The sequence below is a fragment of the Pristiophorus japonicus genome, unplaced genomic scaffold (assembly GCF_044704955.1).
Source record: "Pristiophorus japonicus isolate sPriJap1 unplaced genomic scaffold, sPriJap1.hap1 HAP1_SCAFFOLD_29, whole genome shotgun sequence".
Taxonomy (NCBI): domain Eukaryota; kingdom Metazoa; phylum Chordata; class Chondrichthyes; family Pristiophoridae; genus Pristiophorus; species Pristiophorus japonicus.
This window is the reverse complement of record NW_027252668.1, coordinates 4453236-4525324: the sequence shown is the minus strand read 5'-3', so window position 1 is coordinate 4525324 and position 72089 is coordinate 4453236. Positions and strand designations below refer to the sequence as shown.

At 47.4% G+C, this 72089-nt stretch overlaps 5 protein-coding genes and 1 long non-coding RNA gene across 8 annotated transcripts; 3 read left to right on the top strand and 3 right to left on the bottom strand.

The window, feature by feature from the left end:
- The first annotated feature begins 13898 nt into the window (after nt 1-13898).
- Nucleotides 13899-14276, top strand: LOC139248193 (histone H2B 1.2-like). The gene has a single exon (XM_070871932.1). The coding sequence runs from the start codon at nt 13899-13901 to the stop codon at nt 14274-14276; it is 378 nt and encodes a 125-aa protein (XP_070728033.1).
- A 2609-nt stretch (nt 14277-16885) lies between these two features.
- On the bottom strand, nt 16886-43518 carry LOC139248320 (uncharacterized). Its single transcript, XM_070872117.1, has 4 exons — nt 43233-43518; nt 42028-42406; nt 27882-27890; nt 16886-17204 (listed from the first exon to the last, which is right to left on the bottom strand). Exons 1-4 carry the CDS (start codon nt 43516-43518, stop codon nt 16886-16888), a joined length of 993 nt encoding a protein of 330 aa, XP_070728218.1.
- LOC139248094 (histone H1-like) lies at nt 17804-18892 on the bottom strand. The gene has a single exon (XM_070871843.1). The coding sequence runs from the start codon at nt 18890-18892 to the stop codon at nt 17804-17806; it is 1089 nt and encodes a 362-aa protein (XP_070727944.1).
- On the top strand, nt 22645-24527 carry LOC139248321 (uncharacterized). Of its 2 annotated transcripts, none has more exons than XR_011591053.1 (3): nt 22645-22714; nt 23776-23902; nt 24461-24527. It is a non-coding gene; the product is annotated as an uncharacterized lncRNA (long non-coding RNA). The 2 variants fall into 2 exon arrangements; XR_011591052.1 differs by having other exon boundaries at nt 22694-22714; nt 23831-23902.
- Nucleotides 30646-61865, top strand: LOC139248319 (zinc finger protein 34-like). 2 transcript variants are annotated; one of them, XM_070872115.1, is made up of 4 exons: nt 30646-30712; nt 31269-31357; nt 55862-55950; nt 60655-61865. In XM_070872115.1, exon 4 carries the CDS (start codon nt 60762-60764, stop codon nt 61743-61745), a length of 984 nt encoding a protein of 327 aa, XP_070728216.1. In that variant the 5' UTR covers nt 30646-30712; nt 31269-31357; nt 55862-55950; nt 60655-60761; the 3' UTR covers nt 61746-61865. The 2 variants fall into 2 exon arrangements, with proteins under 2 accessions (XP_070728216.1, XP_070728217.1); XM_070872116.1 differs by lacking the exons at nt 30646-30712; nt 31269-31357 and adding an exon at nt 55061-55110.
- Nucleotides 44610-54152, bottom strand: LOC139248137 (histone H1-like). Its single transcript, XM_070871885.1, has 2 exons — nt 54036-54152; nt 44610-45128 (listed from the first exon to the last, which is right to left on the bottom strand). The coding sequence occupies exons 1-2, from the start codon at nt 54150-54152 to the stop codon at nt 44610-44612; spliced, it is 636 nt and encodes a 211-aa protein (XP_070727986.1).
- Nucleotides 61866-72089: the final 10224 nt, after the last annotated feature.

The window sequence follows — 72089 nt, the reverse complement described above, 5'->3', positions numbered from 1 at the left end:
CAATACTTTTCTTAGAGGTCCCAGAGGATCTCTTAGTAAGTTTCTTGTGCGCACATTCTTTCTTTAAGACGTCTACAGTTTTAACATGTGTTCCCTCTGTCAATGCAAGTCCTAATTTAATAGCATTTGTTTGCCAACTTGACGGAAGTGATGCATCTTTTAATTAATTTTTTTTTTAACAATCCCTGTCCTTTTTTTTTACTACCTCTACGCTTCTAGTGCCACCTAGAGGCCATTGATCATCTCCCAATAATTTATTCAGGGCTCCTGATAATTTTCTAAAGTCTTCAGCTCTTTCAGGGAATTCCTCACATAACTTTTGTAGCGGACTATCCGCATCCGTGGTTTTATCTAACAGATTACCCATTTTCACGCTGCTCCTCGTATTACTGTGTCGCTATGCGTTCGTGTCGTCGTGCAATTTAAACAAACTTAAAAATAGACACAGACTTTACAGAAACTAACACTGACTTTAACTAACTCCAAATAACCAAACTTTACTAATGCTAACATTTACCCACGTCGCCGCGCGATTTAGGATACTAAAACTACCACGTTGCCTCGCAGTTCACGTCGCCGCGCAATCCGCGTTGCCTCGCAGTTCACGTCGCCGCGCAATCCGCGTCGACCCGTGGCTCGCGTCGCCGCGCGAGTTAAGATACTTAAAACTTTAAAAGATAAACAAGGACTTCTAACACTTACCCGCGTCGCCGCACGGTTCGCGTCGCCACGCGATTTCAATACAAGATAGACAAAGACTTCTAACACTTACCCGTGTCGCCGCACGATTACAATACTTAAAACTTTACTTAAAACTCTAAACACTTAAGACTTACAAAGACTTACTGACATTAGCACTGACTTTTGCGATTCGCGTTGCTGCACCTCTACGTCACTACGCGTTGGCGTCACTGCGCGTCTACGTCACTGCGCGTTTACGTACTGCGCGTCTACGTCACTGCGCGTTCGCTTTACTGCGCGTTCGCTTCCCTGCGTGTTCGCTTCGGCCCTTCTCCTCTCGGCCGCACGCTCGCGCTGCTGCGCGTCTCGCGTTGTTTGTGCGTCTGCGCCGCTGCGCGTTCGCGTCGGCCCTACCTTCCGAGTTGCTGCGGGGTTTTTTTTTTTAAATTCAATCAGAGCCTAGATGGGCCAAGTGATATACAAGGTCGACGTCGTACCTGAGTTGAACACCTATCCTCTATTTAAATCCCCATTTTTTTTCCTGTGAGCCTAATTTTCTAATTTTAATTTCTTATGAGCCTCAATTAATTTCTTTCAGTTTCCAAATTTCCCTATACTTTCACGTTACTGCGCAGTTTAAATTCAATCAGTCAATGAAAGCCCTAATTTAATGGAGTTTTTCTGTCAACTGGACAGTAGTGATTTTTTTTTTTACTGCAGTGGAATTTTTTTCATAATTTAAAATCTCAGAACATTTTTTTTTTCAGCACCTATTTAGTACGTTACTTTTTTTTGTATAACTAGAGAGAAGTCTGGCACGTAGGCTGTGGACTGCTTTTCGTTATCTCAATTGTTCCAGCCTCAAGGTCGTGTTATTTAATATAATTTTTTTTTTAAAATCCTTTTGAATCCATCTCAGTTGTTTTGCTGTGCCTTCTCTGAATGTTTTCTTTCAACAAGTTTTTCTTTTTTTTTTAACCACCGGGACCATGTAATTTTTTCTTTTTTTTAACAAACCTATCCTTTGTGCATTTCCTGGCTCCGTAACTTATCATCCGAATATACGTAATTCAATAAGGTTCACACTCTTAAACTTCCCACATACAGGACAACACTACGAAGGGTTAAAACAAACTTTCATTCTGTTTGAGATAAAACAAACCACAACTCCCTGGCTTTTTTTTACAGTAAAAATCACAGAAGCATTTCTCATTTAAACAGACATTCACAAGAGTCTCTTTTCTTTCCTATTTATTTTTGGATCCATGATTGATCATCCATCCCTATCTAGCTCTAACTATCTTTCCAAGTCGGCGCTTGGTTTGCGTCATCGCACAATTTCCCTATCTCTATCCCTATTCTAAGTTTGAAAGGTATTCACCAGAATGTCCTGGATCTCGTTCAGACACTACCTGAGAACCAGCGAGTGGCTAAACTTTCCTCAGACTTTTGAAACCGGGGGAAACTGGAGCAGTATTGAAATCATACTCACTCCAGTGGCCACTTTCCCCTCGTCTCGTCCAAGGCTAGTCTGGCTCTTAATTCGCAAGTTTTCGGCAGTCGTCCATTGAGATCCCACTTCTGACACCAAATGTAAATTCCTGGATTCTTTTACTTCAATCTGGTTCAGTAAAATTACTGAGTCGAATACCTCTTGTGCTTTGAACAAAGCAGTCTTTATTACCGGCCAGTAAGACCTAACAGACAGAAGATATACTCTCTGGATAGAGCGTACACACTCCCTACGGATAGGTGAAGTTACATCGTAAAGCGTTAACAGTTATACAGTTTTGAAATCAGATAACAAAATACAAATGGATTGACAGTCTAACTCAGCCACTCATTAGTCAATCTATATGAGATGTTCTTCTTGAAAGCTCAAGTATTGCCTCTAAATGTTTCAATCTAATGGTGTGACTATTTACTGAGACCTTGCAATTCTGCAGATGTATTTCATGTTACAATTAGATATTATTGGCAGGATTAGTGACTTGAAACCTTGAGACAGACTGTTAGCTATGCTGATGTTGCACTATTTGCAATCTGACATTCTCCCAGCTATTCTTCCATGGCTTATACATTTTCATATATCCCGTTTACTTCACTGTCCTTAATTCCATATATTCCGTTCAGATATCCACACACCCAGGTCTCATTGCACCTCCCCTTTTCCTAATCTGTCACCATTCAGATAATAGTCTGTCTCTCTGTTTTTACCACCAAAGTGGATAACCTCACGTTTATCCACATTATACTTCATCTGCCATGCATTTGCCCACTCACCTAACGTATCCAAGTCACTCTGCAGCCTGATAGCATCCTCCTCGCAGCTCACACTGCCACCCAACTTAGTGTCATCCGCAAATTTGGAGATACTACATTTAATCCCCTCGTCCAAATCATTAATGTACAATGTAAACAGCTGGGGCCCCAGCACTGCATATTCAGGGAAAATCCCACCCTCACACACCAGAGACAGATATATACAGAGAAAATACCACCTTCACACACCTGAGACAGATATATGCAGAGAAAATCGCACCCTCACACACCTGAGACAGATATATTCAGGGAAAATCACACCCTCACATACCAGAGACAGATATATTCAGGGAAAATCCGAACCTCACATACTAGACAGATATATACAGGGAAAATCCCACCATCACATACCAGAGACAGATATATACAGGGAAAATCCCACCCTCACACACCAGAGACAGATATATACAGGGAAAATCCCACCCTCACATACCAGAGACAGATATATATTGAGAAAATCCCACCCTCGCATACCAGAGACAGAAAAATACAGAGAAAATCCCACCCTCACACACCAGAGACAGATATGTACAGGGAAAATCCCACCCTCACATACCAGAGACCGATAAACACAGGGAAAATCCCACCCTCTCACACCAGAGACCGATTATATTCAGGGAAAATCCCACCCTCACACACCAGAGACAGATATACAGAAACACAGAAAATAGGTGCAGGAGTCGGCCATTCAGCCCTTCGAGCCTGCACCGCCATTCAATGAGTTCATGGCTGAACATGTAACCTCAGTACCCCATTCCTGCTTTCTCGTCATACCCCTTGATCCCCCGAGTAGTAAGGACTACATCTAACTCCTTTTTGAATATATTTAGTGAATTGGACTCAACAACTTTCTGTGGTAGAGAATTCCACAGGTTCACCACTCTCTGGGTGAAGAAGTTACTCCTCATCTCAGTTCTAAATGGATTACCCCTTATCCTTGGACTGTGACCCCTGGTTCTGGACTTCCCCAACATTGGGAACATTCTTCCTGCATCTAACCTGTTTAAACCCGTCAAAATTTTAAACGTTTCTATGAGATCCCCTCTCATTCTTCTGAACTCCAGTGAATACAAGCCCAGTTGATCCAGTCTTTCTTGATATGTCAGTCCCGCCATCCCGGGAATCAGTCTGGTGAACCTTCGCTGCACTCCCTCAATAGCAAGAATGTCCTTCCTCAAGTTAGGAGACCAAAACTGTACACAATACTCCAGGTGTGGCCTCACCAAGGCCCAGTACAACTGTAGCAACACCTCCCTGCCCCTGTACTCAAATCCCCTCGCTATGAAGGCCAACATGCCATTTGCTTTCTTAACCGCCTGCTGTACCTGCATGCCAACCTTCAATGACTGATGTACCATGACACCCAGGTCTCATTGCACCTCCCCTTTTCCTAATCTGTCACCATTCAGATAATAGTCTGTCTCTCTGTTTTTACCACCAAAGTGGATAACCTCACATTTATCCACATTATACTTCATCTGCCATGCATTTCCCCACTCACCTAACCTATCCAAGTCGCTCTGCAGCCTCACAGCATCCTCCTCGCAGCTCACACTGCCACCCAACTTAGTGTCATCCGCAAATTTGGAGATACTACATTTAATCCCCTCGTGCAAATCATTAATGTACAATGTAAACAGCTGGGGCCCCAGCACAGCATATTCAGGGAAAATCCCACCCTCACACACCAGAGACAGATATATACAGGGAAAATACCACCTTCACACACCAGAGACAGATATATGCAGAGAAAATCGCACCGTCACACACCTGATACAGATATATTCAGGAAAAATCGCACCCTCACATACCAGAGACAGATATATTCAGGGAAAATCCGAACCTCACATACTAGACAGATATATACAGGGAAAATCCCACCCTCACACCAGAGACAGATATATACAGGGAAAATCCCACCATCACATACCGGAGATTATATATATAAATATACAGGAAAAATACCACCCTCACACACCAGACAGATACAAAGAGCGAAAATCCCACCCTCACATACCAGAGACAGATACATACAGACAAAATCCCACTCTCACATACCAGAGACAGACCTATACAGGGAAAATTCCACCCTCACTCACCAGAGCCAGATATATACAGGGAAAAGCCCACCCTCACACACCAGAGACAGATATGGCCCTGTACAACTGTAGCAATACCTCCCAAGGCCCTGTACAACTGTAGCAAAACCTCCCTGTCCCTGTACTCAAAACCCCTCACTATGAAGGCCAACATGCCATTTGCTTTCTTCACCGCCTGCTGTACCTGCATGCCAACCTTCAATGACTGATGTACCATGACACCCAGGTCTCGTTGCACTTCTTCTTTTCCTAATCTGTCACCATTCAGATAATAGTCTGTATCTCTGTTTTTACCACCAAAGTGGATAAGCTCACATTTATCCACATTATACTTCATCTGCCATGCATTTTCCCACTCACCTAACCTATCCAAGTCACTCTGCAGCCTCATAGCATCCTCCTCGCAGCTCACACTGCCACTCTACTTAGTGTCATCCGCAAATTTGGAGATACTACATTTAATCCCCTCGTCCAAATCATTAATGTACAATGTAAACAGCTGGGGCCCCAGCACAGCATATTCAGGGAAAATCCCACCCTCACACACCAGAGACAGATATATACAGGGAAAATCCCACTCTCACATACCGGAGACTGTATATATACAGGGAAAATCCCACCTTCATACACCAGAGACAGATATATACATGGAAAATCCCACCTTCACACACCAGATACAGATATATACAGAGAAAATCCCACCCTCACACACCAGACACAGGTATATACAGAGAAAATCAAACTCTCACACACCCGAGACAGATATATACAGGAAAAATCCCACCCTCACACACACGAGACAGATATATTCAGTGAAAATCCCGCCCTCACACACCAGAGACCGATATATTCAGGGAAAATCCCACCATCACACACCAGAGGCAGATACATACAGGGAAAATCCTACCCTCACATACCGGAGATTATATATATAAATATACAGGAAAAATACCTCCCTCACACACCAGACAGATACAAAGAGCGAAAATCCCACCCTCACATACCAGAGACAGATACATACAGACAAAATCCCACCCTCACATACGAGAGACAGATATATACAGGGAAAAGCCGACCATCACACACCAGAGACAGATATATACAGGACAAATCCCACCCTCACATACCAGAGACAGATATATACAGGGAAAATCCCACCCTCACACACCAGACAGATATATACAGGGAAAATCCCACCCTCACACATCAGAGACAGATATATACAGGGAAAGTCCCGCCATCACAGACCAGAGACAGATATGCACAGAGAAAATCCCACCCTCACATGCCAGAGACAGTTATATCCAGGGAAAATCCCACCCTCACACACCAGACAGATATATACAGGGAAAATCCCACCCTCACATACCAGTGACAGATATATACAGGGAAAATCCCACCCTCACACACCAGAGACAGGCATATATAGAGAGAAAATCCCACCCTCACATACCAGAGACAGATATACACAGAGAAAATCCCACCCTCAAATACCAGAGACAGATATACACACAGAAAATCCCACCCTCAAATACCAGAGACCGATTATATACATAGAAAATCCCACCCTCACACACCAGAGACACATATATACAGGGAAAATTCCACCCTCACATACCAGAGATTGATATATACAGGGCAAATCCCACCCTCACACACCAGAGACAGGTGTATACAGTAAAAATCACACCATCACACACCAGAGACAGATCCATACAGGACAAATCCCACCCCCACATACCAGAGACAGATATAAGCATGGAAAATCGCACCCTCACGCACCAGAGACCGATTCTATACAGAGAAATTCCCTCCCTCACACACAAGAGACAGATATATACAGAGAAAATCCCACCCTCACATACCAGAGACAGATATATTCAGGGAAAATCCCACCCTCAAATACCGGAGACTGCATATCTACAGGGAAAATCCCAACCTCACACACCAGAGACAGATATATAGAGGGAAAATCCCACCCTCTGGTACCAGTGACAGATATGTACAGGGAACATCCCACCATCACATACCAGAGACAGATATGCACAGAGAAAATCCCATCTTCACATACCAGTGACAGATATATACTGGGAAAATCCCACCCTCAAGTAGCAGCGCCATATATAGAGAATAAATCCCACCCTTACACACCAGACAGATATATACATAGAAAATCCCACCCTCACATACCAGAGACCGATTATATACAGAGAAAAGCCCACCCTCACACACCAGAGACGGATATATACAGGGAAAATCCCACCCTCACACACCAGAGACATATATATATCGAGAAAATCCCACTCCCGCACACCAGAGACAGATATGCACAGAGAAAATCTCACCCTCACATACTAGACAGATACAGACAGAGAAAATCCCACCCTCACATACCAGAGACAGGTATATACAGGGAAAATCCGACCCTCACACACCAGAGACAGATATATACAGGGAAAATCCCACCCTCACATGCTGGAGACTGTACATATACAGAGAAAATCCCACTCTCACACAACAGAGACAGATATAGGCAGGGAAAATCTCACCCTCACACACCAGAGACAGATATATACAGAGAAAATCCCACCCTCACATCCCAGAGACAGATATATACAGGGAAAATCCCACCCTCACACACCAGAGGCAGATATTTCCAGGGAAAATCCAAGCCTCACACACCAGAGACAGATATATACAGGGAAAATTCCACCCTCATATACCAGAGATTGATATATACAGGGAGAATCCCACCCTCACATATCGGAGACTGTATATATACAGGTAAAATCCCACCCTCACACACCAGAGACAGATCCATACAGGACAAATCCCACCCTCACACACCCGAGACAGATATATTCAGGGAAAATCCCACCATCACACACCAGAGACAGATATATTCAGTGAAAATCCCACCCTCACACACCAGAGACAGATACATACAGGGATAATACCACCCTCACACACCAGACAGATACAAAGAGCGAAAATCCCACCCTCACATACCAGAGACAGATACATACAGACAAAACCCCACCCTCACATACCAGAGACAGATATGTACAGAGAAAATCCCACCCTCCCATACCGGAGACTGACATATACAGGGAAAATCCCACCCTCACTCACCAGAGCCAGATATATACAGGGAAAAGCCCACCTTCACAAACCAGAGACAGATATGGCCCTGTACAACTGTAGCAATACCTCCCAAGGCCCTGTACAACTGTAGCAATACCTCCCTGCCCCTGTACTCAAATCCCCTCGCTATGAAGGCCAACATGCCATTTGCTTTCTTCACCGCCTGCTGTACCTGCATGCCAACCTTCAATGACTGATGTACCATGACACCCAGGTCTCGTTGCACCTCCCCTTTTCCTAATCTGTCACCATTCAGATAATAGTCTGTATTTCTGTTTTTACCACCAAAGTGGATAACTCACATTTATCCACATTATACTTCATCTGCCATGCATTTGCCCACTCACCTAACCTATCCAAGTCACTCTGCAGACTCATAGCATCCTCCTCGCAGCTCACACTGCCACCTAACTTAGTGTCATCCGCAAATTTGGAGATACTACATTTAATCCCCTCGTCCAAATCATTAATGTACAATGTAAACAGCTGGGGCTGCAGTACAGCATATTCAGGGAAAATCCCACCCTCACACACCAGAGACAGATATATACAGGGAAAATCCACCTTCGCATACCAGAGACAGATATATACATAGAAAACCCCACCCTCACATACCAGAGACAGATACATACAGGGAAAATCCCACCCTCACACACCAGAGACAGATTTATACAGGGAAAATCCCACCCTCACAGACCAGAGACAGATATATAAAGAAAAAATCCCACCCGCACACACCAGACAGATATATACACAGAAAATCCCACCCTCACACACCAGAGACAGATGTATACAGGGAAATTCCCACCCTCACACACCAGAGGCAAATACATACAGGGAAAATCCCACCCTCACACACCAGAGACACATATATACAGGGAAAGACCCACCATCACAGACCAGAGACAGATATGCACTGAGAAAATCCCACTCTCTCAAACCAGAGACAGGTAGATACAGGGAAAATCATTCCCTCACATACCAGAGATCGATGTACACAGAGAAAATCCCACCCTCAAATACCAGAGACCGATTATATACATAGAAAATCCCACCCTCACACACCAGAGACACATATATACAGGGAAAATTCCACCCTCACATACGAGAGACAGATATATACAAGGTAAATCCCACCCTCACACATCAGAGACAGAATTATAGAGGGAAAATCCCACCCTAACAGACCAGAGACAGATATAAACAGAGAAAATCCCAACCCTCACACACCAGAGACAGATATATACAGGGAAAATTCCACCCTCACACACCAGAGACAGAACTATACCGGGAATATACCACCCTCGCACACCAGAGACAGATATATATCGAGAAAATCCCACTCCCACACACCAGAGACAGATATATACAGGGAAAATCCCACCCTCACACACCAGAGACAGATATATACAGGAAAAATAACACCCTCACATACCAGAGATTGATATATACAGGGAGAATCCCACCCTCACATATTGGAGATTGATATATACAGGTAAAATCCCACCCTCACACACCAGAGACAGGTGTATATAGTGAAAATCCCACCATCACACACCAGAGACAGATCCATACAGGACAAATCCCACAATCACATACCAGAGACAGATATAAGCATGGAAAATCCCACCCTCATGCACCAGTGACCGATTCGAAACAGAGAAAATCCCATCCTCACACACCAGAGACAGATATATACTGGGAAAATTCCACCCTCACATACCAGAGATTGATATGTACAGGGAAAATCCCACCCTCACATAACGGAGATGTATATATACAGGGAAAATCCCTCCCTCACACACCAGAGACAGAACTATACAGGGAAAATCCCACCCTCACACACCAGAGACAGATATATACCGAGAAAATCCCACACTCACACACGAGAGACAGATATACGCAGAGAAAATCACACCCTCACACACGAGACAGATATATACAGGGAAAATCCCACCCTCACATACCAGAGACGGGTATATACAGGGAGAAATCCCACCCTCACACACCAGAGACAAATATATACAGGGAAAATCCCACCCTCACACACCAGAGACCGTTTAGAAACAGGGAAAATCCCACCCTCACACACCAGAGTCAGAAATATACAGGGAAAATTCCATCCTCACATACCAGAGCCAGATATATACAGGGAAAATCCCACCCTCACACACCAGAGACAGATATATACCGAGAAAATCCAACACTCACACACGAGAGACAGATATACACAGAGAAAATCCGACCCTCACATACTAGACAGATATATACAGAGAAAATCCCACCCTCACACCAGAGACAGATATATACAGGGAAAATCCCACCCTCACAGACCAGAGATGGGTATATACAGGGAAAATCCCAACCTCACACATCAGAGACAGATATATACATGGAAAAACCCACCCTCACACACCAGAGACAGATATATGCAGAGAAAATCCCACCCTCACACACCAGAGATGGGTATATACAGGGAAAATCCCAACCTCACACACCAGAGACAGATATATACAGGAAAAATCCCACCATCACATACCAGAGACCGATTATATACAGGGAGAATCCCACCCTCACACACCAGAGATTGTTTTTCAGGGAAAATCCCACCCACACAGACCAGAGACAGATATATAGAGAGAAAATCCCACTCTCTCATACCAGAGACAGATATATACAGGGAAAATCACGTACCAGTGACAGATATGTACAGGGAAAATCTCACCCTCACATAGCAGAGACAGATATATAGTGAAAAGCCCACCCTCACACACCAGAGACAGATATATACAGGGAAAATCCCACCCTCACACACCAGAGACAGATATATATCGAGAAAATCCCACTCCCACACACCAGAGACAGATATGCACAGAGAAAATCCCACCCTCACACACCAGGGACAGATATATACAGGGAAAATCCCACCCTCACACACCAGTCAGATATGTAGAGGGAAAATCCCACCCTCACATCCCAGAGACAGATATATACAGAGAAAATCCCACCCTCACACACCAGACACAGACATATACAGAGAAAATCCCACCCTCACATACCAGAGACAGATATATACAGGGATCAGCCCACCCTCACACACCAGAGATAGATATTTCCAGAGAAAATCCCACCCTCACACACCAGAGACAGATATATACAGGGATCAGCCCACCCTCTCACACCAGAGACAGATATATACAGGGAAACACTCATACTCACACATAAAATGCTGACCGGTACAAAGTGAAACCCGCATTCCCCTCCCAGAAACTGAAAAATTCAGGGTAAAAACTTTGTAGCAGAAGTTGACAGAAAGCGAGGAAATCCTACAGGTACAGATTATACCCAACACTCACCAGAAATGACAGGTGCAGATTAAATCCCACTCTCACATCCCTGAAAGTGACAGGTACAGATTATACTCCACTCTCATATACCAGCCACAGATTGGCAGGTACAGATGAAATCCCATCCTCACATACCAAGGCCAGAAAAATAGAGAAAAGCCCACCCTCACATACCAGAAAATGATAGATACAGAATAAAACCCATATTCACACACCAGAATCTGACAGGTACAGATTTTGATTAAACCCACACTCGCATACGAGAAATGACAGCTACAGTTTAAACCCACACTCACATACCAGAAATGACAGGTACAGATTAAATCCCACACTCATATACCAGAGACAGACAGCTACAGAATAACCCCACACTCACAAAGTGGAAACTGATGGGTACAGATTTAACACAACATTTGTATACCAGAAACAACCAGGTACAGACTAAATCTAACACTCACACACCTGAAACAGAGGTACCGAATATCCCCCACACTCACTGACAGGTACAGAATAAACATTACACTCACATACTCAGGCAGAAAGGTACAGAATAAACCCCACACTTACATATCAGAACCTGCCAGGTACAGATGAAACCCAACTCTCACAAACCAGAATCAGACAGATGCAGATTAAACTCCACACTCGCATACTAGAGACTGATGGGTATAAAATAAATCCAACACTTGCATACCAGAAATTGACAAGTACAGAATAAAACACACAACTCACATACCAGAAACAGATAGGTACAGATTAAACTCCAGTCAGATATCAAAAACTGACAGGTACAGATTAAACCCCACAATCAAATACCAGAAATGACAGGTACAGATTATACCCAACACTCACATACCAGAAATTACAGATTAAACCCCACTCAGATACCAGCCACAGATGGACAGGTACAGATGAAATCCCACACTATCATACCAGAGGCTGCCCGGTAGAGAATAAAACACGCACTCCCATACAGAAACTGACAAAGTGCAGAATAAACCCACACACATATCACAGAGACAGACAGAAACAGAATGATAATCACATACCAGAATTTGACAGGTGTATAATAAGACCCAAATTCGCCTGCCAGTAACTGAGGTAAAAAAACAACACTCACATATCAGCGACTGACAGCTATAAGAAATAGGAGAAGGCCAAAAGGACTCTGGAGCCTGCTCCACAATTTAATAGGAACATGGCTGAACTGCCCAATATCCAGGCAGTGCTTCTGACAAAGAAATCCAAGGCTGGGTTCAGCAAGAACAAGGAAAGTGGACAAGATTTAATCTAATACCACGTTGGTTCTTTTCAGAGCCACCCACTCTATCTGTGAAAGGGCTGGTTACTGTCTGAAGAAACTGATCTATTGATCACAATCTTATCAGCTGTGCTTCAGTTGGGAGCACCCTCACTTTTGAGTCAGAAAGTTGTGGGTTCAAGTCTCACTCCAGGGTCTTGAGCAGAAAAATCTAGGCTGAAACTCCAGTGCAGTGTTGAGGGAGCGCTACATTGTCGGAGGTGACATCGATCGGATAAGACGTTAAACCGAGCCACCGTCTGCTCTCTCAGCTGGACGCAAAACATCTCGTAACAATATGGGGAGTTATCGCGTGTCTTGGGCAATATTTATCCCTCGATCAACACAACACAACAGATCATTTGACCATTATCATGTTGCTGTTTGTGGGAGCTTGCTGTTCCCAAATTGGCTGCCGCGTTACATTACATCAGTGCCTACTCTTCAAAAAGTATTTCATTGGATGTGAAGCAGGTCATGAAAGGCGCTATATAAATCCAAGTCAGTATTTTTCTACTTAATATTAAATCCCGACGGTTGATAAACTGGGAGTTTCCTGACCAGAAGTCACCCTCAGTCAATCTCGGGTAGAAAGCGGTCAATGTCTGTTGAACATGTAGAAATCGAGATCGGCAAACAGAGCAGCGAGTTTGCTGTTCAGATTCTAAAATATATATATGATAGGAAAAAATGCATGAACCTTCTTCGTAAGATTTTTGCTTGAAAGCAGAACAGAAACACAAAAAGAACAGAGTACAAATCAGGAGGTGTTGCAACTGATGACCTCATTCAAGAATTTGAGATTGTGGCGAGCAACAAATCTGATTGGTCTCTTTAAACATCCAATCAGAGAGATACAGAACAATGGATATTGACAAGCCAATAACAACCATTGCCTTCGCCCATCCCTCATTAGCATAGGGCTGTGGGCGGAGTGTGGGGCTGCCGATATAATACGGGCTCGGAGCAGAGTTTCCCCAAATCTGCGCCTGACTGAACGAGTCGATGGCTGACGAAAAGAAAACAGGTCCCGCCAAGAAAGGCGCCAAGAAAGTAATCAAGAAAACCCCAGCGAAGAGCGGCAAGAGGCGCAGAAAGTCGAGGAAGGAAAGTTACGCCATCTACATCTACAAAGTGATGAAGCAGGTTCACCCCGACACCGGCATCTCCTCCAAGGCCATGGGCATCATGAACTCGTTTGTGAGCGATATTTTCGAGCGCATCGCGGGTGAGGCTTCCCGCCTGGCCCATTACAACAAGCGCCGCACCATCAGTTCCCGGGAGATCCAGACCGCCGTGCGCCTGCTGCTGCCCGGGGAGCTGGCCAAGCACGCCGTGTCGGAAGGGACAAAGGCGGTGACCAAGTACACCAGCTCTAAGTGAGACTGCCCGCTGTCCTGACAGATCAAACCCCAAACACAACGGCTCTTTTAAGAGCCACCCACAGCCTCTCTGAAAGTGCTGCACAAACGCATCTCCCTTTACACTCTGTTTACTGTAATTATTTCCTGAACAAGTATATTTAAAAATGTTTACACTTCCAGCTAGATTTAGTTTTGAATTCTCAGATATCAGTTTCACTGTCCGGTTCCACCTTAGCGTCGCTGGAATTTTCCGCCAACTACAAATACGGTCCCTGGTCGCTGTTTCCCTTTGCTCAGACATGTTCATTTACACCGTCTGCCGAATTAAGAGCTTGTTTAGGGGCTGAGACTCAGATTCCAGTCACACATTCTCTCTCGCATGCCCTTTTCAAGTTTATTTTTCAATTCCTGTTGCGGGTCAGTCCGTTTATTAACCCGAGACTCCCCGAAGTGTAACAACCCAGAATGGGAGTTCTTACAGAGACCAGAACCGGGGCAGTTTGAACACTCTGTCCCTCTTTTTTCACAGAAGGGCTCACTCCCGCCTTTGCGGGGAATCGATCGATAATCTGTGAAACCCAACTTTTACAAAGATTGAGTTGGAATGTGTCCCGTTACAGAATCGGTGGAGATTGATTCCCGCCCATTAGACAGTTTGAAATAGTACCCGAATTTAATCCTGATTGTAACAGCCTGGAACTTGCAAGGGGAATATGTAAAAGACAAAATTAATTAAAACGTGTTGGGAAAACTTTGACTAATGGTGAATTTATATTCACATAAGCCGCTATTTTAAAATTTCTTGGCGGGGTTTTTGAATTAAAAATCGATATTCTGACTGTTGAAGACAGTAATTTCCGCCCTACTTCCATTGGTGGGCTAATCAGATTGTGATTGGTCACCGGAAAAGACCAATGAAATTCACCACCGAGCGACCAATCACAAATTTGCTCCCTGCATTCCTACAGAAGGTACAAGAAAGGCAGATGTGGGAGGAGTTTCTCATTCTTTCTCTGAACGTGTGGATTGTGGAAATGTCTGGGAGAGGAAAAAGCGGCGGAAAAGTTCGGGCCAAGGCCAAGTCTCGCTCCTCGCGGGCCGGACTGCAGTTCCCTGTGGGCCGTGTTCACAGGCATCTGCGAAAGGGGAACTACGCTGAGCGTGTGGGTGCCGGAGCCCCGATCTACATGGCTGCTGTGCTCGAGTATCTGACCGCTGAAATCCTGGAGCTGGCCGGTAACGCGGCCCGCGACAACAAGAAGACCCGCATCATCCCCAGACACCTGCAGCTGGCCATCCGCAACGACGAGGAGCTCAACAAGCTGCTGGGAAAGGTGACCATCGCTCAGGGCGGGGTGCTGCCTAATATCCAGGCTGTGCTGCTGCCCAAGAAAACCGCCAGTGCGCCCAAGGGCAAGTAAAGCGGACAGGATTTAATCTAATAACCCAAAGGCTCTTTTCAGAGCCACCCACATTGTCTGTGAAAGGGCTGCTTTCTGTTCTATGGATCACAATTGTCCCTGATCTAATTTAATACAAAACAGACGTAAGCTGAACGTCAGACCGCCAGTTATTGAACATGTTGGGACAGCCGAATATGAACCGGATGATAAGAGCCGAGTAGAAAGGAATGAGCGGTTGATGAGCTCACTGACTTTTATAGGGGCAATAATTCCACAGGGAGAAATATATACATTCTGAACACATTGATCAATGAGGAATTTTACCCTTTTTTAAAATTTGCGTACAGAAGGATGGAATTCCCGCTCATGGCTAATTTAAAATATTACAAATAGTATCCGACCTGTGCCCACATTAAGAGCTGGGTTAAAGGTGAGATACAGATTACAGGCAGCTCGTCCCCTCTCTGGAATCTATTCCGGTCTGTGCAGTGGGATCAATTCACGATCAGATCTTAGTTAGCGACCCATATTGGGCGGGTGCAGTCGGTATACTGGGCATCTGACTCGCATTGATACCTGGATCAAAGCCAGATAATCACCGCCTGCACTGTATAAAGCCCCAGTTATAGTAACACAAGACGTGCACGATGTGTACACAGGACAGTTTGCGTGGAGCCGGTCGCAGCTCGTTCCTTTGCTCATTTGGTGGCTCTGAAAAGAGCCGTTGTTGCACTTGGTGCGAAAGCTTGGAGCCCGGGCAGGGGGAGTCTAGGCGCGCTCCCCGCGGATGCGGCGGGCCAGCTGGATATCTTTGGGCATGATGGTGACTCGCTTGGCGTGGATGGCGCACAGGTTGGTGTCCTCAAACAGCCCCACCAGGTAAGCCTCGCTGGCCTCCTGCAGGGCCATGACGGCCGAGCTCTGGAAGCGCAGGTCGGTCTTGAAGTCCTGAGCGATCTCCCGCACCAGGCGCTGGAAGGGCAGCTTGCGGATCAGCAGCTCGGTGGATTTCTGGTAGCGGCGGATCTCCCTCAGAGCCACGGTGCCGGGTCTGTAGCGATGAGGCTTCTTCACTCCGCCCGTGGCCGGAGCGCTCTTCCGGGCTGCTTTGGTCGCCAGCTGTTTGCGAGGAGCTTTCCCTCCGGTCGATTTGCGCGCTGTCTGCTTGGTCCTGGCCATCTTAAAAGAGCCTTTGTGTTGTGCTGGGTGGAAAGGGTGGAGTTGTTCAGCCGCCGAATCCATAGAGAGTGCGGCCCTGTCGTTTGAGAGCGTACACCACATCCATGGCAGTGACCGTCTTGCGCTTGGCGTGCTCGGTGTAGGTGACGGCGTCCCTGATGACATTCTCCAGGAAAACCTTCAGCACCCCACGGGTCTCCTCGTAGATCAGGCCCGAGATCCGCTTGACACCGCCACGGCGAGCCAGGCGGCGGATGGCGGGTTTGGTGATGCCCTGGATGTTATCACGGAGCACTTTACGGTGCCGCTTGCCTCCGCCTTTGCCCAGTCCTTTGCCCCCTTTTCCTCGTCCAGACATGATGATTCTTCACTCAAACTGTCGCTGAATGAGGAAGCAACTGCTCCTGGCTCATTTTTCTCCAGCCGGCCCCGACCTGACTGAGAAAGCGCAGAGTGAGAGAGGCGGGAAGGGGAGGAGACAGAGTGAGAGATTGAACAGAGAGCGCGGCAGGGAAGGAGACAGAATCAAGATTGAGAGACAGAGCAGAGCGCCGCCTCTGATCTTCCAGCTCCACCTCCAGCTTTCTGCAACTGCCAATTTCAAATTGTTTTCTCCACAATACAACCGATACACAGCGCTCCGCACAAACCCTTACAGACTCGGAATACATATTCAAGGCTTCCAGGGACCAGAAGCTTTTAAATAAGGTCCTGGTACAATTAACAATCAGGAATATTCCTGCCTATATAGTCCGTTCCCTGTCAATCTCAGACCTTATTCCATCTCCTCTCACAGACCTGTTCAGCAATTTACAAACACCTTATTCCAGCTGATTTGGAGAATCTGGAGTTTGGGGTTTGAGTTGTGAGGCGAGATATCGCCGCCAGTCCCATCGTCTCACAGAGACTCTTCCCCCTGAATCTGTGAAATGACAATGACCAGGAACTGAGACTGGAGCCGGACTCAAATCCCAGTTACAGTGAGGCCGGCCGGACATCCCATTCTCTGTGTTTTATTGTAGGCACTGGGGGAGGGGTGGGTGCCGACACTGGGGGAGGGGTGGGTGCAGACACTGGGCGAGGGGTGGGTGCAGACACTGGGGGCGCGGTGGGGTGCAGCCAATGCCAACGAGTCACCAGGGATCCCGGGGTCATTTTCAATGATTTCTATCTGGAATCTGAGCCCGGGACAGGGATTATTTGATTCCGGGATCAGCTCTTTTCTGAGAGGCGTGGGTGGCTCTGAGAAGAGCCTTTGGGTTGAAATGTTTAGAAGTTGCCTTTTTATTTTTTTTTGGGCGCTGCTTTCTTGGCTTTTGCTGATTTGAACGTTGCCTTGACCCTCGGGTTCTCCACCTTTTTTGGCCGCCTTCACTTTCTTGAGGCTCTTGGGCTTCTTCGCCGCCGCCTTCTTCCCAGCCGGCCCTTTCGCTGTCTTTTTTGTCGTTAGCGCCTTCTTGGTGCTCGTTTTCTTGGCTGCTGCTTTCTTTGCTGGAGATTTCTTGGCTGTTGCTTTCTTTGCTGGAGATTTCTTGGCTGCTGCTTTCTTTGCTGGAGATTTCTTGGCTGCTGCTTTCTTTGCTGGAGATTTCTTGGCTGTTGCTTTCTTTGCTGGAGATTTCTTGGCTGCTGCTTTCTTTGCTGGAGATTTCTTGGCTGCTGCTTTCTTTGCTGGAGATTTCTTGGCTGCTGGCTTCTTCACCTTCTTTCCCACTTTCCCCTGGGGATCTGTATTAGCGATTTTGAATGAGCCCGAGGCGCCCGTGCCCTTGATCTGCTTCAGGGAGCCATTCATCACATTCTTCTTGATACTGGACCTGATCTGGAAGCCGCGCTTCTCCACATCGACGCCTTTGGCCGCCAGAGCCTTCTTTATCGCGGCCAGGGACATTCCCCTGCGATCCTTGCCATCAGCCACAACCTTGAGGATCTGGTCGCCCAACCTGGGACCGGCTGGCCCGGAGCGGGGAGCCGCCTTCTTCTTCTTGCTGGGAGCCTTGGTTTGAGCGACGGCAGCAGGAGGAGCCGTTTCGGCGGCTGCAGTATCAGTCATGTCCGAGACTCTGGAAAATCTCTCTGACAGTCAGAGCTGGGTCAGAAATGAAACGAGAAGCGGCGACACAGAGCAACGTAAAGGCAGCGAGCGGACGAGGAGGAGACATCCTGCTGTCAGCTCCCGGCCCCTCCAGCCTCTGTGTGTTTCTCTCTCCTCACTCACTCTCCGATTCCAATTCAACTCGGGCCCTCCACATTCCCAGACTGGCCTCTTTCTGTCCCGAAGACCGGAATGTTTGCTGCCGAGAAAGTTCCATCCGAATTGAAGGCAGCAATTTCGATTTAAACCCGTTTCATTGCTGCACTGGTCGCGCTCTCTCAGCCGATCGCGGATATTTTCTCTGTTTTTGACTGAAATTTGAAACCAAATCAAACTTTCTGATTCATTCCCACTTCAGACCTGAGCAGGGCAGCAGGGCGATCCTGTGACGGGGAAATCTTTGAATTTTACACAAGAGGGACTCTGAAATCCGGCGATGAGAGCGGACACACAAACACAGTGACATTTGTCTAACCCGCCCGCTCCTTCAACACACTCTCGCTCACACAATGTTGAAATCTGCACATTCACAGCACAAACTGTTCCCAGATTTACAGTTCCCAGCACAGGCTTTCCTCTCCGCTCGGCTGTGCTGCCGATTCTCGGGTCAGTTGTAGTTTCCCAGCTCAGGAAGTGTTAAACACTCTGAGGCCGGCGCTCCTCACAGTGTCTGTTCCCAGATTCAGGGGCAGGAGCCAATCATAGCTGTGGCTGGCTTAACCCATATCTGCTTTTAAGTTGTTATTGTTCTAATGCAGAAATATGTTTGACTAACATGAAAATATAAATTATGAGCTCACCGCCCCTGCAGCCTCTCTTTGTCTCTCTCTCCTCAGAAAATGAGGGACATATATCAGTAACTGGTGCCTATCCATCCCATACTCAACACCCAGAGATGGCTATCAGAGAGAGTGACAGAGAGACAGACACAGTATCAATCTTAAACTACCGAACTGTGTCTCCATATTACTTTCAATAATATTATCACACATTAATGTACAGCACCAGCGGAAAAGACACAGAGACAGATACAGTATCAGTTTTACACTTTGTATCAGTGTTTACATAATACGCTCAGTAACAGTGCCACACCTTCACGTATTGCACCAGAGAGAAACAGAGACATTATCAGTCTTGCACTTCCAACACTGTTTCCACATCACGCTAAATAACAGTATCCCGCCTTCACAAAAAGTACAAGAGAGAGGGATAGCAACAGAGAGGCAGAGAGAGGGGAGAGGGCTGAGCGAGAGACAGGAGAGTGCGAGGTAGGGCGGTGAGACACAGAAAACATGCACAGTATCAGTTCCAGACTGACCTGTGAAGTCCCGTTTTATTCTGAAAGTTCCCATTGGAGAGACAGAAGATGCAGTCTCCTGTCTCACTGATATTGTACCAGAGACAGAAACATTATTAATCCCACACTGCGGGACAGTGTCAGAGAGTGAGAGAAACAATGTCCCACATTTATCACTCGCTTGCCTATTGAACTATCTGCAATCGTGCAACCCAGGGCCATAAGAACATAACAAATCGGAACAGGAGTAGGCCATTTAGCTCCTCGAGCCTGCTCTGTCATTCAATAAGATCACGGCTGATCTGATCATGGACTCAGCTCCACTTCCCTGCGTCCTCCCCATAACCATTTACTCCCTTATCAATCAAAAATCTGTCTATCTCTGCCTTAAATATATTCAATGACACAGCCTTCACAGTTGTCTGGGGCAGATAATTCCATAGATCTATAACCCTCTGAGAGAAGAAATTCCTCTTCAACCCAATTTTAAATGGGCGGCCCCTTATTTTAAGACTATGTAATCTAGTTTTAGTTGCCCCATGTGGAAATATCCTCTCTGCATCCACCTTGTCAAGCCCCCTTATTATTTTATAAGTTTCAATAAGATCACCTCTCATTCTTCTGATCTCCAATGTGTACAGATCCAACCTACTCAAACGTATCCTCATAACTCAACTCCCTCATCTCCGGAATCAACCGAGTGAACCTTCTCTGAATAGCCTCCAATGTAAGTATATCCTTCCTTAAATACGTAGACCAAAACTGTACACGGTACTCCAGGTGTGGCATTACCAATACCCTGTACAGCAGGACTTCTCTGCTTTTAGACTCTATCCTTCTTGCAATAAAGGACGACATTCCATTTGACTTCCTGATTACTTGCTGTACCTGCATGCAAACTTTTTGTGTTTCATGTACAAGGACCCCCAGGGCTCTCTCTACTGCTGCACATTGCAATTTTTCTCCATTTAAATTATAATTTTCTTTTCTATTATTTCTGCCAAAATGGATAACCTCTAATTTTCCCACATTATACTCCATCTGGAGGTGGACCTGAGTCTATGATCGGATCAGCCATGATTGTATTAAATGGTGGAGCAGGCTCGAGGGGCCATATGGCCTACTCCTGCTCCTATTTCTTATGTTCTTATGTTCTTATCTGCCAAATGTTTGCACACTCACTTAGCCTGCCGACATCCCTTTGCATATCTACTGTGTCCTCATCACAATTTGCTTTCCCACCCATCTTTGTATCATCAGCAAACTTGGCTAAATTAAATTTGGCCCCTTCATCCAAGTCATTAATATAGATTGTAAATAGTTGAGGACCCAGCACCGATCCCTGTGGCACCCAACTCATCACTGTTTGCCAACCATAAAATGACCCATTTATCCTGACTCTCTGTTTGCTGTTAGTTAGCCAATTCTCTATCCATACTAATATATTGCTCCCAATCCCATGAGATTTTATCTTGTGCAGTAACCTCTTAAGTGGCACCTTATCGAATGCCTGCTGGAAATCCAAATACACCACATCCACAGGTTGCCCCTTATCTACCGTGCTTATTGCATCCTCAAAGACCTGCAGAAAATTTGTCAAACATGATTTCCCTTTCATAAAACCATGCTGACTCTGTTTGATTGAATCATGCTTTTCCAAATGTCCTGCTACTGCTTCCTTAATAATGGACTCCAGCATTTTCACAACAACAGATGTTCGGCTAACTGGTCTATAGTTTCCTGCTTTTTGTTTGCCTCCTTTTTTAAACATTTGCAATTTTCCAATCTGCTGGGACCTCCCCAGAATCCAGGGAATTTTGGTAGATTACAAACAATGCATCCACTATCTCTACAGCCACATTTCTTAAGACCACAGGATGTAAGCCATCAGGTCCAGGGGACTTGTCCGGCTTTAGTCCCATTATTTTACCGAGTACTACTTCATTAGTGACAGTGATTGTAATAAGTTCCTCCCTACCTATAACCTCTTGATTGTGTACTTCGATATTACTCACAGTGAGAGTGTTTAAACTAATCTCGGACTCTTTCTGTCAGATATTAACTCCTGCACGGTCCCAGCAAACACTCCCACACCCTCGTCCCTCCGATGTTTCTGCAGGATTGCTTTGCGAAGACGGGCTCATGTGGAGAGAAAAACCCTGCAAAGAATGATCCCAAATTGAGCATCTCCGAGGGACAAGGCTCCCAGCTTTAATCATTCTCTGTCCTTTCCCCCCAGGCCCAGTTCCTTTGTCAGATTCTGATAAAAGTAAATTGGGAAGGTGCACTTTGATTTTTACAGGCTGAATTATTGCAGAGAGCTGCGCATGCGCGACGCAGCCCCGCCCCCTGTGTCGATTCCCAGTGAGCAGAAGAGCGCATGCGCCCTCCCCTCCCCCAGTCCTGCCTGTGATCGCCATTCACTCAGTGAGCGGAAGAAGATGGTTTCAAACAGCCGGGAATGGAGAACCCGCGGCCCCGGGGTAAGGCAGCGAGCAGTAGCCTCCTTACAGCAGCGCAGCGCTTTGGGAGCGTGTCCGCAGATGGGCTCAGAGAGCGGCACTGAGTCCGGGGGGAGTTGAGGGGGAGTCGGGGGCTGTGTGAAAGGGGCGGAGTGAAGCAAGAACCAGTGTCAGTGCGTGGTGTGAGTGGGGGGGAGGGAGAGGCCATTCTTGGGCTGTGTGTGGACAGTGTGTGTCCAGGGGGAAGGGAAACAGAATGGGCAGAATCTGCTGTTTACAATCATTGCTGCTTTCTCTCTCCTAACCAGGAGCGAACGTTCCTGGTTTAGTTCCATCGGGGGCTGTTTGTTTGTTAGAGGCAGAGTGGAGCAGGAACTAGTTCCGGAACATGGAGTGAGTGGGGGAAGGGAGACGTCATTCTCGGGCTGTGTGTGGACAGTCTCTTACTTTCCACTTGAGGATAAAATGGTCCTCTGATGACTCTGGTTGTAAGCAGTACTTACAGTAGCATCTCATGGTTCTCCGCAGGCCGTTGCACATGAACCAATGAACGTTACTTGGTAGAGTTTGCTTGATGGCTCCTGCATAAGGATGACACTCGTTAATCGTTTGCACTTCAGTCCCCCGCTCCTGATCTTTGGGCCCCCTGTGCGGAGGAGAGCGGGCAGATCGGAAGGCCGCCTCATAGGGCTGATTCTGGGCATGGCCAAGGTGGCCATTAACCGGTCCAGGCAGCGGGCGGTCGAGAGGGTGTTCAGCCCGACTGCCTGCCTCTCTTCCACGGTTACGTTCGAGCCATGGTTGTCACTGGAGATGGAGCACGCAGTGTTCACCGGTACGCTCGTGGCCTTCTGTGAGAGATGGACGCCAGAGGGACTGGAGTGCATCATCATCCCCGGGAACCAAATTTTAATTTGATCCATTTAATGCCAAAGTTTAATTTGTCTGTTTTAATGTCCCTTTAATAAGGGCGCACTTGATTTATTGTTTTCCTAAAATAGTTGTGTATACAGCGTGAGGTAACAGTGAAAGTAAATCACCTCGCTCTTTCAAATCATTGCTGCTTTCTTTCCCCAAATCAGTAGTGAATGTTCCTGATTCAGTTCCAATCTCACCGTATCTGTTGTTGTTGAACAGTGAACAGTGGAAACACAGCCTGACGGTGAGGATGTGAGGCGTTTCACAAAGTGCATCTATTGCAGGCACCAGGTGAGGAGTGTGGGAGAAGACATTTCAAGCATCGGTTATTTTGTTTTGGTGCATTGAGTTGTCCAGAACCGTGTTGCTGGTGATCGAGAGACTGTCGCTGCCTCAGATGCATCAGGATCTGGGCTCTGTGACATTCTGTTAACTACACAGGCCCTCAACTCAGTTTCAATAGACTGAAAACAATTGTTGTACAGCCCAGGTATTATAGTTATATTCCAGGAAAAGATTCAGAATTTTACAAGTAGTCCCATGGGAGTAAGAGATATAAACCTGGACTGTTCGAATCGGGTGGTCCTATTCATGGACCAGTGCTGGGTTTGGGTTGTGTCTGGATGCTGATAACTTACTATAGAACCGTCCTACACACCTGGTGTGCAGAATCTGAGTGCCACTGTACTGCAGTGAGGTCAGACAATGACACTGTTTGTATCGCGGTTTCCACCTCCAGATACTTTACTTTATTATAAACAAACATGTTAATTATAACTTTATTTTTTATATTCTCCCACTCACCTGTCCATATCATAACCAATATTGTTCTCGTATTATTATTCTCAGAGAGAAGTACTTCACTGAGCCTGAATAAATGTGATCTTTCCTCCACCCGGAACACAAGGAACAGTGCTGTCAGCTCCTTCTCACTCACAGTAAGTATATTATCACTTACAGAGCGCAGAGACACAAAACTGGTCTCAATCCTATTGTCATAGGCAGCAGAAGCTGTCAGTCCCACAGTGATCCGAATTTCCAGAGTTACATTATGAATCCCACAATCATTTGGAGCAGTACAATAAGATGTTGTTTCAAAGTCCAAACATATCGCACTGAGAGACAGATCCATTTTCACTCACTTACTCACAAACACAGGAACAGATAGACACTGACACAGTGTCAATCCACACTGCTGGCATACACGGACTGTCAACCAGTGCAGGCAGCTCCTTCCCACACACAGTAAGTACATTATCACTCACAGAGCGCAGAGACACAGAACTGGCCTCAATGCTATTATCACAGGCAGCAGAAGCAGTCAGTCCCACAGTAGTCCACAGTACAAGAGTTACATTGTGAATCTTACATGGAGCAGTAGAATCAGATGCTGCTTCACCATTGAAACAGATCAAACTGACCTGTAGATTAAACACCCGCACACACTTGCCAGAAACTGGCAGGTAGAGAATAAAACTCACAATCACATGCCTTAATATATAAGTTAGAAAGTAAAAACAATACCCTCATATCAGAAGCTACGGGTACAGAGCAAAAGCAATAATCACGTATCAGGAAAGGAGAGATTCAGTATTAAGCCATCTCGAATATACCAGAAAATGACAGATGCAGAGTGAAACCCACACACACCTATCAGAAAGGTAAAACCTTTACTCACATATCAGACAAATTCAGGTAGAACATAAAACAGATATTCACGTTCACATACCAGAGACGGGCAGATACAGAGTAAATCCCCGCTCATATAGCAGGAACTGACAGGTACAGTCTAAAACATACACCCAAATTGCAGGAGCTAATAGGTGCAGATTAAACCCAGACAAACACACCAGAAACTGAGAGGCACAGATTAAACCCCCACACACATACCTAAATCTGACAGTTACAGAAATATACACACACTCGCATATCAGAGACACATACAGTTTAAAGCCCATATTCATGTATCATACATAAAAGCTGACCGTTACAGGTTAAACTACCACTCATAAGCCAGAATCGGACAGTTACAGATTAAACCCAGACTCACATATCAGAAACTGACAGGTTCAGAATAAAATCCACAATCACATACCAGAAACTGACCAGTACAGATTAAAACAATACTCATATACCAGAAACTGACAGGAACAGATTAAAACACACACTCAGATACGAGAAACTGACAGGTACAGAATAAACCCCACTCTCACATACCAGAAACTGACAAGTACAGATTATAACACACATTCACATACAATAGACTGATAAGTACAGAATAAAACACACCCTTATATATCAGAAACTGACTGGCAGAGATTAAGCACCAGACTCATCTACCAGAATCTGAGATGTACAGATGGAAACCCACTCTCACATACCAGAAACTGACAAGTACAAATTAAATTAACACTCATATATTAGAAACCGACAGGTATAGATTAAGCCCACACTTGCATCTCAGAAGCTGACAGTTACAGAATACCACCCATACTCACATACCAAAAACTGACAGGTACAGGATAAAACACAGTCAAATACCAGAAACTGATATATAGATTAAACCCACACTCATATACCACATATTAACAGGGACAGATAAAATATACACTCATATTACCAGAAACTGACAGGTACAGATGCAACCCACACTCATACCCTGAAACTTACTTGTAAAACCCACATTCACATGCCAATAACTGACGGGTACTGATTATACCCCACACTCATATACCAGGTACTTTCAGGTACAGAATAGATACCCACACTCAAATACCAGAAAGTGACACGTATAGATGTAAGCCACACATATATACCAAGAAGTGATAGGTATAGATTAAACTCCACACTCATATATACCAGAAAATGACAAGTACAGAATAAAACCCACACTCGCATCTAAGAGTCTAACAGATACAGACTAAAACCCACATTCACAACCCAAAAATTGACAGCTAAAATAAAGTAAGAAATAAGGGTCATACAGCCCCTCGAGCCAGCTCTATCTTTCAATAATACCTGAACTGAATTTCCATCTCGGCTACATTTACCCACCTTATCCCCATAACCCTGAGTGCCCAAAAACCTCCAGATCTCAGTCTCGAATACAGTCATCGACTGAGCATCCGCAGCCCTCTGCAGTAGAGAATTCCAAAGATTCACACCCCTCTGAGTGAACAAGTGTCTCCTCATCTCAGTCCTAAATGGCCGAGCCCTTATCGTGAGTCTAATGCTCCTAGTTCTACACTCCAGCCAGGGGAAGCAGCATCTCAGCATCTACCTGTAAATCCCCCTCAGAATCTGATGTTTCATTGAGATCACCTCTCATACTTCTCATCTCCAAGGGTATAGGCCCAAAACTTTTAGCTTCCTGATTGCTTCCTGTTCCTGCAAATTAACTTTCTGTGATGTGTTTACTGAGACATTCAAATCCCTCACAATAACAGCATCTCAGGAATCAACCTCGTGAACCTTCTCTGAACTGCCTCTAATGGAGGTATATCCCTCCTTAAATAAGACCAAAACTGTACGCAGTATTTCAGGTGTGGTCTCACCAATGCCCTGTACAGTTGTAGCAGCACTGCTCTGCTTTTATACTCTATCCCCCTTTGCAATAAATGCCAACATTCCATTGGCCTTCCTAATTACTTGCTGTACCTGCATACTAACTTTTTGTGTTTCATGTACAAGGACCACAGATCCCTCTGTACCTCAGTATTTTATAATTTCTCCCCATTTAAATAATAATTTGCTTTTTTATTTTTCCCACCAAAGTGGAAAACCTCACATTTTCAAACATTATACTTCATCTGCCAAATTTTTGCCCACTCACTTAGCCTGTCTATATCCTGTTGCAAATTCTTTGCCACCTCATCACAATATGCTTTCCCATCAACCTTTCTGTCATCAGCAATTTGGCTACGTTACACTCGGTCCCTTTATCCAAGTCATTAATATTATGCAATTAATTAATTAATTAATATATTATAAAAAGTTGAGGCCCCAGCACTGATCCCTGTGGCACTCCACTAGTTACAGTCACAGTGTGCCAACCTGAAAATGACCCGTTTATCCCGACTTATTCTTTAGCCAATCCTCTCTGCATGCTGATATATTACCCCTGAGCGCTTATCTTGTGCAGTGACCTTTTATGTAGCACCTTGTCAAATGCCTACTGGAAATCCAAATACACTGTACGCCACATCTACTGGTTTCCCTTTATCTACCCTGCTCATTAAATCCTCAAAGAACTCCAGCAAATTTGTCAAACATGATTTCTCTTTTATTAAACCATGCTGACTCTGCTTGACTGTATTATGATTTTCTAAATGTCCTGCTATTGCTTCCTTAATAATGGACTGCAGCATTTTCCCAATGACCGAAGTTCGGCTAACTGGTCTATAGTTTCCTGCTTTCTGTCTCCCTCCTTTCTTAAATAGGGGCATTATGTTTGCGGTTTACCAATTTGATGGGACCTCTCCAGAATCCAGGCAATTTTGGTAAGGTTACAATCAATGCATCCAATATCTCAGCATCCATGCCTTTTAAGACCTTAGAACGCAGGCCATCAGATCCAGGGGACTTGTCCACCTTTACACCCATTAATTAGCCTAGTACTTTTTATCTAGTGATCACGATTGCTTTAAGTTTACCCCCTCCAAATAGCCCCTTGATTATCAGTTATTGGGATGCTTTTAGTGTCTTCTACCATGAAAAACAATACAAAATATTTGTTCCAAGTCTCTGCCATTTCTCTGTTTCTTATTATTAACTGCCCAGTCTCATTGTCCAAGAGACCAACTTTTACTGTAGCTATACCTGTAGAAGCTCTTACTGTCTGTTTTTATAATTCTTGCTAGTTTACTCTGGTAATCTATCTTCTCTCTTTAGTATTTTTAGTCATCCTTTGCTGGTTTCTAAAAATTTTCCAATCCTCTGGCCTTCCATTATTCTTTGCAACATTGTATGCCTTTGTTTTCAATTTGATACCATCCTTTACTTCCTCGGTTAGCCATGGATGGTTCATCCTTCTCTTAGAGTCCTTCTTTCTCACTGGAATATATATTTGTTGACAGATATGAAATATCTCCTTAAATGTTTGCCACTGCTCATCTAACATCTTACCCTTTAGTCTATTTTCGCAGTCCACTTTAGCCAACTCTGCCTTCATACCTTTGTAATTGCCTTTATTTAAGTTCAGGACACTAGTTTGAGATTCTCACCCTCAAACTGAATTTGAGATTCTGAAAAGCTATGATTACTCTTCCCAAGAGTATCCTTTAGTATGAGATTATTAATTAATTCAGTCTCATTACATATTACCAAATCTAAAATAGTCTGCTCCCTGGTTGGTTCCACAACGTATTGTTCTAAGAAACCAACCCGAATACACTCAATGAACTCTTCCTCGGGACTACATTTACCAATTTGATTTATCGATCAATATTAAGATTAAAATCACCCATGATTATTGTCATATCTTTCTTGCAAGCCTCCATTATTTCTTGATTTATAGTCTGTGGTACAGTGTATCTAGTGTTAGGGGCCTATAGATCGCTCCCACCAGTGACTTATTTTCCTTATTATTTCTTATCTCCGCCCACACTCCCATACCAGAGACGCAGATACAAAATAAAATTGAATCTCACATACCAGAAACTGACAGATAAAATAAAACCTGCACTTAGATACTGACAGATACAGAGTAAATGCCACATTCGTGTTCTAGCGAAAGATACATACAGTGTAAATTACTAACTCACTTACTTGAAATTAACATTTGCAGAATAAATCACCCAATCACATACCAGAAAGTGACATGTACAAAGTAAAACCCACACTCACATAGCAGATACTGACAGATAGAGTAAAGACCATCCTCACTTACCAGTTATTGACTGGAACAGGGTTATAACATCTCGCCCATCCCTGAAACTGACAGATACAAAGGAAAAACAACTTCCAATTCAGCAGAAACTGGCAGTTATAGGGTAGGACACTCACTAACATATCAGAACATAACAAGGAGAGAATAAAACCCAGACTCCCATAACAGATATAGAGAAAAGCAGTGTCAGTCCGTGGGGGGAGGGAGAGGCCATTCTCGGGCTGTGTGTGGACAGTGTGTGTCCAGGGGGAAGGGAGACAGAATGGACAGAATCTGCTGTTTACAATCATTGCTGCTTTCTCTCTCCTAACCAGGACTGAACGTTCCTGGTTTAGTTCCGTTGGGGGCTGTTTGTTTGTCAGAGGCAGAGTGGAGCAGGAACTAGTTCCGGAACATGGAGTGAGTGAGGGAAGGGAGAGGCCATTCTCGGGCTGTGTGTGGACAGTCTCTTACTTTCTACTTGAGGATAAAATGGTCCTCTGATGACTCTGGTTGTAAGCAGTTCTTACAGTAGCATTTCATGGTTCTCCACAGGCCGTTGCACATGAACCAATGAACGTTACTTGGTAGAGTTTGCTTGGTGGTTCCTGCATAAGGATGACACTCGTTAATCATTTGCACTTCAGTCCCCTGCTCCTGATCTTTGGGTCCTCTGTGCGGAGGGGAGCAGGCAGATCGGAAGGCCTCCTCGTAGGACTGCTCCTGGGCATGGCCAAGGTGGCCATTAACCGGTCCAGGCAGCGGGCGGTCGAGGGAGTGTTCAGCCCGACTGCCTGCCTCTCTTCCACGGTTATGTTCGAGCCAGGGTGTCCCTGGAAATGGAGCACGCGGTGTTCACCGGTACGCTCGTGGCCTTCCGTGAGAGGTGGGCGCCAGAGGGACTGGAGTGCATCATCACCCCCGGGAACCAAATTTTAAATAGATCCATTTAACACCAAAGTTTAATTTGTCTGTTTTAATGCCCCTTTAATAAGAGAGCACTTGATTTATTGTTTTACTAAAATAGTTGTGTATACAGCGTGAGGTAACAGTGAAAGCAAATCACCTCGCTCTTTCAAATCATTGCTGCTTTCTTTCCCCAAATCAGTAGTGAATGTTCCTGATTCAGTTCCAATCTCACCGTGTCTGTTGTTCTTGGACAGTGAACAGTGGAAACACAGCCTGACGGTGAGGTTGTGAGGAGTTTCACAAAGTGCATCTATTGCAGACACCAGGTGAGGAGTGTGGGAGAAGACATTTCAAGCATCGGTTATTTTGTTTTGGTGCAGTGAGTTGTCCAGAACCGTGTTGCTGGTGATCAAGAGCCTGTCGCTCCCTCAGATACATCAGGATCCGGACTCTGTGACATACTGTTAACTACACAGGCCCTCGGTTTCAATAGACTGAAAACAATTGTTGTACAGCCCAGGTACTATGGTTATGTTCCTGGAAGTGATTCAGAATTTTACAAGTAGTCCCATGGGAGTGGGAGATATAAACCTGGACTGTTCCAATCGGGTGGTCCTATTCATGGACCAGTGCTGGGTTTGGGTTGTGTCTGGATGCTGATAACTTACTATAGAACTGTCCTACACACCAGATGTGGAGAATCTCAGTGCTACTGTACTGCAGTGAGGTCAGACAATGACACTGTTTGTATCGTGGTTTCCCCTCTCCAGATACTTTACTTTATTATAAACAAACATGTTAATTATAACTTTATTTTTTATATTCTCCCACTCACCTGTCCATATCATAACTAATACATTGTTCTCGTATTATTACTCTCAGAGAGAAGTACTTCACTGAGCCTGAATAAATGTGATCTTTCCTCCACCCGGAACACAAGGAACAGTGCTGTCAGCTCCTTCTCACTCACAGTAAGTATATTATCACTTACAGAGCGCAGAGACACAAAACTGGTCTCAATCCTATTGTCATAGGCAGCAGAAGCCGTCAGTCCCGCAGTGATCCGAATTTCCAGAGTTACATTGTGAATCTTACATGGAGCAGTAGAATCACCATTGAAACAGATCAAACTGACATGTAGATTAAACACCCGCACTCACTTGCCAGAAACAGGCAGTTAGAGAATAAAACACACAATCACATCCCTTAAATTAGAAGTTATAAAGTAAAAACTGTACTCGTATATCAGAAGTTGACGGGTACAGAGCAAAATCAATAATCACGTATCAGGAAAGGAGAGATTCAGTATTAAGCCACCTCGAACATACCAGAAAATGACAGGTGCAGAATAAAACCCACACTCCCGTACCATAGACTGACAGATACAATATACAACCCACACCCACATAGATGAAAGTGACATATAGAGTAAACTCCACACCAGAGAGTGACATGTCGATTGTAAATCCCAGAGTCACATGTCAGAAAACAGAGGTAAAAAGTAAAACTGATACTTGCATTGCAGAATTTGACAGTTTCTGAGCTAAAGACATATTGCCATCTCATAAACTGGCAGATGCAGAGTGAAACCCACACACACCTATCAGAAAGGTAAAACCTTTACTCACATATCAGACAAATTCAGGGAGAACATAAAACAGATATTCACGTTCACATACCAGAGACGGGCAGATACAGAGTAAATCCCCGCTCATATAGCAGGAACTGACAGATACAGTCTAAAACACAGACCCAAATTGCAGGACGAAGAGGTTCAGATTAAACCCAGAGTAACACACCAGAAACTGAGAGACACAGATTAAACCCCCACACACATACCTAAATCTGATCGTTAGAGAAATATACACGCACTCGCATATCAGAGACACATACAGTATACATTCATGTATCATACATAGAAGCTGACAGGTACAGGTTAAACCAGAAACTGACAGGTACAGATTAAATGCACACTCACATATCAGAAACTGACCGATACATGTTTAAATCAAAACTCACAAAACAGAAAATGAAAGGTATCAGATATCTCATATCCGAGATTGACAGGTACAGAATAAAATACACACTCAAAACTGAAACTGACAAGTACTGAATAAACCCACACTGGCAAATTAGAGACTGACTTGAACAGAATGAACCCACACACACGTACCAGAAACTGACCGGTACAGAATAAAACCCACACTCACATCCAGAAACTGTCAGGTATAGATGCAAGACACACTCACATACCTGAAACTTCTACAGATTAAAACACACATTCACATAACGGAGACTAAAAGGTACAGATTAAACCCCACACTCACATACGAGAAACTGACAGGTACAGAATAAATCCCACACTCACATCCAGAAACTGATAGGTACAGAATAAAACCCACACTCGCATCCAGAAACTGTCAGGTATAGATGCAAGACACACTCACATACCTGAAACTTCTACAGATTAAAACACACATTCACATAACAGAGACTAAAAGGTATAGATTAAACCCCACACTCACATACGAGAAACTGACAGGTACAGAATAAATCCCATACTCACATCCAGAAACTGACAGGTAGAGGATAAAACACAGTCAAATACCAGAAACTGACATATACAAATTAAACCCACATTCATACCACAGATTGACGGACAGATAAAATACACACTCATACCAGAAATTGAAGGTACAGATTAAGCACCACACTCATCTACCAGAAACTGACAGGTACAGATTAAAACCCACTCTCAGACACCAGAAATTGACAGGTACAGATGCAACGCACACTCACATACCTGAAACTTACTTGTACAGATTAAAACACACATTCACATAGCAGAGACTGAAAGCTACAGATTAAATCACACACTCATATACCAGAAACTGACATATACAAATCTCCTGCACCTATTTTCTATGTTTCTATGGGGTGTGGCGGGAGGGCGGGAGTGGGGTACTGAGGTTGGATGTTCAGCCATGAACTCGTTGAATGGCGGTGCAGGCTGGAAGGGCCGAATGGCCTACTCCTGCACCTATTTTCTATGTTTCTATGTTTCTAAACCCACACTTATATACCACAGATTGACAGGGACAGATAAAATACACACTCATATACCAGAAACTGACAGGTGCAGATTAAACCCCACACTCGCATACCAGAAACTGATAGGTATATATTAAACCCCACACTCACATACCAGAAACTGATAGGTATATATTAAACCCCACACTCACATAGAGGATATAACGAGCATGGTGGATAGAGGTGTACCGATGGATGTGGTGTATTTAGATTTCTAAAAGGCATTCGATAAGGTGCCACACAAAAGGTTGCTGCAGAAGATAAAGGTACGCGGAGTCAGAGGAAATGTATTAGCATGGATCGAGAATTGGCTGGCTAACAGAAAGCAGAGAGTCGGGATAAATGGGTCCTTTTCGGGTTGGAAATCAGTGGTTAGTGGTGTGCCACAGGGATCGATGCTGGGACCACAACTGTTTACAATATACATAGATGACCTGGAAGAGGGGACAGAGTGTAGTGTAACAAAATTTGCAGATGACACAAAGATTAGTGGGAAAGCGGGTTGTGTAGACGATACAGAGAGGCTGCAAAGAGATTTAGAGAGGGTAAGTGAATGGGCTAAGGTTTGGCAGATGGAATACAATGTTGGAAAATGTGAGGTCATCCACCTTGGAAAAAAAAACAGTAAAAGGGAATATTATTTGAATGGGGAGAAATTACAACATGTTGCGGTGCAGAGGGACTTGGGGGTCCTTGTGCATGAATCCCAAAAAGTTAGTTTGCAGGTGCAGCAGGTAATCAGGAAGGCGAATGGAATGTTGGCCTTCATTGCGAGAGGGATGGAGTACAAAAGCAGGGAGGACCGACTGCAACTGTACAGGGTATTGGTGAGGCCGCACCTGGAGTACTGCGTGCAGTTTTGGTCACCTTACTTAAGGAAGGATATACTGGCTTTGGAGCGGGTACAGAGATGATTCACTAGGCTGATTCCGGAGATGAGAGGGTTACCTTATGATGCTAGATTGAGTAGACTGGGTCTTTACTCGTTGGAGTTCAGAAGGATGAGGGGTGATCTTATAGAAAAATTTAAAATAATGGAGGGGATAGACAAGATAGAGGCAGAGAGGTTGTTTCCACTGGTCGGGGAGACTAGAACTAGGGGGCACAGCCTCAAAATACAAAGGAGCCAATTTAAAACCGAGTTGAGAAGGAATTTCTTCTCCCAGAGGGTTGTGAATCTGTGGAATTTTCTGCCCAGGGAAGCAGTTGAGGCTAGCTCATTGAATGTATTCAAATCACAGATAGATAGATTTTTAACCAATAAGGGAATTAAGGCTTATGGTGAGCGGGCGGGTAAGTGGAGCTTAGTCCATGGCCAGATCAGCCATGATCTCGTTGAGTGGCGGAGCAGGCTCGAGGGGCTAGATGGCCTACTCCTGTTCCTAATTCTTATGTTCTTATGAAATACCACACTCATCAGAAACTGACAAGTACAGAATAAACCCCACTCTCACATACCAGAAATGGACAAGTACAGATTGAATCCCACACTCACATACCAGAAACGGACGGGTACCAAATAGACCTACACTCAAATACCAGAAAATGACAGGTACAGATGTAACCCACACTCCTATACCAAACACTGATAGGTACAGATTAAAGACCACACTGAAATGCCAGATTCTGACCGCTAGATAGGAAAACCATGCTCACATACCAGAAACTTTCAGGTACAGAATAAACCCCATACTCCCATAACAGAGACTAACAGGTACAGATTAAACCCCACACTCACATACCAGAAACTGACAGATACAGATTAAATCCTCCTCTTACATGCCACAAACTACAGGTACAGAATAAACCCCATGCACCCACATACCAGAAACAGACAAGTACAGATTGAAACAGTTGTACAGACCTTGGTCAGACATTATCTGAAGCGTTGTACTCGGGAAGGATATATTGGCTTTGGAATGGGTACATTACAGATTCACCAGAATGATGCTCGTGCTTAAGGGTTAAATTATGAAGAAAGGTTACATAAACTTAGTGTGCATTCCCTTGAGTTTAGACGGTTGAAGTATTTGATAGGGTAGATACAAAATAACTATTTCCTCTGATGGAGTCTCGATCAAGGGTGAACAATCTTGCATTTAAAACATTTTATTTATTCACGGTATGTGGGCATCGTTAGCAAGGCCAGAACTGCGTACAGTTTTGGTCTCCTTATTTAAGGAGAGATATACTTGCGTTGGAGGCAGTCAGAGAAGGTTCACGAGGTTGATTCCGGAGATGAACAGTAGCTACACTGTTGGATGGAGTATAAATCAAGAAATAATGGAGTCTTGATTATTGTCGTTCCTTTTTTACATGTGTGATTTTAACCTTCATATTGATTGGACAAAGCAAATTGGCCAGGGTAGCCTTGAGGAAGAGTTCATAGAGTGTATTCGGGATAGTTTCCTTGAACCAACCAGGGATCAGGCTATCTTAGCTCTGGTACTGTATAATGAGACAGGATTAATAAATGATCTTCCAGTAAAGGATCCTCTAGGAATGAGTGACCATAGCACGGTTGAATTTCAAATTCAGTTGGAGGGTGAGAAAGTTGGATCTCAAACCAGTGTCCTAAGCTTAAATAAAGGAGACTATAAAGGTATGAGGATAGAGTTGGCTAAATTGATCTGGGAAAATAGATAAAAAAATGGGACGGTTGATGAGCAGTGGCAGACATTTAAGGAGATATTCCATAACTCGCCAAAAAAATATATCCCAATGAGAAGGAAAGACTGTAAGAGAAGAGATAACCATCCTTGGCGAAATAAGGGATGGTATCAAATTGAAAACGAGGGCCAAGACTAGTGGGAGGCCAGAGGATTGAGAAACTTTTAAAAGCCAGCAAAGAACGACTAAAAAAAATGAGAGAGAGGGAAGATAGATTATGAAAGTAAACTAGCAAGGAACATAAAAACAGATAGATAGTAAGAGTTTCTACAGGTATATAAAAAGGAAAAGAGTGGCTAAAGTAAATTTTGGTTCCCGAGAGGATGAGACTGGGGAATTAATATTGGAGAACAGGGAAATGGCAGACGTTGAACAAATATTTTGTGTCAGTCTTCATGGTGGAGGATACTGAAGACGACCCAATAGTGGATAGTCAAGGGACTATGGGGAGAGAGGAGCTCAGTACAATCACTGTCACTAAAGTGGTGCTCGATGAAGTGATGGGACTAAAGGCAGACGAGTCCCCTGGATCTGATGGCTTACATCCTAGGGTCTTAAAAGAAGTGGCTACAAAGATAGTGGATGCATTGGTTCAGTGCTGGGATCCCAGCTATTTACAATATACATCAATGATTTAGATGAAGGAATTGAATGTAATATCTCCAAGTTTGCAGATGACACTAAGTTGGGTGGCGGTGTGAGCTGTGAGGGGACGCTAAGAGGCTGCAGGGTGTCTTGGACAGGTTAGGTGAGTGGGCAAATACATGGCAGATGCAGTGTAATGTGGATAAATGTGAGGTTATCCACTTTGGTGGCAAAAACAGAAGTCAGAATATTATCTGAATGGTGACAGATTAGGAAAAGGGGAGATGCAACGAGACCTGGGTGTCATGGTACATCAGTCATTGAAGTTTGGCATGCAGGTACAGCAGGCGGTGAAGAAGGCAAGTGGTATGTTGGCCTTCACAGCTAGAGGATTTGAGTATAGGAGCAGGGAGATCTTACTACAGTTGTACAGGGCCTTGGTGAGGCCTCACCTGGAATATTGTGTTCAGTTTTGGTCCCCTAATCTGAGGAAGGATGGTCTTGCTATTGAGGGAGTACAGCGAAGGTTCACCAGATTGATTCCTGGGATGGCAGGACTGACATATGAGGAGAGACTGGATCAATTGGGCTTGTATCCACTGGAGTTTAGAACAATGAGAGGGGATTTCACAGAAACATGTAAAATTCTGACGGGATTGGACAGGTTAGAGGCAGGAAGAATATTCCCATTGCTGGGGAGTTCCAGAACCAAGAATAAGGGTTAGTAAGCCATTTAAGACTGAGATGAGGAGCAACTTCTTCACTCAGAGTGGTTAACCTGTGGAATTCTCTACTGCAAAAAGTTATTGAGGCCAGTTCATTAGATATATTCAAAAGGGAGTTAGATATGGCCCTTATGGCCAAAGGGATCAAGGGGTATGGAGAGAAAGCAGGAAATGGGTACTGAGGTTCAAAGATCAGCCATGATCTTATTGAATGGCGGTGCAGGCTCGAGGGGCCGAATGGCCTGCTCCTGCACCTAATTTCTATGTTTCTATGAAACACACATTCACATACTGACAATAGACTGACAAGTACAGAATAAAACATACATTCACATATCAGAAACTGACAAGCAGAGATTAAGCACATACCAGAAACTGACAGGTACAGAATAAACCCCACACTCACATACCAGAGACTAACAGAGGTATAGATTAAACCCCACACTCGCATCGAAGAGACAGATAGCTATAAAGTAAATCCCACACTCACATATTAGAGTCTAACAGATACAGACTAAAACTCACATTCACAACCCAGGGAGTGACAGCTAAAATAAAATAAGAAATAACAGTAATAATACGTCATGCAGCCCCTCGAGCCAGCTCTATCTTTCAATAACACCTGAACTGAACTTCTATCTCAGTTCCATTTACCCACCTTATCCCCATAACTCTTAGTGCCCAAAAACCTCCCGATCTCAGTCTCAAATACAGTCATCGACTGAGCATCCGCTGCCCTCTGCAGTAGAGAATTCCAAAGATTCACACCCCTCTGAGTGAACAAGTGTCTCCTCATCTCAGTCCTAAATGGCCGAGCCCTTATCGTGAGTCTTTCGCTCCTAGTTCTACACTCCAGCCAGGGGAAGCAGCCTCTCGGCATCTACTCTGTAAATCCCCCTCAGAATCTGATGTTTCATTGAGATCACCTCTCATTCTTCTCATCTCCAAGGGTATAGGCCCAAAACTTTTACCTTCCTAATTGCTTCCTGTTCCTGCACATTAACTTTCTGTGATGTGTTTACTGAGACATTCAAATCCCTCACAATAACAGCATTGACTAGTCTCTCACCTTTTAATAAATATTCTGCTTTTCACACTCCCATAACAGAAACTGACAGGTACAGAGTAACCCCCCACACTCACATACCAGAACATGACATGTACAGAATAAGACCCAGAGTCTCATAACAGAAACTGACAGATACAGAGAAAAGACCATACTCACAAACCCGAGACAGACAGTTACAGAGTGAAACACACACTCACATATGGCTGATAGGTATGAAATAAAATCCACACTCACATCCCAGAAACTGACAGATAGAAAGAAGAAAAAACAGTCACACACCAGAGACTGACAGATAAAGACTAAAACCCACACTCGCGTACCAGAAACTGACATATACAAATTAAACGCACACTCCTATACCATAGATTGACAGGGACAGATAAAATACACACTCATGTACCAGAAACCAATAGGTGCAGATTAAACTCCACACTCACATATCAGAAACTGATAGGTATAAACCGCTCACTCACATACCAGAAACTGACAGGTATATATTAGCAACTGAAAGGGACAGAGATAGATACATACTCCCATACCAGAGATTGACAGCGCACAGATAGATACATACACCCATACCAGATACTGACAGCACAGAGATAGACACATGCACTCATACCTGACACTGACAGCGCATGGATAGATACATACGCCCATACCAGAGACTGACAGGTACACAAATAGATACATACTTCGACACCAGCGACCGACAGGCACAGAGATGGATACATACTCCCATAACAGAGATTGACATTCACATAACTGGAAACATCCTTACCAGACACTAACTGGCACAGAGAAAGATACATACACCCATACCAGACATTGGCAGCACACATATAGATATATACGCCCATATCAGAGACTGACAGGCACAGATAGATGCATACTCCCATACCATGCACTGACAGGCACAGAAATAGATACATACTCCCATACCAGAGATTGACTGGCACACAGATAGATATATACTCCCATAACAGTATCTGTCAGGTACGGTGATAAATACATACTCCCATACCACAGACTGACAGGCACAGATAGATACATACACCCATACCAGACGCTGGCAGCGCAAGGATAGATACATACATCCTGGGACATTGGAACCAGTTCTGGGGGAGGTGGGACCAGTACAAATCGGACGGTCTGCACCTGGGCAAGATCGGAACCAATATCCTAGGGGGAGTGCTTGCTAGTGCTGTTGGGGAGGAGTTAATCTAATGTGGCAGGGGGATGGGAACCTATGCAGGGAGACAGAGGGAAATAGAAGGGGGGCAGAAGCAAAGGATGGAAAGGAGAATATTAAAAGTGGAAGGCAGAGAAAATAATCTGTGAAACCCAACTTTTACAAAGATTGAGTTGGAATATGTCCCATTACAGAATCGGTGGAGATTGATTCCCGCCCATTACAGTTTGAAATAGTACCCGAATTTAATCCTGATTGTAACAGCCTGGAACTTGCAAGGGAAATATGTAAAAGACAAAATTAATTAAAACGTGTTGGGAAATCTTTGACTAATGGTGAATTTATATTAACATAATCCGCTATTTTAAAATTTCTTGGCGGGGTTTTTGAATTAAAAATCGTTATTCTGACTGTTGGATACAGTAATTTCCGCCCTACTTTCATTGGTGGGCTCAACAGAGTGTGATTGGTCATCTGAAAAGACGAATGAAATTCACCACCGAGCGACCAATTACAAGTTCACACCCCACATTCCTCCAGAAGGTATAAGAAAAGCAGTTATCGGAGAAGTTTCTCATTTTTTCTCTGAACGTGTGGATTGTGGAAATGTCTGGGAGAGGAAAAAGTGGCGGTAAAGTTCGGGCCAAGGCCAAGTCTCGCTCCTCGCGGGCCGGACTGCAGTTCCCTGTGGGCCGTGTTCACAGGCATCTGCGAAAGGGGAACTACGCTGAGCGTGTGGGTGCCGGAGCCCCGGTCTACATGGCTGCTGTGCTCGAGTATCTGACCGCTGAAATCCTGGAGCTGGCCGGCAACAACAAGAAGACCCGCATCATCCCCAGACACCTACAGCTGGCCATCCGCAACGACGAGGAGCTCAACAAGCTGCTGGGAAAGGTGACCATCGCTCAGGGTGGAGTGCTGCCTAATATCCAGGCTGTGCTGCTGCCCAAGAAAACCGCCAGTGCGCCCAAGGGCAAGTAAAGCGGACAGGATTTAATCTAATAACCCAAAGGCTCTTTTCAGAGCCACCCACAGTATCTGTGAAAGGGCTGCTTTCTGTTTTGTGGATCACAATTGTCACTGATCTAATTTTATACAAAATCGACGGAAGCTGAACGTCAGACCGCTAGTTATTGAACATGTTGGGACAGCCGAATGTGAACCGGATGATAAGAGCCGAGTATAAAGGAATGAGCGGTTGATGGGCTCACTGACTTTTATAGGAGTAATAATTCCATAGGGAGAAATATATACATTCTGAACAGATTGATCCATGAGGACTTTTATCTTTTTTTTAAATTTGCGTACAGAAGGATGGAATTCCATCTCATGGCTAATTTAAAATATCCCAAATAGTATCCGACCTGTGCCCGCATTAAGAAACATAGAAACATAGAAAATAGGTGCAGGAGTAGGCCATTCGGCCCTTCTAGCCTGCACCGCCATTCAATGAGTTCATGGCTGAACATTCAACTTCAGTACCCCATTCCTGCTTTCTCGCCATACCCCTTGATCCCCCTAGCAGTAAGGACCTCATCTAACTCCTTTTTGAATATATTTAGTGAATTGGCCTCAACAACTTTCTGTGGTAGAGAATTCCACAGGTTCACCACTCTCTGGGTGAAGAAGTTCCTCCGCATCTCGGTCCTAAATGGCTTACCCCTTATCCTTAGACTGTGACCCCTGGTTCTGGACTTCCCCAACATTGGGAACATTCTTCCTGCATCTAACCCCGTCAGAATTTTATATGTTTCTATGAGGTCCCCTCTCATTCTTCTGAACTCCAGTGAATACAAGCCCAGTTGATCCAGTCTTTCTTGATAGGTCAGTCCCGCCATCCCGGGAATCAGTCTGGTGAACCTTCGCTGGTTAAAAGGTGAGATACAGATTACAGACAGCTCGTCCCCTCTCTGGAATCTGTACCGGTATGTGCAGTGGGATCAATTCACTATCACATCTCCCACTTAGTTAGCGACCCACATTGGGCTGGTGTAGTCGGTATACTGGGCATCTGACTCGCATCGATACATGTATGAAAGCCGCACCGTCAGATAATCACCGCCTACACTACATAAAGCCCCAGTTATAGTAACACTACAAGACGTGCACGGTGTGTACACGGGACAGTTTGCGTGGAGCGGGTCGCAGCCCTTTCCTTTGCTGATTTGGTGGCTCTGAAAAGAGCCGTTGTTGCACTTGGTGCGAAAGCTTGGAGCCCGGGCAGGAAGAGTCTAGGCGCGCTCCCCGCGGATGCGGCGGGCCAGCTGGATATCTTTGGGCATGATGGTGACTCGCTTGGCGTGGATGGCGCACAGGTTGGTGTCCTCAAACAGCCCCACCAGGTAAGCCTCGCTGGCCTCCTGCAGGGCCATGACGGCCGAACTCTGGAAGCGTAGGTCGGTCTTGAAGTCCTGAGCGATCTCCCGCACCAGGCGCTGGAAGGGCAGCTTGCGGATCAGCAGCTCGGTGGATTTCTGGTAGCGGCGGATCTCCCTCAGAGCCACGGTGCCGGGTCTGTAGCGATGAGGCTTCTTCACTCCGCCCGTGGCCGGAGCGCTCTTCCGGGCTGCTTTGGTCGCCAGCTGTTTGCGAGGAGCCTTCCCTCCGGTCGATTTGCGCGCTGTCTGCTTGGTCCTGGCCATTTTCTGAACGGATCTCAGCACAATCTGGGACACACGGACTGGGAATGGTCCTTTTAAAGTGTCTATCAGGGCCCGCCCCTGGGCTGTGATTGGTCACAGCCCGACCGCCAATCATGTTTCAACCAATCACCGAGAGCGAAAGGAAAGGGCGGGGATTACTGGGCCATGATTGACTGAAATGAAACTGACAGTTCGTCAATTTCAAACAGCCCGCCAATTTCAGAGTCTCAACGAACAGAGATTAAAGAAACTAATTTCCCGCCAGCAATTTAAGAATCCGGCTCTTTATAACCTCGATGGTGCCCCATTATAAATCACCAATCCCATTCTCTTTAACATTCCGGTTTTAATTCTGTCCCATTCCCTGATGGGTCTGTAGCGGGCGGGAATAATTCCCCGGTCACTGCATCCTGTAAACACAAAGTCCCGCATCCATCCCGCCAGTGCCGTCCCGTTTCATCAATTGTCACACAAAGCTCACAACATTACAGGATTATCTGTGAGGGGAGACTGTAATGTCGGTTAAAGGAGACTGTGTATCCCCGCCCGCTCATTGTGACCGGGACACCCGGAGTTTCTGATCTCATATTAAACTATTGTTCTAAAATATTTAATAGTTCCCATATTCCTACAGCGACTGCACTGCAAAAGTACTTTATTGGCTTTGAGAAGTCCGATGGCCGTGTAAGGCGCTATATATATCAAAGTGTTTCCTTTAATTAAATAGCTGAAATAATTTCCCACCCAAACTGTCCACACTCCCATCCCCAGGTCACTGCTCTCTCTGTGAGGAGGTGGGTGGCTCTTAAAAGAGCCTTTGTGTTGTGCTGGGTGGAAAGGGTGGAGTTGTTCAGCCGCCGAATCCATAGAGAGTGCGGCCCTGGCGTTTGAGAGCGTACACCACATCCATGGCAGTGACCGTCTTGCGCTTGGCGTGCTCGGTGTAGGTGACGGCGTCCCTGATGACATTCTCCAGGAAAACCTTCAGCACCCCGCGGGTCTCCTCATAGATGAGGCCCGAGATTCGCTTGACACCGCCACGGCGAGCCAGGCGGCGGATGGCGGGTTTGGTGATGCCCTGGATGTTATCACGGAGCACTTTCCGGTGCCGCTTGGCTCCTCCTTTGCCCAGTCCTTTGCCTCCTTTACCTCGCCCAGACATGGTGATTCTTCACTCAAACTGTCGCTGAATGAGGAACCAACTCCTCCTGGCTCATTTTTGAGAGAGCCGGCCCGACCTGACTGAGAAAGCGCAGAGTGAGAGAGGCGGGAAGGGGAGGAGACAGAATCAAGATTGAGATTGAGAGACAGAGCAGAGCGCCGCCTCTGATCTTCCAGCTCCACCTCCAGCTTTCTACAACCGCCAATTTCAAATTGTTTTCTCCACAATACAACCGATACACAGTGCTTCGCACAAACCCTTACAGACTCGGAATTCATATTCAAGGCTTCCAGGGACCAGAACCTGTTAAATAAGGTCCCGGTACAATTCACAATCAGGAATATTCCCGCCTATATAGTCCGTTCCCTGTCAATCTCAGACTTCATTCCATCTCCTCTCACAGACCGGTTCAGCACTTTACAAACACCTTATTCCAGCTGATTTTGAGAATCTGGAGTTTGGAGTTTGAGTTGTGAGGCGAGATATCGCCGCCAGTCCCATCGTCTCACAGAGACTCTTCCCCCTGAATCTGTGAAATGACAATGACCAGGAACTGAGACTGGAGCCGGACTCAAATCCCAGTTACAGTGAGTCCCGGGCCGGACATTCCATTCTCTGTGTTTTATTGTAGGCACAGGGGGAGGGGTGTGTGCAGACACTGGGGGAGGGGTGGGTGCAGACACTGGGGGGGTGGGTGGGTGCAGACACTGGGGGTGGGGGGTGGGTGCAGACACTGGGGGAGGGGTGGGAGCAGGCACTGGGGAGGGGTGGGTGCAGACACTGGGGGAGGGTGCAGGCACTGGGGGAGGGGTGGGTGCAGGCACTGGGAGAGGGGTGTGTGCAGACACTGGGGGAGGGGTGGGTGCAGATACTGGGGTAGGGGCGGGTGCAGACCCTGGGGTAGGGGCGGGGTTGGGTGCAGCCAATGGCAATGAGTCACGAGGGATCCCGGGGTCATTTTCAATGATTTCTTTCTGGAATCTGAGCCCGGGACAGGGATTATTTGATTCCGGGATCAGCTCTTTTCTGAAAGGCGTGGGTGGCTCTGAGAAGAGCCTTTAGGTTTAAATGTTTAGAAGTTGCCTTTTTATTTACTTTTTGGGCGCTGCTTTCTTGGCCTTTGCTGATTTGGACGTGGCCTTGACCCTCGGGTTCTCCACCTTTTTGGTCGCCTTCATTTTCTTGGGGCTCTTGGGTTTCTTCACCGCCGCCTTCTTCCCAGCCGGCCCTTTCGCTATCTTTTTTGCTGTTGGTGCCTTCTTGGTGCTCGTTTTCTTAGTTGCTGCTTTCTTTGCTGGAGATTTCTTGGCTGCTGCTTTCTTGGCTGCTGGCTTCTTCACCTTCTTTCCCACTTTCTCCTGGGGATCCGTCTTAGCGATTTTGAAGGAGCCCGAGGCGCCCGTGCCCTTGATCTGCTTCAGGGAGCCATTCATCACATTCTTCTGATTACTGAATCTGATCTGGGACCTGCGCTTCTCCACATCCACACCTTTGGCCGCCAGAGTCTTCTTTATCGTGGCCAGGGACATTCCTCTGCGATCCTTGCCATCGGCCACAACCTTGAGGATGTTGGTCGCCCAGACACAGACAGATACAGTATCAGTTTTACACTTTGTATCAGTGTCTCCATAATACGCTCAGTAACAGTGCTACACCTTCATGTATTGCACCAGAGAGAGAAACAGAGACATTATCCGTCTTGCACTTCCAACAGTGTTTCCACATCACGCTAAATAACAGTATCCCGCCTTCACAACCAGTACAAGAGAGAGCGAATAGCAACAGAGAGGCAGAGAGAGAGGGGAGAGGTCTGAGCGAGAGACAGGAGAGTGCGAGGTCGGGCGGTGAGACACAGAAAGACATGCACAGTATCAGTTCCAGACTGACCTGTGAAGTCCCGTTTTATTCTGGAGAGACAGAAGATGAAGTCTCCTCTCTCACTATATTGTACCAGAGACAGACACATTATGAATCCCACACTGCGGGACAGTGTCAGAGAGTGAGAGAAACAGTGTCCCACATTTATCACTCGCTTGGCTGTGATCAGAGCAGGAGTAGGCCATTTGATCCCTCGAGCATGCTCTGCCATTCAATAAAATCATGGCTGATCTGATCATGGACTCAGCTCCACTTCCCTGCCCGCTCCGCATAACCCTTTTGTTATATCTGTATACTTGTATTTACTCTGTACAGCCACCAGAGGGCTAAATTAAACTCGATCCCATCATCCAGGTCATTAATATTGATTGTAAATAGTTGAGTACCCAGCACCAATCCCTGCGACACCCCACTAGTTACTGTTTGCCAACCGGAAAATGACCCATTTATCTCGACTCTCTGTTTTCTGTTCGTTAGCCAATCCTCTATCCAAGCATATATTATTCCCAATCCCATAAGCTTTTATCTTGTGCAGTAACCTCTTATGTGGCACTTTATCGAATGCCTTCTGAAAATCCAAATACACCACATCCACAGGTTCCCCCTTATCCACTCTGCTCGTTACATCCTCAAAGAACTCCAGCAAATTTGTCAAACATGATTTCCCTTTCATAAAACCATGCTGTTTGAATGAATCATGCTTTTCCAAATGTCCTGCTACTGCTTCATTAATAATGGACTCCAGCATTTTCCCATTGATAGATGTTAGGTTAACTGGGTGATAGTTTCCTGCTTTTTGTCTGCCTCCTTTTTTAAATAAGGATGTTACATTTGCGGTTTTCCAATCTTCTGGGACCATCCCACAATCCAGGGAATTTTGGTAGATTACAAACAATGCATCCACTATCTCTACAGCTACATTTCATAAGACCACAGGATGTAAGCCATCAATTCCAGGCGACTTGCCCGTCTTTCGTCCCATTATTACACCGAGTACTACTTCATTCGTGATAGTGATTGCAATAAGTTCCTCCCTACATATAACCTCTTGATTATCCACTTCGATATTACTCTCAGTGACCGAGTGTTTGACTCTAATAGAAACATAGAAACATAGAAAATAGGTGCAGGAGTAGGCCATTCGGCCCCTCCAGCCTGCACCGCCATTCAATGAGTTCATGGCTGAACATACAACTTCAGTACCCCATTCCTGCTTTCTCGCCATACCCCTTGATCCCCCTAGTAGTAAGGACTTCATCTAACTCCTTTTTGAATATATTTAGTGAATTGGCCTCAACAACTTTCTGTGGTAGAGAATTCCACAGGTTCACCACTCTCTGGGTGAAGAAGTTTCTCTAACTAAACTAATCTCGAACTATTTCTGTCAGATATTAACTCCTGCACGGTCCCAGCAAAAACTCCCACTCCCTCGTCCCTCCGATGTTTTTGCAGGATTGCTTTGTGAAGATGGCTGAATAGGGAGAAATTACAACATGCTGCGGTGCAGAGGGACCTGGAGGTCCTTGTGCATGAAACTCTTTTTGGAGCCCTTGTGCATGAAACTCTATTAGAGTCTACCTGCAAAACATAAAACATTAAACCGTGCCACCCGACCTGGGTGACACACCAGACATTTACAAGGCCCTTTTTTTCCTTTTTTTGGGTTATTTTTTTTGTGTTTTTCTTTTTTTTTGTAGTTTTTTTTTTGGGCACTAAAATCACAATTTTTCCCCAGTGCCCCCTATAAAAGGGAAGGGGACACTAAAAGCACCGGCAATTAAAACAAATTAAACTTTAAAACGTAAATCAAATTGCATGAAACTCTTTTGAGTTTACCTGAAAATAACCATAAACATTAAAACCATGCCACCCGCCTGGGTGACACAGCATACATTTTCAAGGCCCCTTTTTTTTTTCTTTTTTTCCTTTTTTTTTTGTTTTTTTTTTGGGGCGCTAAAATCAAATTTTTCCAGTGCCCCCTATAAAAGGGGAGGGGGTCACTAAAAGCACCGGCAATGAAAACAAATTAAACTTTAAAACGTAAAATCAAATTAAAATTTGGTTGCCGGGTGTGATGATGCACTCCAGTCCCTCCGGTGCCCACCTCTCGCGAAAGGCCGCGAGCGTACCAGTGGACACCGCGTGCTCCATCTCCAAGGACACCCTGGACCGGATGTAAGAGCGGAAGAGAGGCAGGCAGTCAGGTTGAACGACCCCCCTCGACCGCCCGCTGCCTGGACCGGCTGATGGCACCCTTGGCCGTGCCCAGGAGCAGTCCTACGAGGAGGCCTTCGGACCTACCCGCTCCCCTCCGCACAGGGTGCCCAAAGATCAGGAGAGTGGGACTGAAGTGCAGCCAGAATTTCAGGAGCAGCCCCTTCAAATAATGGAACAGGGGCTGCAACCTCGTGCACTCGATAAAAACATGGAACACGGACTCCTCCAGACCGCAGAAATTGCAGGCGGCCTGGGAGTCCGTGAACCGGCTTAAAAATTTGTTGCACGGCACTGCTCCGTGCACCACCCTCCAGGCCAAGTCCCCGATGAATAGTGGGAGGACCCCTGCGTAGAGTGCCCTCCATCGGGGACCCCCGCCTCCTCCGGACGGCAAGATGGTATGCCATGGCGTGTCCGGACGGCCGGCGAGGATGGCAAAGTTGAGAGTGTGCAGGAGCAGCACGTACAGGAAACCCCTCCGCGCGGAATTGAAAGGCACGGAGGGAATTTCCCCGAGGCGGCTCAAGTTGTGAGGCGCCGGCCCCCGAGGGAGGTTCCGGGGTTTGGCGCCGATGAGGAATTCCGTCCGGACGGGGGTCAGTTCGGACGGGATCTCCCCACGTGCTTGAGCCTCCTCGATGCACCTAACGGAGTCAGGGCCCAGAGCTGTTTTTAGCGACTCGATGGCATCGGCCGCGTGGCGGACGTTGGCAGAGTTTAGGCGCCGCGCCAGCGTGTCTGGCGCCATCCAGCCCGCTCCTCCACCATCGAGCAGGTCCCTGACCCTGGTCACCTCACCAGCCACAGCCCTCTCTTCCGACCGCCACATAAACCCTCGGTCGTGGAGGTACGGATTCCCGAGCAGCGGCTCCTGCAGGACGGCCGCCACTCCAGCCGGCGGAGAGCTGCGCATGGTGGAGATTTTGTTCCAGACCCTGATGAGTTCCCTGTAAAAGACAGGCAGCTCCCGGAGGGCGGTCCTGGCACCCCCCAAGTTCACAAACAGGAGCTGCGTGTCATAATTGAGGTCGCGCTGCTGGCGGAAGAAATACCTCGCCAGAGCACACCACCTAGGAGGGGGCTCGACGTAAAGGTATCTCTGCAGGGTCTGAAGACGGAAAGTCGCGAGCTGGGCGCTGACGCACACCAACGACTGACTGCCCTCCTCAAGCGGGAGACTCAAGACCGCAGCAGAGACCCAGTGCTTCCTGTTGTTCCAGAAGAAGTCCACCAGCTTCTTCTGTATCTTGGCGACAAACGCAGGGGGAGGGGTCAAAGTGACCAGCCGGTACCACAACATTGCGGCCACCAGCTGGTTTATGACTAGCGCTCGACCCCTGTAGGACAGCACTCGGAGCAGTCCTGTCCAGCGCCCTAGGCGAGCGGTGACCTTGGCCTCCAGCTCCTGCCAGTTCGCCGGCCAGGCTCCCTCGTCGGGGCTAAGGTAGACTCCCAGATAGAGGAGATGGGTCGTGCTCCAGGCAAAAGGCCTGAGCTCCTCCGGCAGGGAGTCCACCCGCCACTGATCCACCAGGAGTCCGGAACATTTCTCCCAGTTGATCCTGGCGGAGGACGCAGCCGAGTAAATCTCCTGGCACTCACGCATCCTCCGCAGGTCAGCGGGATCCTCTACCGCGAGGAGCACATCATCGGCGTAAGCCGAGAGGACGAACTCCACGCCCGGCCCTTGCAGAGCCAGTCCCGTCAACCTCGTCCGCAAGAGGCGCAGGAAAGGCTCCAAGCAAACGGCGTATAACTGGCCGGACATGGGGCATCCCTGGCGCACCCCTCTCCTAAAGCGAAGGGGCGCCGTCAAGGACCCGTTAACCTTAATCAGACACTCCGCGGCGGCGTACAAAAATCGGATCAAATTGCATGAAACTCTTTTGAGTTTACCTGCGAAAACATAAAACATTAAACGGTGCCACCCGACCTGGGTGACACTCCAGACATTTACAAGGCTCTTTTTTTTTTCCCCCCTTTTTTTTTTATTTTTGTGTTTTTCTTTTTTTGGTTTTTTTTTTTGGGGCACTAAATTCACAATTTTCCCCAGTGCCCCCTATAAAAGGGAAGGGGGACACTAAAAGCTCCGGCAATTAAAACAAATTAAACTTAAAAACGTAAAATCAAATTAAAATTTGGTTGCCGGGCGTGATGATGCACTCCAGTCCCTCCGGTGCCCACCTCTCGCGGAAGGCCGCGAGCGTACCGGTGGACACCGCGTGCTCCATCTCCAAGGACACCCTGGACCGGATGTAAGAGCGGAAGAGAGGCAGGCAGTCAGGTTGAACGACCCCCTCGACCGCCCGCTGCCTGGACCGGCTGATGGCACCCTTGGCCGTGCCCAGGAGCAGTCCTACGAGGAGGCCTTCGGACCTACCCGCTCCCCTCCGCACAGGGTGCCCAAAGATCAGGAGAGTGGGACTGAAGTGCAGCCAGAATTTCAGGAGCAGCCCCTTCAAATAATGGAACAGGGGCTGCAACCTCGTGCACTCAATAAAAACATGGAACACGGACTCCTCCAGACCGCAGAAATTGCAGGCGGCCTGGGAGTCCGTGAACCGGCTTAAAAATTTGTTGCACGGCACTGCTCCTTGCACCACCCTCCAGGTCAAGTCCCTGATGAATAGTGGGAGGACCCCTGCGTAGAGTGCCCTCCATCGGGGACCCCCGCCTCCTCCGGACGGCAAGATGGTACGCCATGGCGTGTGCGGACGGCCGGCGAGGATGGCAAAGTTGAGAGTGTGCAGGAGCAGCCCGTACAGGAAACCCCTCCGCGCGGAACTGAAAGGCGCGGAGGGTATTTCCCCGAGGCGGCTCAAGTTGTGAGGCGCCGGCCCCCGAGGGAGGTTCCGGGGTTTGGCGCCGATGAGGAATTCCGTCCGGACGGGGGTCAGTTCGGACGGGATCTCCCCACATGCTTGAGCCTCCTCGATGCACCTAACGGAGTCAGGGCCCAGAGCTGTTTTTAGCGACTCGATGGCATCGGCCGCGTGGCGGACGTTGGCAGAATTTAGGCACCGCGCCAGCGTGTCTGGCGCCATCCAGCCCGCTCCTCCGCCATCGAGCAGGTCCCTGACCCTGGTCACCTCACCAACCACAGCCCTCTCTTCCGACCGCCACATAAAACCTCGGCCGTGGAGGTACGGATTCCCGAGCAGCGGTTCCTGCAGGACGGCCGCCACTCCAGCCGGCGGAGAGCTGCGCTTGGTGGAGACTTTGTTCCAGACCCTGATGAGTTCCCTGTAAAAGACAGGCAGCTCCCGGAGGGCGGTCCTGGCACCCCCCAAGTTCACAAACAGGAGCTGCGTGTCATAATTGAGGTCGCGCTGCTGGCGGAAGAAATATCTCGCCAGAGCACACCACCTAGGAGGGGGCTCGACGTAAAGGTATCTCTGCAGGGTCTGAAGACGGAAAGTCGCGAGCTGGGCGCTGACGCACACCAACGACTGACCGCCCTCCTCAAGCGGGAGACTCAAGACCGCAGCAGAGACCCAGTGCTTCCTGTTGTTCCAGAAGAAGTCCACCAGCTTCTTCTGTATCTTGGCAACAAACGCAGGGGGAGGGGTCAAAGTGACCAGCCGGTACCACAGTATTGCGGCCACCAGCTGGTTTATGACTAGCGCTCGACCCCTGTAGGACAGCACTCGGAGCAGTCCTGTCCAGCGCCGTAGGCGAGCGGCGACCTTGGCCTCCAGCTCCTGCCAGTTCGCCGGCCAGGCTCCCTCGTCGGGGCTAAGGTAGACTCCCAGATAGAGGAGATGGGTCGTGCTCCAGGCAAAAGGCCTGAGCTCCTCCGGCAGAGAGTCCACCCGCCACTGACCCACCAGGAGTCCGGAACATTTCTCCCAGTTGATCCTGGCGGAGGACGCGGCCGAGTAAATCTCCTGGCACTCACGCATCCTCCGCAGGTCAGCGGGATCCTCTATCGCGAGGAGCACGTCATCGGCGTAAGCCGAGAGGACGACCTCCACGCCCGGCCCTTGCAGAGCCAGTGCCGTCAACCTCGTCCGCAAGAGGCGCAGGAAAGGCTCCACGCAAACGGCGTATAACTGGCCGGACATGGGGCATCCCTGGCGCACCCCTCTCCTAAAGCGAAGGGGCGCCGTCAAGGACCCGTTAACCTTAATCAGACACTCTGCGGCGGCGTACAAAAATCGGATCAAATTGCATGAAACTCTTTTTGGAGTTCACCTGCAAAACATAAAACATTAAACGGTGCCACCCGACCTGGGTGACACTCCAGACATTTACAAGGCCCTTTTTTTTTCCCCCCTTTTTTTTTCTTTTTTTTTTGTGTTTTTCTTTTTTTTTTGTTTTTTTTTTGGCACTAAAATCACAATTTTTCCCCAGTGCCCCCTATAAAAGGGAAGGGGACACTAAAAGCACCGGCAATTAAAACAAATTAACTTTAAAACGTAAAATCAAATTAAAATTTGGTTGCCGGGCGTGATGATGCACTCCAGTCCCTCCGGTGCCCACCTCTCGCGGAAGGCCGCGAGCGTACCGGTAGACACCGCGTGCTCCATCTCCAAGGACACCCTGGACCGGATGTAAGAGCGGAAGAGAGGCAGGCAGTCAGGTTGAACGACCCCCTCGACCGCCCGCTGCCTGGACCGGCTGATGGCACCCTTGGCCGTGCCCAGGAGCAGTCCTACGAGGAGGCCTTCGGACCTACCCACTCCCCTCCGCACAGGGTGCCCAAAGATCAGGAGAGTGGGACTGAAGTGCACCCAGAATTTCAGGAGCAGCCCCTTCAAATAATAAAACAGGGGCTGCCACCTTGTGCATTCCATAAAAACATGGAACACGGACTCTTCCAGACCGCAGAAATTGCAGGCAGCCTGGGAGTCCGTGAACCGGCTTAAAAATTTATTGCACGGCACTGCTCCGTGCACCATCCTCCAGGCCAAGCCCCCGATGAATAGTGGGAGGACCCCTGCGTAGAGTGCCCTCCATCGGGGACCCCCGCCTCCTCCGGACGGCAAGATGGTACGCCATGGCGTGTCCGGACGGCCGGCGAGGATGGCAAAGTTGAGGGTGTGCAGGAGCAGCCCGTACAGGAAACCCCTCCGCGCGGAACTGAAAGGCACAGAGGGGATTTCCCCGAGGCGGCTCAAGTTGTGAGGCGCCGGCCCCCGAGGGAGGTTCCGGGGTTTGGCGCCGATGAGGAATTCCGTCCGGACGGGGGTCAGTTCGGACGGGATCTCCCCACGTGCTTGAGCCTCCTCGATGCACCTAACGGAGTCAGGGCCCAGAGCTGTTTTTAGCGACTCGATGGCATCGGCCGCGTGGCGGACGTTGGCAGAATTTAGGCGCCGCGCCAGCGTGTCTGGCGCCATCCAGCCCGCTCCTCCGCCATCGAGCAGGTCCCTGACCCTGGTCACCTCACCAGCCACAGCCCTCTCTTCCGACCGCCACATAAAACCTCGGCCGTGGAGGTACGGATTCCCGAGCAGCGGTTCCTGCAGGACAGCCGCCACTCCAGCCGGCGGAGAGCTGCGCTTGGTGGAGACTTTGTTCCAGACCCTGATGAGTTCCCTGTAAAAGACAGGCAGCTCCCGGAGGGCGGTCCTGGCACCCCCCAAGTTCACAAACAGGAGCTGCGTGTCATAGTTGAGGTCGAGCTGCTGGCGGAAGAAATACCTCGCCAGAGCGCACCACCTAGGAGGGGGCTCGACGTAAAGGTATCTCTGCAGGGTCTGAAGACGGAAAGTCGCGAGCTGGGCGCTGACGCACACCAACGACTGACCGCCCTCCTCAAGCGGGAGACTCAAGACCGCGGCAGAGACCCAGTTTTTCCTGTTGTTCCAGAAGAAGTCCACCAGCTTCTTCTGTATCTTGGCGACAAACGCAGGGGGAGGGGTCAAAGTGACCAACCGGTACCACAGCATTGCGGCCACCAGCTGGTTTATGACTAGCGCTCGACCCCTGTAGGACAGCACTCGGAGCAGTCCTGTCCAGCGCCCTAGGCGAGCGGCGACCTTGGCCTCCAGCTCCTGCCAGTTCGCCGGCCAGGCTCCCTCGTCGGGGCTAAGGTAGACTCCCAGATAGAGGAGATGGGTCGTGCTCCAGGCAAAAGGCCTGAGCTCCTCCGGCAGGGAGTCCACCCGCCACTGACCCACCAAGATTCCGGAACATTTCTCCCAGTTGATCCTGGCGGAGGACGCGGCCGAGTAAATCTCCTGGCACTCACGCATCCTCCGCAGGTCAGCGGGATCCTCTATCGCGAGGAGCACGTCATCGGCGTAAGCCGAGAGGACGACCTCCACGCCCGGCCCTTGCAGAGCCAGTCCCGTCAACCTCGTCCGCAGGAGGCGCAGGAAAGGCTCCACGCAGATGGCATATAACTGGCCGGACATGGGGCATCCCTGGCGCACCCCTCTCCTAAAGCGAAGGGGCGCCGTCAAGGACCCGTTAACCTTAATCAGACACTCCGCGGCGGCGTACAAAAATCGGATCAAATTGCATGAATCCCAAAATGTTAGTTTGCAGGTGCAGCAGGTAATCAGGAAGGCGAATGGAATGCTGGCCTTCATTGTGAGAGGGATGGAGTACAAAAGCAGGGAGGTCTTGCTGCAACTGTATAGGGTATTGGTGAGGCCGTATCTGGAGTACTGCGTGCAGTTATGGTCACCTTACTTAAGGAAAGATATACTAGCCTTGGAGAGAGTGCAGAGACGATTCACTAGGCTGATTCTGGAGATGAGGGGGTTACCTTATGATGATAGATTGAGTAGACTGGGTCTTTACTCGTTGGAGTTCAGAAGGATGAGGGCTGATCTTCTAGAAACATTTAAAATAATGAAAGGGATAGACAAGATAGAGGCGGAGAGGTTGTTTCCACTGGTCGGGAAGACTAGAACTCGGGGGCACAGCCTCAAAATACGGGGGAGCCAATTTGAAACCGAGTTGAGAAGGAATTTCTTCTGCCAGAGGGTTGTGAATCTGTGGAAATCTCTGCCCAAGGAAGCAGTTGAGACTAACTCATTGAATGTATTCAAATCACAGATAGATAGATTTTTAACCAATAAGGGAATTAAGGGTTATGGGGAGCGGGCGGGTAAGTGGAGCTGAGTCCACGGCCAGATCAGCCATGATCTTTTTGAATGGCGGAGCAGGCTCGAGGGGCTAGATTCCTAATTCTTATGTTCTTATGTTATGTAAACACCCTGCACGGATGATCCCAAATTGAGCATCTCCAAGGGACAAGGCTCCCAGCTTTAATCATTCTCTGTCCTTTCCCCCCAGGCCCAGTTCCTTTGTTCAGATTCTGATAAAAGTAAATTGGGAAAAGTGCACTTTGATTTTTACAGGCTGAATTATTGCAAAGAGCTGCGCATGCGAGGCTCAGCCCCACCCCCTGTGTCGAGTCCCAGTGAGCAGAAGAGTGCATGCGCCCTCCCCTCCCCCAGTCCTGCCTGTGATCACCATGCACTCAGTGAGCGGAAGAAGATGGTTTCAAACAGCCGGAAATGGAGAGCCCGCGGCCCCGGGGTAAGGCAGCGAGCAGCAGCCTCCTTACAGCAGCGCAGCGCTTTGGGAGCGTGTCCGCAGATGAGCTCAGAGACCGGCACTGAGTCCGGGGCTGTGTGTAAGGGGCGGAATGGAGCAAGAACCAGTGTCAGTGCGTGGTGAGTGGGGGGAGGGACAGGCCATTCTCGGGCTGTGTGTGGACAGTGTGTGTCCAGGGGGAAGGGAGACAGAATGGGCAGAATCTGCTGTTTACAATCATTGCTGCTTTCTCTCTCCTAACCAGGAGTGAACGTTCCTGGTTTAGTTCCGTCGGGGGCTGTTTGTTTGTCAGAGGCAGAGTGGAGCAGGAACTAATTCCGGAGCATGGAGTGAGTGGGGGGAGGGAGAGTCCATTCTCGGGCAGTGTGTGGACAGTGTAAGATAACAGAGAAAGTAAATCACCTCCATCTTTCAAATCGTTGCTGCTTTCTTTCCCCAAATCAGTAGTGAATGTTCCTGATTCAGTTCCAATCTCACCGTGTCTGTTGTTCTTGGACAGTGAACAGTGGAAACATAACCTGGCTGTGAGGATGTGAGGAGTTTCACAAAGTGCATCTATTGCAGGAGAGGAGTGTGGGAGAAAATATTTTAAAACTGGTTATATTGTCTGGTGCATTGAGTTCTCCAGAACCGTGTTGCTGGTGATTGAGAGATACATTGTTCTTCTCTCAGATCCATCATAATCTTCACCTGCATCTTGTGACTAATATTGTTCTTGTATGATTATTCTCAGAGCAATATTCTTCAACCAGCCAGAACAAATGTGAGCTTTCCTCCACTCGGAACACGAGGAACAGTTCAGGCAGCTCCTTCTCCCACACAGTAAGTACATTATCACTCACAGAGCGTAGGGAAACAGAACTGGCCTCAATCCTATTATCACAGGCAGCAGAATCAGTCAGTCCCACAGTGATCCGAAATGGCAGAGTTACATTGTGAATTTTGCAGCCACATGGAGTAGTAGAATCAGATGCTGTTTCACCATTGAAACCGATCACACTGGCAGGTACATGAAACACCCACACTCACTTGCCAGAAACTGGCAGGTAGAGAATAAAACCCCTATCGGAACAAATAACAAATAGATAGTATAAATCGTACTCTCATATCAGAAGCTGATGGGTACAGAGCAAAAGCCATATTCAAGTTTCAGAATCTGACGGATTCAGTATTTAACCCCCAGATCATAGCAGAAGATGACAGGTGCAGAATAAAACCCACATTCCTGTACCATAGACTGACACATACAGTATACAACACACACACACACATACATGAAAGTGACAGTAACAGAATAAAATCCGCACTTGCACACCAGAGAGTGACCGGTAAAGTGTAAATCCCATGTGCACATATCCAAAAACTGAAAGGCAGTAAGTAAAATTGGTACTTGCATCGCAGAAACTGATAGGGGCAGAGTAAAACCCACACGCACACACCAGAAAAATGAAGGTAGAAGGCAAAATCTTCACTCCCATATCAGAGAAATATAAGTAAAAAGTAAAATTGATCCTCACATTCACATACCAGATACAGAGTAAATTCCACACTCTCACAGCAGGAACTGACAGGTACAGACTAAAACACACAATCAAGTAGCAGGAACAAATAGGTACAGATTAAACCCAGACCAACATAGCAGAAACTTAGAGGCACAGATTAAACCTCAACACACATACCAAAACCTGACAGGTACAGAATAATACACACACTCGCACATCAGAGACTGAGGATACAGTATAAAACCCACACTCGCATATCAGAGGCTGAGATATAGTATAAAACCCACACTCACATATCAGAGGCTGACATTAAAATCCACATTCCCATAACATAAATTGACAGACACAGTGAAATGCCATACTCACTTATCAGTACTTGACAGGTACAGAGTAAAGACATCTCTTCCATAGCAGAAACTGACAGGTACAAAGAAAAGCCCACTCAATTAAGCAGAAACTGGCAAGTGTAGAGTAAGGCCCACAATCACACATCAGAACTTGACAGGTACAGAATAAAACCCAGACTCCCATAACAGAAATGGAGAGATACAGAGAAAGGCCAACACTCACATACCAGAGACAGATAGATACAGAGTGAAACTCAGACTCATTTACCAGAGACTGACAGATTCAGCATAAACACTCACCTCCATAACAAAAATTGACAGAAAGTAAAACGAATACCCTACCAGGAATTGGTGGTACACAGTAAAACAATACTAACATACTGGAGAATGACGGGTATGAAGTAGAGCTCACATTCACGTAACAGAGATGGACAGATAGAGCACAAAACACACACACTCACACACCAGGAATGGAAAGATACAGAATGAAACCCACAGGCAATTACCAGAAATTGACAGGTACAGGATAAAACCCACACTCTCGTATTAGAAACTGACACACACAGTAAAACGCTCATCCACATACCAGAAATGGGCAGATACAGAGTCAATCCACATTCATATACCAGACACCCACAATATAAGAAAATAAGAACATAAAAAATAGGAGCAGGAGTCGGCCATACGGCCCCTCGAGCCTGCTCCGCCATTTAATATGATCATGACTGATCCAATCATGGACTCGGGCCCAATTCAATGCCTGCTCCCCATAACCTCTTATTCCCTTCTGGGTGAATAAACTGTCTATCTCGATCTTAAATATATTCAATATCCCAGCTTCCACAGCTCGCTGAGGCAGTGAATTCCACAGATTTACCACCCTCCGAGAGAAGAAATTTCTTCTCATCTCAGTTTTAAATGGGTAGCCCCTTATTCTAAGATTATGCCTCCTAGTTCTAGTCCCCCCTATCAGTGAAAACATTCTCTCTGCATCCACCTTGTCAAGCCCCCTCATAATCTTATACATTTCGATAAATCACCTCTCATTCATTCTTCTGAATTCCAATGAGTCGAGGCCCAACCTCTTCTCATAAGTCAATCCCTTCATCTCCGGAATCAACCTAATGAACCTTCTCTGAACTGCCTCCAAAGCAACTATATCCTTTCATAAATATGGAAACCAAAACTGCACGCAGTATTCCAGGTGTGGCCTCACCAATAACCTGTAACCTGTATAACTGTAGCAAGACTTCCCTGCTTTTATACTCCAGCCCCTTTGCAATAAAGGTCAAGATTCCATTGGCCTTCCTGATCACTTGCTTTACCTGCATACTAACCTTTTGTGTTTCATGCACAAGTACCCCCAGGTCCCGCTGTACTGCAGCACTTTGCAATCTTTCTCCATTTAAATAATAACTTGCTCTTTGATTTTTTTTCGGCCAAAGTGCATGACCTCACACTTTCCAACATTATACTCCATCTGCCAGATTTTTGCCCACTCACTGAGCCTAACTGTGTCCTTTTGCATATTCTTTGTGTCCTCCTCACATATTGCTTTTCCTCCCATCTTTGTATCATCAGCAAACTTGGCTACGTTGCACTCAGTCCCTTCTTCCAAGTCGTTAATATAGATTGTAAATAGTTGGGGTCCCAGCACTGATCCCTGTGGCACCCCACTAGTTACTGATTGCCAACCCAAGAATGAACCATTTATCCCGACTCTCTGTTTTCTGTTAGTTAGCCAATCCTCAATCCATGCTAATATATTACCCCCAACCCCGTGAACTTTTATCTTGTGCAGTAACCTTTTATGTGGCACCTTGTCAAATACCTTCTGGATGTCCAATTACACCACATCCACTTTATCCACCCTGTTCATTACATGCTCAAAGAATTCCAGCAAATTTGTCAAACTTAATTTCCCCTTCATTAATCCTTGCTGACTCTGCCTGACCGAATTTTGCTTTTCCAAATGTCCTGCTACTGCTTCTTTAATAATGGACTCCCAACATTTTCCCAACAACAGATGGAAGGCTAATTGTCGATAGTTTCCTGCTTTTTGTCTGCCTGTTTTTTCACCGAGTGCGGCTCTCAGGCCCCAGGTAACACCCAGTGCAGCTCTCGGGCCCCGGGCAACACCCAGTGCAGCTCTCGGGCCCCGGGCAACACCCAGTGCAGCTCTCGGGCCCCGGGCAACACCCAGTGCAGCTCTCGGGCCCCGGGCAACACCCAGTGCAGCTCTCGGGCCCCGGGCAACACCCAGTGCAGCTCTCGGGCCCCGGGCAACACCCAGTGCAGCTCTCGGGCCCCGGGCAACACCCAGTGCAGCTCTCGGGCCCCGGGCAACACCCAGTGCAGCTCTCGGGCCCCGGGCAACACCCAGTGCAGCTCTCGGGCCCCGGGCAACACCCAGTGCAGCTCTCGGGCCCCGGGCAACACCCAGTGCAGCTCTCGGGCCCCGGGCAACACCCAGTGCAGCTCTCGGGCCCCGGGCAACACCCAGTGCAGCTCTCGGGCCCCGGGCAACACCCAGTGCAGCTCTCGGGCCCCGGGCAACACCCAGTGCAGCTCTCGGGCCCCGGGCAACACCCAGTGCAGCTCTCGGGCCCCGGGCAACACCCAGTGCAGCTCTCGGGCCCCGGGCAACACCCAGTGCAGCTCTCGGGGCCCCGGGCAACACCCAGTGCAGCTCTCGGGCCCCGGGCAACACCCAGTGCAGCTCTCGGGCCCCGGGCAACACCCAGTGCAGCTCTCGGGCCCTGGGCAACACCCAGTGCAGCTCTCGGGCCCCGGGCAACACCCAGTGCAGCTCTCGGGCCCCGGGCAACACCCAGTGCAGCTCTCGGGCCCCGGGCAACACCCAGTGCAGCTCTCGGGCCCCGGGCAACACCCAGTGCAGCTCTCGGGCCCCGGGCAACACCTAGTGCAGCTCCCGTGCCCCGGGCAACACCCAGTGCAGCTCTCGGGCCCCGGGCAACACCCAGTGCAGCTCTCGGGCCCCGGGCAACACCCAGTTCAGCTCTCGGGCCCCGGGCAACACCCAGTGCAGCTCTCGGGCCCCGGGCAACACCCAGTGCAGCTCTCGGGCCCCGGGCAACACCCAGTGCAGCTCTCGGGCCCCGGGCAACACCCAGTGCAGCTCTCGGGCCCCGGGCAACACCCAGTGCAGCTCTCGGGCCCCGGGCAACACTGAGTGCAGCTCTCAGGCCCCGAGTCAGAGCCGCCAAGCCTGGCACCAGCAAACTCCGGGGGCAGTGCCACCCGCACACCACTTGCATTTATGCAACAGGCCCAGCAATTCCCAGTTGCTCTATCAGGGAGGGCGCTGGATGTGGAAGTCTCTCCCTGACCTCCTGTGTGGGTCTGTTCGTTGCATCAGTTTGAGCTGGAGTGGGGAGGAGGGAGAAGCTGCTGGGTTTCACCCCCAGTACTTCTAGGCCCAGTGGGACCAACAATTTCCCATGTGGGACTGTCACGGGAGGTGGGTTCCCTTCCCTGAAGGACAGTCGTGACCCAGATGTGTTTTTATGACAATCCGGCAGCTTTCATTGTCACTTTTTTCTAGTGCTGGCCCCACAAATGACCAGATTCATCAAGCTCAATTTCACAAACTGCCTGTGTGTTTTTGTGGGTTCTCTCTCACACTCCCTTTTACCTGTTTGAAATTCACTTTATAGGGTATTAAAAGGGGAGGATTTGTAGACTGGAAGCTCAAACCAAACATCACTTCAAGATCTGACAGTCACTCGATACATCGGGACCGGAATATCATCAGCTTTTGACCATGGAAGCAGAAGGCACCGTTCACAGTGGGGAGAAACGGTACACGTGCTCTGTGTGTGGACAAGGCTTCAGCCAATCATCCAACCTGGAGAGACACAAGCGCAGTCACATTGGGGAGAAACCATGTAAATGTGAGGACTGTGGGAAACTATTCAACTACCCGTCCCAGCTGAAAATGCACCAGCCATTTACCTGCTCCGACTGTGGGAAGGGATTCACTGTATCATCCCACCTGCTGACACACCAAGTTCCCACTGGGGAGAGGCTGTTCATCTGCACGGAATGTGGGAAGAGATTCACTGTATCATCCAGCCTGCTGACACACCAGCGAGTTAACACTCGGGAGAGTCCGTTCACCTGCTCCGACTGTGGGAAGGGATTCACTGCATCATCCAGACTACTGACACACCAGCGAGTTCACACTGGGGAAAGACCGTTCTCCTGCTCCGACTGTGGGAAGGGATTCACTCAGTTATTCGCCCTGCTGAGACACCAGCGAGTTCACACTGAGGAGAGACCTTTTAAATGTTCTAACTGTGAGAAGGGTTTTAAAAGCAAACAGCAACTCCTGACACACCAGCGAGTTCACACTGGGGAGAGGCCTTTTAAATGTTCTGACTGTGAGAAGAGTTTTAAAAGCAAACAGCACCTGCTGATATACCAGCGACTTCACACTGGGGAGAGGCCGTTCACCTGCTCTGAATGTGGGAAGGGATTCACTCTGTCATACCACCTGCTGAGACACCAGCGAATTCACACAGGGGAGAGGCCGTTCAGCTGCTCTGAATGTGGGATGGGATTCACTCGGTCAGCCCACCTGCTGAGACACCAGCGAATTCACACTGGGGAGAGGCCGTTCACCTGCTCAGAGTGTGGGAAGGGATTCATTCGATCATCCAACCTGCTGAGCCACCAGCGAGTTCACAAGCGACTGCAGGGGTTGGATTCTGCTGTTATTGCTGCTGTTAATCACATCCTGGACTGAATTGTGTTCATTCTGACAGTTGGGGTTTATATCTCTTGTAACGCTAATGTTAATAACTCCTGTAGCTCGACTGGAATTTAATATTTGATATATCGACACATAAATTAGTGTTGCTTTCAACACATTGCTGTGGATTTTTGTCTTACCCACCTGAATGTTTAGCATCACCTGGCTGGAGCTGAGAAAGGACAATCTGGAGGGAGGATCATACAGGGGGAACAGAATTTCAGCCTGGACACACTCCTTCAGGGCCACACTAAGATCACTTCATTCCTCTGAACTCAAATGTGTATAGGCCCAACCTGTCGTCATAAGTCGACCCCCCTCATCTCCGGAATCTACAGCAGACATGAGCAAGGACCTGAGGCTTATTAAAAGACACATTTCATTACAGACAAGGTTACACTGGGAGAAATGTTCAGTTAGAACATAAGAAATAGGAGCAGGAGTAGGCCATTTGGCCCCTCAGGCCTGTTCCGCCATTCAATAAGACCATGGCTGATCTGATCATGGACTCAGCTCCACTTCTCTGCCCGCTCCCCATAACCTTTTACTCCCTTATCACTCAAAAATCTGTCTCTCTCTGCCTTAAATATATTCAAAGACCCAGCCTCCACAGCTCTCTTGGGCAGAGAATTCCATAGATTTACACCCATCAGAGAAGAAATTCATCACCTCAATTTTAATTGGGCGGCCCCTTATTCTAAGACTATGTCCCCTAGTTTTAGTTTCCCGTATGAGTGGAAATATCCTCTCTGCATCCACCTTATTGAGCCCCCTCATCATCTTATATGTTTTGATAAGATCACCTCTCATTCTTCTGAACTCCAATTTGTATAGGCTCAACCTTTCTTGATGAGTCAACCCCCTCATCTCTGGAATCAACCTAGTGAACCTTCAATGAACAGCCTCCAATGCAAGTATGTCCTTCCTTAAATACAGAGACCAAAATACAGAGTCCATTACAGGCAAAATGCCGAGCAAACCAGCAGCACACTGGCACCTTAACAGTGTCTCATCGGTCTACAGGCTTTTCTTAAATAGATTTGCTGAGTGGATATAAACTTATACAAGGTTTGCAGGCGTGATGCTCTATTCACATATTGGAGGTAGAAGAGATGCTGTGAGGTACTTTCAGTAGCTGAAAGTGATTAACAGACTTGGTTTTGTGTTTAGTGAGTCTGGGCGTGTTACCAATACCAGCAAAATCGGGACAGTGCAGCATGGATATGAAAGTGGCTAAGTGACACAAACAGAGTAGTGGTGAATGGTTGTTTTTCAGACTGAAGGAAGTGGTGTTCCCCAGGGGTCAGTACTGGGGCCACTGCATTTTTTGATCTATATTAATACTTAGACTTGGGTGTACAGGGCACAATTTCCAAATTTGCAGATGACACAAAACTTAGAAGTACAGTGAACAGTGAGGAGGATAGTGATAGATCTTGAAAGACATATACAGGCTGGTGGAATGGATGGACATGTGGCAGATGAAATTTAACATAGAAAAGTTCAAGAGTGATACATTTTGGTAGGAAGAAAGAGGAGTGGAAATATAAACTAAAGAATACAATTTTAAAGGGGTGCATGAACAGAGAGACCCAGGAGTATATGTGCACCCATCGCTGAAGGTGGCAGCGCAGGTTGAGAAAGCAGTTAGAAAGACTTGTGGGATCCGAGGCTTCATGAATAGAAGTATAGAGTACAGAAGTGTGGATATTATGTTGAACCTGCATAAAATACTGGTTCGGCCTCAACTGGAATATTGTGACCAATTCTGGGTCATCTTCATAGGCAGCCTCTCTGAATCGAGGCAGACATGCTTCCACTCTAAAAATGAATCCTTCGATGGCTGAACAGTCCAATATGAGAACCACAGTCCCTGTCACAGGTGGGACAGATATCGTTGAGGGAAAGGGTGGGTGTGACAGGTTTGCCACACGCTCTTTCCCATGCCTGCGTTTGATTTCTGTGTGCTCTCGGCGATGAGACTCGAGGTGCTCAGTGCCCTCCCGGATGCACTTCCTCCACTTAGTGCGGTCTTTGGCCAGGGACTCCCAGGTGTCAGTGGGGATGTTGCACTTTTTCCAGGAGGCTTTGAGGATGTCCATGTAACATTTCCTCTGCCCACCTTTGGCTCGTTTGCCGTGAAGGTGTTCTGAGTAGAGCGTTTGTTTTGGGAGTCTCATGTCTGGCATGCGAACAATGTGGCTTGCCCAGCAGAGTTGATCAAGTGTGGTCAATGCTTCAGTGTTAGGAATGTTGGCCTGGTCGACGACGCTAATGTTGGTGCATCTGTCCTCGCAGGGGCTTTGTAGGATCTTGCGGAGACATCGTTGGTGGTATTTCTCCAGCAACTTGAGGTGTCTACTATACATGGTCCATGTCTCTGTGACATACAGGAGGGCAGGTATTACTACAGCCCTGTAGACCTAGAGTTATGTCACAAATTTGAGGGCCTGGTCTTCAAACACACTTTTCCTCAGGCGGCCGAAGGCTGCACTGGAGGCAGTGTTGAATCTCGTTGTCAATGTCTGCTCTTGTTGATAAGAGGTTCCCGTATGGTCCACGTTGTCAAGGACCGCGCCGTGGATCCTTGATGACTGGGGGGCGGGGCCGGAGGTTTGTGGAGGACCTTTGTCTTACGGATGTTTAGCGTAAGGCCCATGCTTTCGTATGCCTCAGTAAATACGTTGACTATGATTTGGAAGTTCAGCCTCTGTATGTGCGCAGACACAGGCATCGTCCGCGTATGGAAGCTCGACAACCGAGGTTGAGGTGGTCTTGGACCTGGCCTGGAGACGACGAAAGTTGAACAGGTTCCCACTGGTTCTGTAGTTCACTCCAGCGAGGAGCTTGTTGACTGAGATGGAGCAATTCTGGGTACCGCATTTTAGCAAGTATGCGAAGGCTTTGGAGAGGGTGCAGAAAAGATTTATGAGAATGATTCAGGGATGAAGGGACTTCAGTTACGTGGATAGTCTGGAGAAGCTGGGGTTGTTCTCCTCAGGGCAAAGAAGATTGAGAGGAGATTTGACAGAGGTATTCAAAATCATGAAGGGTCTGGACCAGAGTAGATGGAGTGGGATTAGCTGACGCTCTTGCAGATAGCCGGCATGGGCTCGATGGGCAAAACGGCCTCCTTCCGTGTTGTAACCAGTCTCTGATTCTAAGATGAAGAAAAACCTGTGACCCAGGATGCTCCATCTCCCGGGCACTGGGACCCAGTTGGGAACAGAGACCCTGAAGCCCCGTCCATTCTCTGTTCCTGAACCAAGGTGGCCATGCATGCGCCCTGATCCCGCCCTGTGCAAGATGGCGGCCAGTGACCTTGCTCACCCGGGCCTGTCACCATGGGGCATGAGGGCTCTAATTTGGGATCTGAGATTTATCTGTATCTAAACCGTGCTGTACCTGCCCTGGGATTGTTTGATGAGATAGTGTAGAGGGAGCTTTACTCTGAATTTAACCAGTGCTGTACTTGCTCTGGTAGTCTTCGACAGGAAGGTGTCGAGGAAGTGTTTCAATACATATGAAAAATGACAGACAGGGAAAGACCATCTGGTCCATCAAGCCTGTCCCACACAATTGCGATATATCACAGTATATACACTCCACTCCACCCGAATCCATGTGATCTCCTGGGAGAGGCAAAAAAACATTTAAAAAACCCAGGCCAATTTGGGAAAATAAAATATGGGAAATTCCTCTCCGACCCATCTAAGCGATCGAAACTAGTCCAGGAGATCACTCTGGCCATTAAATTCTCTGCAGTACGTACCTTCTGTAAGTGTTAATCTCCGCCGCAGCCACAAACAAATCCAGCTTTTGCTTGAAGGAATTCAGTGAGTCTGTATCCACCACATGAGAGGGCAGCTTGTTCCAGAGGTCTACTATTCTCTGGGAAAAGAAGCACCTCCTGACATCTAACCTAGATGTAGCCTTATACAACTTAAATTTGTGCCCCTGGTCCTGCCTAACCTACTTCATTGAAATAAACAGTCAGCTGGAACACTTTCATGTTCATTATCTTATAAACCTCAATCATATCCCCCTAAGTCTACGCTGCTCTAAGGAAAAGAGTCCCAACTCTTTTAACCTATCTTGATAACTAAGATACTTTAGACTTGGAATTAGTGTAGTGGCCCTCTTCTGCACCTTTTCCAGAGCCTCAATATCACCCACCATGTGAGGAGACCAAAACTGGACACAGTATTCCAAGTGCAGCCTGACTAAGGTATTGTATCAGGACAAAACAGTGCGCCTCGTCTTATACTCCATTGTCCTATGGATACACCCAACACCCTATTTGCTCCAGCTATCGCTGCACAGCATTGCTCATATACCTTTAAGGATGTATGCACTAGAATTCCCAAATCTCTTTCTATCTCCACCATTTTTAATGCCTTTCCCGAGAGGGTTTACGAATGTTGAGCATTTGCCCTGCCCACATCCATGCCACTGAACTTATCTAAGTTATACATCATTTTCCAGTCATGAGGCCAGACTCCCAACACTTTAAGATCTGACTGAATCAGACGAGCCTATTCTACAGTTCCAGCACTTGCACAGATCTTCGTATTTCCAAATTTGCAAACTGTGCCCCCAACCCCAAAGTCCAGATCCTTAATATAATTAGTGAAAAGCAACGGTCCCAGCACTGATCCCTGCGGGACACCACTGGTGACCGGTCTCCAAACAGATCCAAATCCATCTATAACTGCTCTTTTCCGGCATCCTGCCAGCCAGATCTGAATCCAGCTCACTATATTTCCACTAATACCAGAGGCTCCCATCTCACAGAGAAGCTTCTTGTGTGGTATCCTCTCAAAAGCTTTTTGAAAATCTAAGTAGACAATGTCTACTGGGCTTCCCTCATCCACCAACTTTGTAACTTTTTCAAAAAATACAATTAAAATTGTGAGACATGAACTCTTTTTTTTTATGAAGCCATGTTGGGTGTCCCCAATATGTCCTTCCCTATCCAAGTATTCATATATTGCATCCCTTATGATTCAAGCATCTCACCTATTGCTGATATTAAACTGATGGGCCTATAGTTACCCGGGTCTGCCTTGTCACAATTTTTTTAAATGGGGACTACCTTAGCCTCCTTCCAGTCTGTAGGAACCATTCCAGATTGCAGTGAGCTATTTAAAATACAGGCCAGGGGCTCGCACAGCACATGTCCCATCTCCCGGAGGACCCTCGGGTGGGTATTATCCGGCCCTGCTGCTCGATCTATTTTCAAGTTCTTAATTTTTTCTAAAGCAATCTGGTTATATAAGTTAATGTTACTGATAAAACTAGTATTATTAAATTCTAATATTTGAGCATGATCTTCAAGGGTGAATACTGATGCAAAGTACTCATTTAATATTTCCTCCATACTCAGTGAGTCCTTTGTAACCTGTCCTTGAACACCCTTCAGTGGCCCAAAACAGTCTTTGATAGTTCTCTGACTCTTCACATAACTCAAAAAGCTCTTCCCATGACTGCCACAGTTGTCCACAATCCTTTTTCCCATTAGCCTTTTTGCTGATCGAATAGCAGCCTTCGTTTTCTTTAGTTGTTCCTTGTATTCACCCTATTTATTTGAGTGTTAAATGATTTAATTTATAGAGACATTTCTGTTTATATCTGATTTGTCTTTGTACAGAGCCAGTCGGCCACCTTGGCTTTTTCTTGCCACATGTCTATCTTTTGATTTTGTCGACATGTTGGTTTTCAACATTTTTAATCGTATTCTTAAAAACTTTCCATTTATATTCAACATCGGTCGCATCAGCACCGAGGGGGGTTGGCCAATTTACCTGTTGCAAGTCCTCTGCCATTTTGGAGGTTTGCCCGTCTGAAATGTGGCGCGAGTCGCAGGTTCTCAGTCCCTTTGGTTCTCCCGGCCAATTGGGAGCGTATAATGTGATCAGTGTTGCCCAGATGTTCCCCCACACCAGGTCAGGCTCACTACTAAACACCAGATCCAATATATCACTTTCCCCAGTTACTTCATTAACATGTTGAGTCAGGAAACAGTCCTGTATATTGTCAATAAATCTTTCAGCTGCACTTCCCCCAACAGCAGGTAAAGCAGCGTGCCCCTGAATGTCAGGGCAATAACAATGAGCTTCCCTCAGGTTAATTCTCTCTCTGTCCCCCCACACAAGCTGCCTGAGCGGCTGAGTGTTTCCAGCACCTTCTGTCTTTATTCTCTCAGATTGCAGCATTCCCGCTGCTGAGCTCAGGGGCTGTGTGGGCGGGGCCCTGACGTCACACACGGCGGGCGGGGCCATGTCCCGCGCGCTGCCGGGCTCGCGGAGTGACAGTTCAACTGCCCCGGGTTCAAATCAGGAGCCACGTGACCTCGCGTGGTTCCTTCTGCAGGCCTCTGGGCGGGGCTCTGTGGTGGAGTGGAACTGGGATTGGTGCAAGGGGCTGTCAATCTCCTGTGTGCAGCCAGGGTTACCGGGGCCGCGCTCTGTCACTGGGGGAACTGGGCTCACGGACTGAGAGCGGGCGGTTCAGCCCGAGAGCTGAACAAACACCGGGAGGGACTTTAAAGTGTAACAGTGCCGCTTTGTAACTGTGCACAGAAAATGGCGCATTGCCATCTACATGAGGGAAAATGCGGAAGTGTCAGATCTGATGTTTGCTGTCACACAGGGCGGGACTTTAAAGTTTAAATTAAAGTGTTTGTAAGTGAGCACAGAAACCGAGGTTAGATTACTGTCATCGTCAGGTCCCGGGGAATGTGCTGACCCGGACAGTGTGTAACCCGGGGGTGGGCCCAGTGAGATCAGACAGTGTGTAACCCGGGGGTGGGCCCAGTGAGATCAGACAGTGTGTAACCCGGGGGTGGGCCCAGTGAGATCAGACAGTGTGTAACCCGGGGGCCCAGTGAGATCAGACAGTGTGTAACCCGGGGGTGGGCCCAGTGAGATCAGACAGTGTGTAACCCGGGGGTGGGCCCAGTGAGATCAGACAGTGTGTAACCCGGGGGTGGGCCCAGTGAGATCAGACAGTGTGTAACCCGGGGGCCCAGTGAGATCAGACAGTGTGTAACCCGGGGGTGGGCCCAGTGAGATCAGACAGTGTGTAACCCGGGGGCCAGTGAGATCAGACAGTGTGTAACCCGGGGGCCAGTGAGATCAGACAGTGTGTAACCCGGGGGTGGGCCCAGTGAGATCAGACAGTGTGTAACCGGGGGGCCCAGTGAGATCAGACAGTGTGTAACCCGGGGGTGGGCCCAGTGAGATCAGACAGTGTGTAACCTGGGGGCCCAGTGAGATCAGACAGTGTGTAACCCGGGGGTGGGCCCAGTGAGATCAGACAGTGTGTAACCCGGAGGCCCAGTGAGATCAGACAGTGTGTAACCCGGGGGTATGCCCAGTGAAATCAGACAATGTATAACCCGGGGGCCAAGTGCGATCAGACAGTGTGTAACCCGGGGGCCCAGTGAGATCAGACAGTGTGTAACCCGGGGGCCAGTGAGATCAGACAGTGTGTAACCCGGGGGCCCAGTGAGATCAGACAGTGTGTAACCCGGGGCCCAGTGAGATCAGACAGTGTGTAACGCGGGGGTGGGCCCAGTGAGATCAGACAGTGTGTAACCCAGGGGTGGGCCCAGTGAGATCAGACAGTGTGTAACCCGGGGGCCCAGTGAGATCAGACAGTGTGTAACCCGGGTGTGGGCCCAGTGCGATCAGACAGTGTGTAACCCTGGGGCCCAGTGAGATCAGAAAGTGTGTAACCCGGGGGCCCAGTGAGAACAGGCAGTGTGTAACCCTGGGGCCCAGTGAGATCAGACAGTGTGTAACCCTGGGGCCCAGTGAGATCAGAAAGTGTGTGCCACGTGCTAGTCAGAGTAGGAATCACAGAATAGCGCAGATGAATACGTGGCTTGAGCAGTGGTGCAGCAGGGAGGGATTCAAATTCCTGGGGCATTGGAACCGGTTCTGGGGGAGGTGGGACCAGTACAAACCGGACGGTCTGCACCTGGGCAGGACCGGAACCAATGTCCGAGGGGGAGTGTTTGCTAGTGCTGTTGGGGAGGAGTTAAACTAATATGGCAGGGGGATGGGAACCAATGCAGGGAGACAGAGGGAAACAAAAAGGAGACAAAAGCAAAAGACAGAAAGGAGATGAGGAAAAGTGGAGGGCAGAGAAACCCAAGGCAAAGAACAAAAAGGGCCACTGTACAGCAAAATTCTAAAAGGACAAAGGGTGTTAAAAAAACAAGACTGAAGGCTTTGTGTCTTAATGCAAGGAGTATCCGTAATAAGTTGGATGAATTAACTGTGCAAATAGATGTTAATAAATATGATGTGACTGGGATAACAGAGACGTGGCTCCAGGATGATCAGGGCTGGGAACTCAACATCCAGGGGTATTCAACATTCAGGAAGGATAGAATAAAAGGAAAAGGAGGTGGGGTAGCATTGCTGGTTAAAGAGGAGATTAATGCAATAGTTAGGAAGGACATTAGCTTGGATGATATGGAATCTATATGGGTCGAGCTGCAGAACACCAAAGGGCAAAAAACGTTAGTGGAAGTTGTGTACAGACCTCCAAACAGTAGTAGTGATGTTAGGGAGGGCATCAAACAGGAAATTAGGGGTGCATGCAATAAAGGTGCAGCAGTTATAATGGGTGACTTTAATATGCACATAGATTGGGCTAACCAAACTGGAAGCAATACGGTGAAGGAGGATTTCCTGGAGTGCATAAGGGATGGTTTTCTAGACCAATATGTCGAGGAACCAACTAGGGGGGAGGCCACCTTAGACTGGGTGTTGTGTAATGAGAGAGGATTAATTTGCAATCTCGTTGTGCGAGGCCCCTTGGGGAAGAGTGACCATAATATGCTGGAATTCTGTATTAGGATGGAGAGTGAAACAGTTAATTCAGAGACCCTGGTCCAGAACTTAAAGAAGCGTAACTTTGAAGGTATGAGGCGTGAATTGGCTAGGATAGATTGGCGAATGATACTTAAGGGGTTGACTGTGGATGGGCAATGGCAGACATTTAGAGACCGCATGGATGAACTACAACAATTGTACATTCCTGTCTGGCGTAAAAATAAAAAAGGGAAGGTGGCTCAACTGTGGCTATCAAGGGAAATCAGGGATAGTATTAAAGCCAAGGAAGTGGCATACAAATTGGCCAGAAATAGCAGCGAACCCGGGGACTGGGAGAAATTTAGAACTCAGCAGAGGAGGACAAAGGGTTTGATTAGGGCAGGGAAAATGGAGTACGAGAAGAAGCTTGCAGGGAACATTAAGACGGATTGCAAAAGTTTCTATCGGTATGTAAAGAGAAAAAGGTTAGTAAAGACAAACATAGGTCCCCTGCAGTCAGAATCAGGGGAAGTCATAACGGGGAACAAAGAAATGGCAGACCAATTGAACAAGTACTTTGGTTCGGTATTCACGAAGGAGGACACAAACAACCTTCCGGATATAAAAGGGGTCAGAGGGTCTAGTAAGGAGGAGGAACTGAGGGAAATCATTATTAGTCGGGAAATTGTGTTGGGGAAATTGATGGGATTGAAGCCCGATAAATCCCCAGGGCCTGATGGACTGCATCCCAGAGTACTTACAGAGGTGGCCCTGGAAATAGCGGATGCATTGACAGTCATTTTCCAACATTCCATTGACTCTGGATCAGTTCCTATCGAGTGGAGGGTAGCTAATGTAACCCCACTTTTTAAAAAAGGAGGGAGAGAGAAAACGGAATTATAGACTGGTCAGCCTGACCTCAGTAGTGGGTAAAATGATATAATCAATTATTAAGGATGTCATAGCAGCGCATTTGGAAAGAGGTGACATGATAGGTCCAAGTCAGCATGGATTTGTGAAAGGGAAATCATGCTTGACAAATCTTCTGGAATTTTTTGAGGATGTTTCCAGTAGAGTGGACAAGGGAGAACCAGTTGATGTGGTATATTTGGACTTTCAGAAGGCTTTCGACAAGGTCCCACACAAGAGATTAATGTGCAAAGTTAAAGCTCATGGGATTGGGGGTAGTGTGCTGACATGGATTGAGAACTGGTTGTCAGACTTGAAGCAAAGAGTAGGAGTAAATGGGTACTTTTCAGAATGGCAGGCAGTGACTAGTGGGGTACCGCAAGGTTCTGTGCTGGGGCCCCAGCTGTTTACACTGTACATTAATGATTTAGACGAGGGGATTAAATGTAGTATCTCCAAATTTGCGGATGACACTAAGTTGGGTGGCAGTGTGAGCTGCGAGGAGGATGCTATGAGGCTGCAGAGTGACTTGGATAGGTTAGGTGAGTGGGCAAATGCATGGCAGATGAAGTATAATGTGGATAAATGTGAGGTTATCCACTTT

What these genes read in the sequence shown, in the direction of transcription:
- LOC139248193 (XM_070871932.1), top strand. Translation starts at nt 13,899, where the DNA reads ATGGCTGACGAAAAGAAAACAGGTCCCGCCAAGAAAGGCGCCAAGAAA.
- LOC139248094 (XM_070871843.1), bottom strand. Translation starts at nt 18,892, where the DNA reads ATGACTGATACTGCAGCCGCCGAAACGGCTCCTCCTGCTGCCGTCGCT.
- LOC139248320 (XM_070872117.1), bottom strand. Translation starts at nt 43,518, where the DNA reads ATGTCTGGGCGAGGTAAAGGAGGCAAAGGACTGGGCAAAGGAGGAGCC. An exon ending in CGCTCTCAAACGCCAGGGCC is followed by an intron (nt 42,407 to 43,232) that starts GCACTCTCTATG and finishes ACACTTTAAAAG; the next exon opens with GACCATTCCCAGTCCGTGTG.
- LOC139248137 (XM_070871885.1), bottom strand. Translation starts at nt 54,152, where the DNA reads ATGAAGGCCAGCATTCCATTCGCCTTCCTGATTACCTGCTGCACCTGC. An exon ending in CCGCGGAGTGTCTGATTAAG is followed by an intron (nt 45,129 to 54,035) that starts GTTAACGGGTCC and finishes ACTGATACAAAG; the next exon opens with TGTAAAACTGATACTGTATC.
- LOC139248319 (XM_070872115.1), top strand. Translation starts at nt 60,762, where the DNA reads ATGGAAGCAGAAGGCACCGTTCACAGTGGGGAGAAACGGTACACGTGC.